The 72,089-nt window shown below is 44.2% G+C and overlaps 1 protein-coding gene across 6 annotated transcripts; it reads right to left on the bottom strand.

Annotated features, from left to right (window-relative positions):
* Positions 1 to 9,569: 9,569 nt before the first annotated feature.
* On the bottom strand, positions 9,570 to 60,250 carry Sec16b (SEC16 homolog B, endoplasmic reticulum export factor). Of its 6 annotated transcripts, none has more exons than XM_013521012.1 (28): positions 59,667 to 60,250; positions 45,903 to 45,974; positions 45,364 to 45,443; positions 42,499 to 42,847; positions 41,076 to 41,188; positions 40,179 to 40,299; positions 39,184 to 39,292; positions 37,795 to 37,936; positions 36,950 to 37,101; positions 36,524 to 36,585; positions 34,980 to 35,115; positions 34,282 to 34,512; positions 31,449 to 31,546; positions 29,594 to 29,675; positions 25,708 to 25,825; positions 24,354 to 24,465; positions 22,744 to 22,849; positions 20,635 to 20,775; positions 19,367 to 19,480; positions 18,490 to 18,562; positions 16,425 to 16,718; positions 15,554 to 15,621; positions 13,300 to 13,452; positions 13,021 to 13,110; positions 12,518 to 12,620; positions 12,304 to 12,383; positions 11,287 to 11,385; positions 9,570 to 10,675 (listed from the first exon to the last, which is right to left on the bottom strand). In XM_013521012.1, exons 4-28 carry the CDS (start codon positions 42,789 to 42,791, stop codon positions 10,604 to 10,606), a joined length of 3,162 nt encoding a protein of 1,053 aa, XP_013376466.1. In that variant the 5' UTR covers positions 42,792 to 42,847; positions 45,364 to 45,443; positions 45,903 to 45,974; positions 59,667 to 60,250; the 3' UTR covers positions 9,570 to 10,603. The 6 variants fall into 6 exon arrangements, with proteins under 6 accessions (XP_013376466.1, XP_013376451.1, XP_013376468.1 ...); XM_013520997.1 differs by having other exon boundaries at positions 37,795 to 37,939; XM_013521014.1 differs by having other exon boundaries at positions 12,539 to 12,620; positions 37,795 to 37,939; positions 59,667 to 60,248.
* Between the last annotated feature and the right edge of the window lie 11,839 nt (positions 60,251 to 72,089).

The following is a 72,089-nucleotide window of genomic DNA, read 5'->3' on the forward strand; positions in this document are numbered from 1 at the left end:
CTCATAGTTCACAGGAGACTTTGCAATACACAGAGCACGGGTGTGTTGTACATACAAATAAAACAGCAAGTACATGCCTAGCAGAGGAGAATACGTTAGACATTGACAAATCCTGGATTTCTGTTATTCTGACTGACCTGGGCTTAAAAATTCTCCTGTACCTTAGTTAAGGTGTTACTACAAGCCTAGGATTCAGCCCAGATCCCTGCTCTGAAGAGATCACACAAAAAAGGGACTTGTAAGCCAAGCATGGAAGTGCATGCCTCTAAACCCAGGACTCAGAAGGCTGAGGCAGGGGGACCACTATGAGTTCAAGGTCAGCCTTGGGCTACAGAGTGAATTCAAAACCAACCTGGACTATGTAGTAAGGCCCTGTCTCTAAGCTATAAGGGGGAGGGTGGCACTTGTAAGACTTGAAGTATCTTATTTTTGCTGAAATGAGCTGACTTTTTAGGCAGCCCGGTCTCACATAAGGCCCACGGGTGATTTGAGTCAATTTTTTGCAGAAGAGACATAAGTTCAGTCAGTGGTTCCAAACTTTGGAATTTTGCAGACTAATAAAATATCCTGTCTTCCTCATCCTTCCAAAAAATGTGAAAGATTCAGGGATTTTAGGAATTCAGTGTTTTGTCAAGTAAGGTATTTGAGGGGGTATAAAAGAATCTGCCATCTACTATCACCATCATTTTATTAAAGAAATGAAATTCTAATATCTAATAAAGTAGGAGTGAATCCCAAAATTCAAACAGAGAATACATTTAGCTCTACAAAAACTCAAAACCTTCTCCTTGCTTTTCTCACCCCATCGTAGACTGATGGAAACTTGGCAATGTTGTGGCACCGCTGCAGACCTACAGTGGGAAACCATCGGCTTGTACGCTGTACGTGTCTGTGCATATGCTCATTAGTGGCTTAGTGTCCAGGGTCCCATCTACCCTTTTACCTTTGCCTACAAGGACAAAGAAATCCATGCCACAGACATACAAGCCTGGAAGCCACAGAGACACATGAGACTGTGCTTGTTGAGGGCGATCTCAGAGGGAACGCTTGCCTCCACCTGCCTGTCTACTCTTTCATTCATTCAATCATTCATCCGATATTTAAGAAGTACCTAAAGAAGACCAGGAACTATATTAGAAAACAGTGGAGCCAAAAGGAATTTCCAAACCCTAGTGACACACAAATTACGAAATAAGGAGACCAAGTTTCATTAAGATCTGCGAGCAGCAACATCAGGTCCAGGGATGATGGCCCCATGGGGCGCTGTGGGGTGTGAGAAAGATGCGGTAGTACCTGCTGCATCCACCGAAATATTCGTCTTTCATTGTACGTCCCCTGGTAATCATGCTGACAGCAGGCACATCTTCAGATAAGGCAGACAATGATACATTCCTGTTCTAATTCTGGAACTGCTATGCCACCTCATTAATATGGGAAAATGTGTTAAAAAGCTGCTGATAAACAGCTGCACAGAGGCAGAAATAGTGACTCCTATCACATTTGCAAGCTTTATTGGCTCTCCACTGTGGACAAGAAGCGAAGCTTAGCCCGCATATATAAGCTGGGTGATTTGCCGTAATGCTCTACTTTATTGGTAGACATTTTGCCATATCATGTCCCCCTAACCACAGCTTAAGGACACTTCTGATATACACAGCTCTGTGACAGCCTCTTTCTTAGAAAAAACTGTCATGTCACCTCATAGAGTTGTTTTAATATTCCAATTTATCAAAAAAAAGTAGAAGCTTGACCAGCTTCCGTGGTCTGCACAATTTCTAATAACTGAACTTCTACTCACTCAAAGAGCATTTGATTAAGAAAATAGGTACCAGTTACACACAAATCAGCACAAGTCCATCGAGGCAACAGAAAGTACCTTTCTTAAATGGGAGAGTAAAGTTTTATCCTAATCTAAGGCCACACCTAGAGTTAGAGAAGAGGTTTGTCTGAAATGCTGCAACCAGAGCACATTTTCCAGCCTCACAGGTCATACTCTTCAACGCCAGAAAAAAGTCCCAACTCACCTTACCTCGGGGAGGCTCAGCTTCGTGTTTCTCCAGCTACACTACTGGCTAGAGGAAAAGTCTCACCGAAGCTCAATTCCAATTACCTCCTCCCTTCCCCGCCCCTGCCTCCCCACTTGCCGGTGATAGATTGATGGCCTCCTCGGGTGCCTCCTGAGTGCACCCTGTGACCAGGGACAACAGCGCTGAGCTCGCCCAATTGATTTCCACCAGGTCTCTATTCCGACTGGGCCTGTGGCATTGATTTTCATCACTGACCTCCCTTTGACCCTTCCCCCAACAGAGGAATTACAGCCTGTTGGGGGACCCTTCTGTGCTAGACAAATACTCCGCTGTTTTCTGTGTGCTACCAGGTGGCAGCCGCTCCCTTCCTTCTGGATTGAGGATTATGTATTTGTGTGCTTTTTATATTAGACTTGATTTCTTGGCAGCCTGCTTACTTCTCATTGTTGGGGTGGCATGGCAGAGAGAGGAAGGCTGTAACGCTAGGGGCATGTTCTTCTTGATAAAAGGCAGATAATAAAAAGGTGGGGGGTTGACACACCGAGAACAAAACTATATAATTTAACTAAATGTGAAGAACCTTGGATCCTGCAATTATCCAAGCAATGCTTACAACATGGTAACTTAGAGACAGAATTTTCCTTCTGGGAGCATTTAGAGGATTCTCCGGACATACACATCACCTTTGGCCTACTTCCTCTGGACTCTGTCCCTTCTCCCACCCCACAGGAGTGCCTAAACGAGCTCAGCGTCTGTGTGCCCCCTCTAGAAAACGTGAATGCTTCCTGGCAGCATTGAAGGTAGGGGTGGGGGGGGTTAGAATTGCAAATATAGCATTAAGTTAAAGCCCTTGGTATAAAATTTGACCTAATTAAGACACTACAGGGCAAAGCATTCCAATAGCAATTACACAGGTTGTAAAGGGGTGAAGTACCTTTTAAAACCAAGAAACACTCCTGCCAGAAATAAGCGCCCTGGAGGGTCAAATGAGGAGTTGTAAATTCAGGCCGTCACTCGCCTTGACCTTAAATAGGGCACTTGCATCACCATCCATGAAGGCTGCCAGCCTGGAGGCCTCTGCAGCCAGCACTGGGCTCCCTCTTCTCCAGACCGATCTCATCTCTCTCGGGACAATTTCTCAGCTGTGACACTTGCCTCATTTGTAGTCCTGGTCTCCCTCACTTGATCATTCATTCATTCCCAGATTCTGTTTGAGCACTCACTATACTCCAAGACTTATGTCAGCTTCCAATTGTAACAACAGGGTGTGGGCTTTGGGGTGGCTTTGCTGTTTTTCTTGTTCGCCAAGAAAAGAAGTTGAAAAATGACACAGAGTGATCACGACTATAAGGCTCTGATTTGTTCTCAATCCCTGAGTATTTATCCAAATGCCAAAGAAGTAGAAATAAAATCTTGAGCTCCCCAACTCAAATTCCAGGACAATGAAGTTTCTTTGTGATCCCAAACCATGCTTGTAGAACACAAAAACAATTAAAAAGTCAATGACTGTGTCCAGCCCAGCTATAATTTGTGGATATTTTCCTGCAAACAGTTCTAAGGCTCTGATTTGGGGAAATTATTCATTGATGTCTCTTTTGAATACCGAGCTCTTATGAGACACAGGCACTGTGTGAGGTGTTAGAAATACAGAGATCAATAAGTCACATCTTTCCTATCCCTGGGAAATCACAAGTCTATCAGAAAAAGTAAACTCTCTCGTAAACACTTGAAGTAATAAGCAGTATCCCTCAGGAACAAAACCGAAAGCGAGGCACAAAGAGTAAGGCCAGCCGAGACACTATAAGACTAAGGATGAAATTCACCGGTCCTGCTCGGGTTCTCAGAACAGGTGCAGCTGCTTTAATGTGAAGGAATAAGACATGAAGGTGCAGACTCCGAGACCAGACTGCAGAGGCCAGACCCCAGGTCCTGACGGAGAGCGCTCAAACCCTTTGTGCCTCTATTTCCTCACCTGTCAAGTGAGGCTACAACTTTTCAAGTTGTTTTACAGATGAAGGGAGACAAATCTGTAAAGCACAGGCATGATGTATTCCTGGCTCCTTGTCAACATGAGCATGTTATTTAAACTGGGTGCCTTAACTAAGGACACGTAAACTTTCACAACAACGTCCTGGTACAAAAATCTTAGCTATTATTAACGATTATTTTGTTGCCACAAATATACCCTCTATGTTATAATTTTAAAAGCTTCACTTTTTAAGTTATGTTCCTGTATTCAAAGGAAAAGACCATCACTCTGGAAATCAGAACTTTAATTAAGCCCCTTTAAAACAATTGATTATCCTCCCCAGACCATGGCTTTTCCACTGGTAAATTTACCTTGTCCAGAACCTTCCAGATAACCTCCCTTCCTGACGAACAGCGTTAGGGCCATCATGACCCACCAAAGCACCGGAAGCAAGAATAACCTTGGTTTACATTTGGTAGTTCATTAGCCTTCCAATTTGTCTGTGAGGTCTGTGAGAGTTAGGACTTTGTTCTCACTTATATGTCCCATGGGACACACTAAATAAATGTTTGTTGAATGAACAGATCCCAAGCATTTAGCTGAGAAGTTTAAAGGCACTGAGAGATTAAATTAACTTACAGTGACAATTTTAGCTATTAGGAGACATGAGTCTGGAACTAAAAGTCTTCTCATCCTTACTACATGCTTCCCATGACTACAAGTCAGCTTTTACAAAGTGATAAATTGGGAGTGATTATTTTCTGTGCAAATAATTCTTTATTTTGGGGATTTGACATCAATTACTTTTAAATTGCAAGCTATCCTAGTGCATTCAAAAATTAATTTGATTTAGCAAAATCCAAAGGTGGATTTCAGAGTATCCACAATTTGTCAGTAATGTATCTGTTGCACACAGCAAATGTGGCTAGATTCTGACTCTAGGTTTTCGCTGATGTGCATTCTGAGGATGACTCACTCCATCTGTGGACTTTGGGTGGGTTTGTTTTTCTTGTTTTCAAAGAAAAGAAGTTGAAAAATGACACAAAGGGGTCATGACTGATTTATTCTCAAATTTGTTCTCAAATCTGATTTGTTCTCAATTCGTGAGTGTTTATCCAAATAGCAAAGAAGTACAACTAAAGTCTGGAGCTCTCAAACTCAAATTATTTTCATTCCAGGACAATGACATTTCATCGTGATCCCAAACCATGCTTATAATACACACACAAAAACATTTAAAAGTCAGTGATTGTCTCTTACCTTCCAAAATCACTCTTAAAACTCAAAGTCAAGGCATTTGATTTCCAAGGACCCAGTCGTAGGAAACATAAAAATTGTCTAAAATTTTCTGGCCAAAAGTTTGTATTTATTGACACAAGATCTGTCACATCCAAGTCTGGTAAGTAAGGCTTTGTGGATGTTGTTCTAGTCTGGTGCATACGGCTCTGTGGTTGTTGTTATAGTTTGGATATGGTTCAAGTGGGTCCCCACCCAGGGATTTATGTGTTGGAAATTTGGTCCCCAATGTGGTGAGAGGTGCTGGGAACCTTAACAGTTGGCACCTAGTGAGAAGCAGTTAGGTCCTGGGTGGTGCTGTCCTGGGAAGAGATTAAAGAGGTCCTCATGGGACCCCGTGAGTTGTTATAAAAGAGCAAGACTGCTCTCCCTCCCTGGCTTCCTGTTTTACCATGTGAGCTCTCCCTGTTACACATACTACAGTGTGACACCATCTGCCATCTGGTGACCCAGCCAAGGGGACCCTCAGCAGAACCCAAATGGAGCCACCCAATCTTAGACTTTCAGTCTCTAAACCTGTGAACTAAATAAACATTATTCTATACCACCTAGATTTAATATTTTGTTATAGCAATGGGGGAACAAACTAATATAGAAGCATTGCTCATGAGATGGCACTGTGTGTGCACAAACCCCAAATCACGCCCTACCTTGACCCCTTCCCTTCAGAGGCGCTCCACTGACTGCAACATTCAGTCTTTTCCTTCCTCCACATCCTATACAGCACGGGGGAAGCAAGAAAGAATTTTGTTATGGCTGTTTGGCAAATCAAAATCTGATCTTTGTCGAGAAAAAGTGTAATGCCTGACACACCATCCTATTAATATTCGTAAATGAGCCAATGCACACAGTCCAGAGACGATGTGGCCAGATTCTGAGGTCCAACTACCTGGATTCTAATTCCAGCTCCATCCTTCCCAGCTATGTAAACTTGGGCAAGATACTTAACTTCTCTTTTCAGTTTTTATTTAATTCATATGTTATATGTTGGAATAACAATACTATATCCTTCATAAAATACATACAATGGTCCTCACACAAAGTCCTCAAAACTGTTATTACTATCATTGTTATTGAAATTCAGAATATTTGACCACTCTAGCTACCCAGAGATTCCAAGAATATATCTTATTTAGTCTCAGCCTCTCATGAGGAAAACTTCATTTTGTAAGACTTCACTTCTTTAGCTGGGGCCTAAGACAGTGGCCTTCTATAATAGGACAGAGCTTCAAGCACAAATGGAGGTGGGCAGCCATTTTACATCTCCACTGGGGACCAGGAGAAAGGCTTAGAGAACCACCCGGGCAGTTGGGTATAAAGTACTTAAAATCACTTCCTCATGTGGGGGGAGCGTGGGTCCCAAGGCTGAAACCTCAAGGAAAGCCATGATTCTTAAAGATTCTTAAAAAGTTGAGTAGGCTCTCCCTCAGATGAATAGGGACCAGGAAAACATCTCATGTTGAAACAACAGGGAGTTTTCACAGGTCAGTCAAGTTAAATTAAGCTGCTGTTGACCTTGCTCCAGAAATATTCTATTATCTAGGGATATAAATACACAAAAAGGATGAAAGTATGGGAAGCAGACTCCTCTACTTAGTGAGATTGTGATGGAAACATTTTAACGTGCTATTAGTCTTTGTTCAAAATAACTTTAAATCTCATTAAGAAGCCATTTCTGAAGGGCCTGAATGAGTGACAGCCTGGCCTAAGTGCTTTACGAGAGCAGGCAGGCGTTGAGGCCCCACGTAGGGGCAACCTCAGCTGAATACCTACGTCTTATAGCTGTTGCTTATAGATCATATGACTGCACTGCAATTTCCAGCCCAAGACAGAAAACCGAAGAGGGAAAAAGTCATTCTGCTATGGGGAAGTGGGGGGGGGGGGGGCGGGGTCAGAAAAGTCTTGTAAATAGAGAAGGGGATTACACACCTATTATACTTCTCAAGCAGAAGAACCGTTTGCCTGTTACCTCGGTAGATAATATCCCGATTTTAGCGTGGGAGAAGATGTAGTTTCTTTCTCTTCCTCTTGGATGCTCAGAGGAAGAAACCAAAATGAAAGCAGCTTTCTAGTGGGGAGTCGGGGAGAATCTGAAAGCTTTGATGTTGGGCGACCTGAAGCCTGAGTCAGGGCTGGAAAGGGAGTACATCTAGGTGACTGAGGAATCCAGGCCCATTCACAGTTTTATAGCCATGTAAGAGGATTAGAGGGCTGGGATGGGGAAATGTGATAAAGACACTTAAATGGAATTTAATGGTTTATTCTCCTTCAAATTACCGAACATTAAGTTTAAATGTTTTCATATAAATATTAAATTATATGTATATAGCAGAATCGCAATTTTGCATACTACCACTCAGTTTTGCAAGGGAAATGTAGCTTCTTTATTCCCCAGCACCGATCTATTTTTCCTTCAAGTTTGTACTCTACTGAGGAGCAGGAGAAAAAAACAAACTTAACAATAATGTTTCAGGCACTTCCCGTGTAAGGAGCATCCTTGGGTCATTCCTTTATTTATTTGTTTTGTTTTGTTTTGGTATCAGGAATCCAATTCACGACCTCAGGCTTGCCAAGCAGGTGCTGTGCCTCTGAGCTATATCCCCAGCCCCCATTCCTTTATTTAAAGAGAATCCTGTTTACTCTCTCCTCACAGATGGCTGGTGGACATAGGGCCTCTGAGCCACACAGTGTGCCCTATTCTTGCTCAGGTTGGTCAGGCCTGCATTTGACCTGTTGTTCTGAGGCCCCACTGGCCCCACCTGACCTCTAGGAAAGAGCACAATTATTGCTTTTTGGAGTCCACATGACACATGGCTCCAGGGAGCCAATGGCTCTGCCTCAAATCACAGACCTGATTATCCCCAAGACACACTGGACAAGTTGCCATGTCAAAGCCAGCTTCCTCCCAAGTCTGGAAGCTTCTCCCAGTACATGGACTACTAACTCCAGTACTTTCCCATCCTGCTTAATCCCCCAAGCCTCCACCTGTACTCAGTTTTTTTTTTTACTACAACTGGTTTTAGTCAGCTGAACTGTAGAATGAGGGTCACCTTTAGCAACACAGCTGATAACTAAAAACTTTGAGAGACCCCACTTCATTAGGCCCCTACTGGACCAACTTTCCTGACCAATGGGCAATGGGATTGGTTTTAGCCAAGCATATACAGATGAATGGGCATATTCTGACTTTGCCAGAATGAAAACTTTCAATTATGAATTAGCATGAATAGTACGAACCTCCTCCCTCTCTAGTACATAAAATAACCGCCCTTTTCCTCCTCACAAAATGTGCTCACTGCTGTGTATTGCTTTGCCTGGGAAGTAAATCAGCTGAGTGCTTCCCAAAAGTAAGCCTCACAGGAGGAGGATATGTGAGCTCAATGTCTGGGGTCTGTGTCTCCCTCTTTGGCCTTCGTGCTCCTCCTCTGCAGCGTCCCTTTTAAAAGCACAGCCCTTGCCCTGTGTCGTTGTTCCCAGGGACACTGCACCTCATGACTCAGCATTGCTGCCAGATGGGATGTAGGAGGAGAAGCAAGAAGGCCATATCTTAGAAGGACCTTTAAATTATTATTCCCACTATAAACTTAGATCAAAAATGAAAAATCCATGCTTAAATTCGGCAGGCATAAGGCGAAAGGTTTTACTTATTAGATTACACGCTAATAATTTAAAACATTTATAAAGTTGTTAGCATGCACCAGTCAATTTTCTAAGACCTTGATCATTCAATTCTTTCAATGTCCCTCTAAGATAGGTATTGTTGTTTTTATTTTTATCCTTCTGAGGTAACCTTGCCCAAGGTTACAAAGTTAGGCTGTGCAGGAGTGAGATCTAGGCCTAGACAGTCTGGCTCTTGTAAGACTCATCTCCTACTATCATAGTACTGCCACTGGGTGTCAGTACTAAAACCAAGAAAGAAAAGGCAACTGCATTTACTGAGGACCTGCTAGGTGCAAAACACTTATGCAAGCATTTTCTAATTTAAACTAAGAGGTGAAAAAACTTTTCAGGGAACAGAATATGCAGCATTTAGTTAGTGGAATGACAAGTTTGTGTCAGAGGAGCTTTTGTCTATGTTTTTTTTTTAACTGCAAAAAATGGTAGCACTAGAATAGACTTGGGAGTTAAGAGAACAGTCCCCAGGTTCCTCATTAACAAAGGGCTTTTTCCAGCTATTCACACCTGCTCACACAATAAAACCATTATTAGAATGACTTCAGGGAAGAGACCATCAATGTGTTTTTCTCCCTGTGCAAAAAATCAGCCAGAGACATGCATTTGCTATAAAATTATCCGGGTTTAATCGCTATCAACATCAGAACCATAGTACATTAAAGTACAAAACCTGTATGTACAATTACACATACAAAAAGTGTTCTTTGTGAGGAGCAATTTTCAGCAAATCTGACAAACAGCAAGAATCATTCCTATTTTTGGTTCGCAAGGAGAAATGGAAATTTCCAAGATATCCCCCTCCTCCCTCTGGCTCCTGTGACCCTCCAAACATCAATTTGCAAAGGCCTGAGGTAGAAAGGGAGGTATTAACAATACCAGGCACTCATTCCTCCCTCTTTACGGAAAGGGTGAATTTTTAGGAAATGTTTTCCACCATTTATTACACTGATGTTCCATCCATCTGCATCATTAGGTTCAGTAGTTACCATGACAATATGATGCCTACAGCAATCTAACTTGATAGCCAGATGCCATGATGTGAAAAAATAGGACCAGCTAAGAAAGTGAGAGAAATATAATTAATCTGAACCACATAGAAAATGTGCACAAACCGGGACCAGGAGAAAAATTGCTGAAATGTCATTGAAGAGGGAATCATAGAAGGGCAGCAATAAACGAGTTTCGGTATAAAAACTTTGCTAACCAGAGTCGTGTATTCGGTGATAAGCAAGACTGAAAAAGAAGTCAGAGTTGGTCTGGAATACTGCTCTGAGACCCTGTTACAGGCCTGGTGGCACCATCACTGACCCCAGCTGTAGGAATCTTAGGGCCCTAACTTTCTTGAGGCTCTCACGCCACCATCGTAAGTGCTGTTGTCATGACACTCTGCTCACTTCCAGGCTGCTACTGTTTCCCAAATTTTCCATCTAATGTAATAAATTCCATCATTCTGAAGTTAAGCTTCAGCCATGTCATGAGAGGTCCTATCCCTTGCCTTCCAGGTGTCAGTGGAGGCTGCAGACCTGTACAACCCTCTTTAGGGTCTGAATATGACAGAGCGGATGGGAGGTTGAGAAAAGGGGAACAATACAGAAACGCTGCTTCCAGGAGACAAGTCTGGGACAGGGGGTTGTTCTCAGCACGGCTGGGTTGGATAGCGGCGCTGAGCCAGGCGGTTTGGTGGATTCAGGCTGGTGGCCGTGGAGAGCTGGAAAAGAAGAGCAACTGCTGCACTAGAGAACAGCCCCCCGCATGACTCTGCCCCACAGTGACTAGTTGGCTTAAGCGAGGGCAAACCGAGCACCTCTAACGTGCTCCAGCTGCAGATGGCTTCCCAAGGTTGAGTTCTAAACATCAGCCTTCACCTCTTGACTATGCTGAAAAGAAATCTGACTTTCTATAGAAGGGAGGCCAAGTGAACTATCAGGAGGGCTAAGCCTGCCCCAAGTCACTGAGGAGCAGGGAGCCGGGCTTCTCTCCCAGTTTACAGTGAGCCCCAGGCCCCAGGACAGAGGAACTCTGCACTCCCACCATGGATACCACACCAGCTACATCTCTGGTATCTCAAGGCCTTTGAAAGGTCAAGACATATATTTATATCAGGCTCATTTACTGAGCGTGTTCTAGGTGCAAAGCACTGCACATACATATCTGTGAGGTAGCTATTAATAACCCACTTTACAAATGCAGAAACTGAGACTTACAGAGGTTAAGTTTTTGCCTAGGCACTCACATGCAGCAAGTGACAAACTGCAGTTATAAATCCAGCCTCCTCAGTAAAGCTCTGTGCTCCTGCCCCGGCCTGGAGTGCATCCTTACCTTAGGAACCTGAGATGGGTTGTAGAGAGGCACTGCCCCTCTCAAGGGGGGAGAGGGAGGCAGGACACCAGGGTTGGAGTAGACCTCAGAAGAAACACCCTGTGATGGAAATATAGAAAATCCAATCCATGCCTATTTCCTAGAATGTCCAGGTCTTCCCTAGGCATCAACTTTGGCCAAGAGAAGTACATGGGAAAGGTTTCTTATAAAACTCTGGAAATCTCCAGCAAACAGACGGCTCGAGTGGGCACAGTGAATACCCGGGCCTGGGGTGGCAAAGCAGAGGCTCAGCGCTGCCACACCTGAAGCAAGTGAGAAGGAAAAGCTGTAACACACCAGGTTGATACCATCATAAAAGGCAATACCAGACACTTTAGACACCCTAAAATATGACAAGAGCATTCAAACCAGGCTTCAAGAAGCGAAAATGCTTTCCTAGCAATAGGCATGAAACCCCTAGCTATGAGGGCAACTCGTGAAGAATTTATCCCAGCCCCAGTCAAGGGCACTAGTGAACTCCAGTCCCTCTGAGACAGGGGAAGAGGTGATCCTAAGGAAGCTATATGGGCCGAGCTGTGTGCCTCCAGAACTTCATCTGGTGAAGACCTGGCCTCCAGTATATTGGAATGTGATTGTATTTGAAGTCAGTATCATTAAACAGGTCATGTGGATGCCTAATCAGACATGGAGGGTGAACACAGACACACAGAGGAGACACGGTGTGAAGACACAGGGAGAAGATAGGTAAGCACAAGCCATTGGGAGAGGCCTCACAGGAAACTTTGATTTTACACTTCTAGTCCCTGGAACTGTGAGAAAATAAATTTCTATTGTTTAAGTCTACCAGTCTGTGGTACTTTGTCATAGCAGCCTGAGGAACTAATACTATAAACTAATATGGAAGCTTTATCCATATTCCCCATGAGGCAGCCGCATCTCCAGGCCCCACATTGACAACTCAGTCTTCACACACAAGCACCTGTGGGAGTCCCAGGCCCCAGTCCATAGGCTGCTCACCTCAAGCCCTGAGAACCCTCCAATCCCAGTGCTCTCAGCTGGGCCTCCACTGGGCAGAGATTCTGGGAGCTCATCACTACCTACAAGGCAATGAGTTAGAACAGCTTCCTCTGCTCAGCACTGAGCAGTATCCACACCGACAAGGTACCACCCAGCCCCAGGAGCACCAGGAGGACCACAGTTGACTGACCAAAGGACATGAGCTTATAGGTACCTGTGCCCCTGGAGAAAGTACCTGGAAGAGACAGGGACTCAAGAGGTAATGCTGGTGAGACGCTCTGGTTAGTCTGGAGGGGAGAAGATGCTACGGGCGACTTCTGCTTTGTAGAGGGGGAAAAAAAGGCAACATTAGGGACATTGGCAGTTACCAACTTCATGCCAACCTCTGGGTATTCCTACACCCATAATGCTGGTCCCCACCCACAACTGCCCCTGGGGTTCTCGCCCCAAAACACCATTTTCCTCCTGCCATTCCTCTGGTCAGTAATCCAAATTAGCTCTGTTCCTAGCCCTCTGCAGTTTAAATTTTTCATCCTAATTTTTAAGACCTTCATAATCTGCCCTCACACACAGAACAGATTTATTTCTCACAATCTCCCAACACAAAGCCTCTGTTTCATCCAGACTGGGGCAGAGCCTGGCACTACACTACACGGTGCTCAGGAAATTTCCTCACAAAGCTCCCGGGAAGGTGCTAGGCCCCGCCCACAGCGTTACCTGCGAGTCGCTGCAGTCTGATGAGGCTTCTTCAGACGGGCTACTGGACGGCTTCGACCTAAACCAGCTGAACCAACCAAATCCTGAGCTCTGAAGAGAAAGGGAAATTTGTTAGGCCTGTAGGTTTGTTTCTCCCCACTGAACATGAGATTAGCCTCTCCCAGTATGGGAGCAGGAAAACGGAGAGAGGAGGACACGACCCAAGTAGAGACTCCCAGTTCTGCTCCACCGCTTAGGGAAGGGATGGGAGGAAGGGGAAGAAAAGAACAAGGCCTCCACCTTTGTGTTGTCTTTCACATCTCCTGACTTTTCACTCTGTGCAGCATTTGAGGAGGGTTTTTTATCTACTTCGTCAGAGGACGCCTCCTCATCCTCCTGGACTGAGACGCTGGAATTTTCAGAGAAACTTCGTGCTCTGGGAGCCAGTGGCACCTGGAATTTTGAAGAGAACTAACATTCATGTAGCGCTTGACAGGTTACAAAGCACGTTCCTTCCACCTGACCACTCAGCAAAGCTGGGGGTACCCTTAGGGGATTATATCTTACTGAGGGGAAAGTAAGGCTTGGCCATAAAAAACCGACAGAGCCAGTCCCAAACGCAGACTTCAAGTTATCCCTAACCTTAGGAAGTTGCGTGTGCTATGCTTTCTCTCTGGAAACCATTTCCAGAACTATTCCAAGGCCTGGAGCCCAGGCATGTAACCTCTTGCTGGGGATGAAGAGGGCCTGGAAGAACCACCCAACACCACCCCCACCGAGAAAAAAACAGAATGCAGCAACCAGGGAAACTAGCTCATCTTAGAACTTACTTCCTGACAGACTCACTCAAGAGCAAGTGTGAACAGTGCCCTCCCCAGAGGACAGCAGAAAATGCCCACACCTCTCATATTAATTTTCCTTTACCATGGTACAATATGATTGCATAAAGCTTACTGCTACAGCCACTTTGAGGTGTGCGACTCGGTGGTGCTATGTATACTCAAAATATTGTACCGCCACCAGCACCTTCTACCTGCAGCACTTTTTCATCATCCCCAACAGAAGCTCTGTACTCCTCAAATATGAATGCCCCACTTCCCCTGCCCCTGCCCCTGGTCACAGCCATTCTGTTCTACTTCCTGGGCTTTCCAGTTTACCTCATCTCAGCATCTCGCACAAGTAGAATTGCTTAACATGTTGTCATTTTGTGTTACATTTACATTTTACACTCTCCATAAAGTATAATTGGCACAAATGCTGGCAAAAATACAGAAAAAGCTTTATTATTTTAATCTAATGAGCATGGCGATTATAAAATGCCAGGCACTGATCTAAGTATTTTCATATAGTGATGCCTTTTTAATCTCTACAAAAGATCTCTGAGACAGGTGTCATTATTATCATCTCATGTGACATACAGGACAGCCAAGCACAGAAATGTTAAAGCAACCTGTCTAAGGCCATACTGCTGGTGAGTGTTACTCAGTGAAAAAGTAAGCACATGAAAATATTAGTGTGTCCTCACCCACCTTACTCATTAGATCTGGCACTATGAGACTTCTGGCTCTCCCCTGAGGTCAAAATGATCATTAACAAATGTTTTGAATCAATTCAGAACATAGAGGTAGTGTGACAGTACAGCTTAAGAGCCTCACGAAGAGGCCTGCCAGAACTGCTTCAGAAAGTGACAAGAATGATGGGATAAGTAGTGTTCAAAGAGGAGGATTCCGAGGAGGACCGATGACAATATGTCTTTTACTGTAAAATATTTTTTTTATTTAAACATTCACCATATGTTTTGATCACACCATATGTATACATGGAAAGAACCAAAATATTTGGCTGTGGGACAATGAAGTTTGGTTCTTTTTAGGATACTTTATTTTTACATTTTTTATAACAATCATGTACTACCTTTTCCCGTAGAACAAGCAAAACAGTAAATCATAAAAGTTTTTAAAGACCTGAAGCTCCATCATTACTTGAAAAAGCTACATGATATAATTCCTCTAACCAGGCAAAGCCAAAGAACATCTTAAGTTTAGGATCAAAGCGGCCCATTTCTGAGGGAAGAGCTGCATTCCGTCAACAGCTAGGTGGAATGATGAATTCAACACGCGCACCTCCAACACCTCACAGCCTAACTGAGAGGAAAAGACAAGCAGCCCCTGCTGCAGCCGTATGAATCTTTCTTTGACATAAACCAAGACAAGATTAAAATAGGTAAACATCAAGAGTATTCTACAACCAGGCAGGGTGTGGGAACATTTGGTGCAACAGAAGGGGCTGCAGAGGGACAGAGGTCCGTGGAGCCAAAACTAAACCAGCTTTGTGCCTGCCTCCTTCCAAGGTCAGAGGCAGGCAGGACTGAGCATAAGAAGAGCACAGTCCCTTTCCCAACGCCCAGCATTTGGTGTGGAAAGAAGCAAGAAGACACAAAGCCCAGCGAGGAAGGGAGAGGAGCTTGCATGTGGCTAAGAAACCAGGGGCGGTTGGAAAACAGCCGAAGCACCTCAGAGTGGGCAGCAGCATCTTTTACGCCTCGTCCTCTCACCTGAAGTGTGGGAACGACACTCTGACCATCATAATGCTGGGAGGTTTCTTGAGACACTGTGTTCTCTCCTAAGGCACCAAACAGAAATAAAAACAGTAAACCTGGAAGTGTGTTTTCCCCGCCATCCAGAGGAAGGTTACTGGGGGCACAGTGGCGTTCCTAGCAAATCAGCAAAGCAGCAGGAGCTCAGAGCCCACGTCCCCCAGGGGGTCACAGTAAATGACTGCCTGGCTCCTTCCACTCCAGCCACCCTGGGACATGTTGCTCAACCTAAGTCTATGTCCCAAACATCAAGGTCACTCCTTAGGAATCTGGGGATTCAGAGCAACATGGATCTAGATCACGGGGATCCTCCACCTTCCCTTCCAGCTCGCCAAGGACCTCATCTTCGAAGGCCTAAGAGCTACTCCTCCTGCATGTTCCCACACTGCTCCCTCACATTCACCCTGGGCCGTCTAAGGTCTGATGGCCTGGAAGAAACGTGGGAACAGGACAGCAACATGATCCCTGCCACAGTTCCTGACTATAAACTCTTGGGTGCAAGACTGTTTCAGAAGGAAGATCAGGCCTGTGCCACAGTGCATATGAGACACGGGTCACATTTTCTTCATGTCTCTACCCTGTGGTTTGTCCCCTAGACACCGTGCAAGCCAAGGAGGGGGACGCGGTGGCCCCGTTTGCCCTACTTTTTAGGGTGCTGGCAAAGAACCAGTGCAGAGGCTGCCAAGGAGGAGGACCTCAGTGAAGAGCGGACCCTCCTCCATGTCTTTCCCCACCTCGGCCCTGCTGCCTACCCTGGGCAGGGCATCTCCCCACCTCCTCCTCTGTGCCAGGGTTCACTGCCAGGGCACCAGCCCACTGGCAGTCTTACCAGAGGCGGGGTGCATCTGCGGTGTCTCCTCCCAGGCCTTTCCTCCAGGAGCCCCCATCACTGCCGCACTGCCACCACCATCGTCACAAGCCCATGGAGGGTGGGTCTCAGGAACCGAGGAAAGAGGTGCTGGCGCCCCGGTGTGCCCTGTACCTCCTTCCACTGGGTAGGGGTCTGTAAGGGGAAGGGGCTGCTGTGGGCCAGGCTGGGTTGGGCCTATCTGCTCAGGAGTTAGCCTCAGGATTGAATGGGACCCCACAGCCTGACGTTCTGAAAGATCCTGGTAGAAAGAGTCTGAGGACAAAGGACAAAGAGGAAGAAATGAGTGCTGGGGATATAGCTCAGTGGCGTAAGCGCCTACCTGGCAAGCACGAGGTTGTGAGTTTGATTCCTGGTACCACAAAAAAAAAAAAAAGAGGAAGAAGTGAGACCTGAAACGTAGCATTTGGGGACTAATGGCCCCCAAAACATTCCTGCTCTTGTCCACTGCGAAAGCAGTCACGGGATCTGGCTGGCTGGCTGATGTGGCTCTCATTAACATAATGACAAGCAGAGATCAATTCCCAGTACCAGAGAGAGAGCAACAGAGAGAGACAGCTCAACAGAGACAGAGAGACAGAGAGAGACAGAAACAGAAAGAGATGGAGACAGAATGACAGAGACAGAGAAAGACAGAGAGAGATAGGGACAGAGAGAGGAGAAGGAGAAGAGGGAGGAGGAGGGAGGGAGGGGAGGGAGGACTGCAGGACCATAACCCCTCTCACCACGGTTTGCAGAAGTATTTCCCTCACTTCTTGTATGATCTCTGAGCCACTTAGCCTGAGAGTTCAGAAGGTAAAAATTACCATCCCATCTCCCATCTAACTCTCCACTTTTTAATGTTGGGGCAAGCGCTTCCTCCCTTAAGAAGTTCTTTATGGAGTTGAATATTTGAGACATAGAAAGCTTTCAGTTTGAAAAACAGAAATGTAGGCTTTTTGCAAATGGGAATAGGAACAAGAAAAGGAGCCGGGGAGGGGAGGGAAGGCGGGTGGAGGGAAGGGGACCGAAAGAACGAAGCTGTGCATGGACAGGCACCAACTCCCCACAGTGAATGTAACCACTGTGTGTTACAAACATGTACTAATAAAAAACAAAATTTTTAAAACCCAAATCAGACCTTAGAAATGATGGCTTTGCTTTTAAAGAGACAGAGCACATTTTCATCAGAAGGGACCTTGCTGCTAAGATAAAGCAAGTTGTGGATGGATGTGGGAAAGGATTGGCCCAAGGTCCCACCTGCTCCATGGAGCAGCAGCAGACAGGGCCATCCAGAGATCCCTCCGGCTCTCCTCACACAGCAGCACCACAGGCCCTGCTGCAGGACTGCAAGGCTAGGAACCCAAACCAAAGCCCTCCCTCGGTTCCCTTCCCCTTGCTCATCCCTGGAGGAAGTGCAGGAGGCTGGGGAATGGCCTGCGGGGAAGAGATGAGAGCCCTTGCCAAACTCCATCGTGGAATAACTTGGGGACAGAAGGCCTGCCCACCGGCCACCCACAGGCATCCTGGGGAAGGAGTAGGGATGCTGTGAAAACACACTGAAACATATTTCCGTCATAGTCATATGGCAAGTATCACTCGAAACTTCACAGCTTCCCGCGACTCCAACACTAACATACTATGTATGTAATCTGCGATTTCTGGCCTCAAGAAATTTATCCAGCTGGGAGCAAGGTACTAACAAGATGAATTAGTTAGCTAACAATGCAGTGCAACCTGTAAAACATTCAGGTGTTTAAAACCTGGACTGTGAGGCAGACTGTCAAAGCGGGGGATTCTGGAGCCTGGCAGGAGCTGTGGGGAGGAGGTTGCTGGACCAATGGATCAGTTGTACAAGGACAAAAGGCACCTGGAAAGGGAAGGGTGGGTGTTCCCTAAATTAGTTTACCTCCTTTAGTTCAATCATTTGGGTTTTTTTGGCGGGGGGGCTGTACCAGGAATCGAACTCACGACCTCACGCTTACCTGACAGGCGCTGTGCCACTGAGCTAGCTCAGTTTTGAGTGTCAGTTCATCATTTTGCATACCTGTTCTTCCTTTGGCTCCTGAAATATCTGAGTGAGCAGAACAAGGATCCCTGATGTCTTCCATTACCTTTTGCTATTCAAAATAAAGTAAAATCCTTTGAAGCAGCACAGAGAAAAACAAGGACTGGGAATGGGGTAGTTGAAGGATTACATCAACAAGAACCTTCCAGAGGAAGTGACAAGGTAAGGGAACCTCGGCCGACTGCTCCCAACCGGGGTCGCACACAAGGGTCCCACGTTCCCAGGTCTGCTGTGAACAGGTAGACAACCACAGCGCCATTCATCGTCCCCAGAGCAAGGGGCAAATGGCAAGGACTAAACTGGCCTCAGAGTCTGCAGCAGAGAGAGGAAGAAAAGGCCAGGTGTGCTCTTAAAACCCTACTTCATCCTTTCTTCAGAGTGGAAGAAAGGAGATGGGGGAGGCCCTGCCCCAATTACTGTTCTGATTATGGCCAGCAGCTTTTGCAGTTGTCAGAACCAAAAAGAAAAGCCCGGAAGTCTTTTAAGCAATTGCCCCACATTACATGAAAGTGACACAGCTCCACTGTGATCCATTGTCCCTCACAGAGACAGGGAACTTTGATGGTCAGAAAGCGCATTCTCTGGGATTTCAGGGAAGGGTGACAAGAATGCTTAGAACGAACGACCCTCCCCTCCCTGCCAGGTCACATGCAAACAGGAAAGGGGTTGCACAGTGGAGAGAGGGGGCAGAGGGAAGCTCAGAGTCCCGCCCATCCCAGACACAGCCTGTGTGTCAGGGGTGACCGGAGATCTCACAGTGACGTGAGCGGCCTGGACTTGCTATGCCTATTTTATGTCTAGGGCAGTGAGGGAGACACAGGCCCCGCCCACTCACCCCCAGCTCTGCCCCACTCACCTCAAGCTCCTGCTGCAGCCTCCGCAGTTGTGCTAGCCAATCTGGCTCCAGGTCCCTGTCCCCACGGCGCCTTTCTAAAACCAGCGGGTCTGACAGCTTCAGTTTCTCTGCGAGCTGGGCCGGGTTCCCAGACAAGTCAGGAACACAAAGTAAGAGGGGCAAGAAGAGAGAGAGTAACCCCGAGACGGGGAAGGAAGTGGGGAAGGGGAGATACAGGGGGGAAAACGAGGAAGATTAAATTATAAAAGTCATCAAGAAACAGCAAATTCAGCAGCCAGCCTCCCAAAATTGCTAGATAAATAAACAATTAACTCATTTTGGTGTTAAATGCTAAACAAAACACAGAAGAAGTGGTGTCTAGGCTTCCTTCCCTTTACAAAGTCCTCTCCCTAATAAGGCTTCTCAAATTTTGGCCTACCTAGGAATCACCCAGGACCTTATTCAGAATGCTAATTCTCATTCCACTGGTGTGGGTAGGTCCTGAAATCTGCATTTCTAACAAGTTCCCAGGTAAGACTGATGCTACTTTGTATTCTGATCTGGATTTGATCTTTACTCCAGTATTGTATCCCAAAACCTTCTAGACCCTTCACCCTGGGGCTCTGAGCTCCTTAGAACCATCACCATATTGCAGGAAATTTCAGAGTATGAGGGCTCAGCACCACCAATTTTATTGGTTGCAGAACTCAACACGAGGGCCCCATCTAAAGCAAAACAAAAATTTAAGGGTAGGCTGCCTTCCGACTCTCTAGCTAATGGATTTTTCTTCAATTAATTGGAACAACTATTTGCCTGATTGCTGTTTCTTCCCCAGGAACTAAGGGATGATATGTTTTTTGTTTTCTTTTTTAAATGTATCCCACATGTGATAAAATATTCCATGCATTTAAAAGCATTTTAATAAGGATCATTTCCTATTTTAATCACTAAAATATGTTTTCTAAGCCTGGCTTTTGTAATTAGAACAGCTCACCATAGCACACGGTTTTACTGTACCAGAAAAGCAGATGCAAGAATGAATTTCCCCGAGTAGCACATGCCGGGCTTCCAGTCCCTCCTCCCCACCACCCCCACCCAGCACATCAGGCTTGTGCGCAGGTTGGGCTTCTGCTTATCACATCCGGGCACGCGTACGTGGTCAAAGACAGCCGTGGGCACGTTTTTCAGCGTGCTCAAAGAAGATGAAATGTGGAGTCTCAGCTGTTCTACCACAGCTTTCTCTGAGCACTGAAGATAAAACACCTGCAAAGAACCTTTGAGACGCTCACCTTGATGAGCTCCACTAATAGCACAGGGTGACTGCTCTGTCCCTGGCTCAGGACAGCTGCACCAATGGCCTCGCAGTAATGCAAGGCCTGGGATGCCAGGCCATAATCTGCCAAACGGGAAGCATAAAGGAGCTTATACACCTGTGAAGAAGAACAGGCCCAGTGACAAGTCCACCCAACCAGGGATAAAAACAGAGAGAAGGAACGTAGATAAAACCTCTTGGAAATCAGCTGACTACCAGCTTCTGCTAACTCCGACTTCCAAATATCAAGGGCCCTGTGCCATTTGGGATATTTGCTCTATGCATAGTACAACTCCAGATCCAGCCTGCAGCTTCTGCCTTACAGAGAAAAAAGCAGGGGTGGCTCACATCGGCTTACTGTGCCCTCCCAGGCCCTGGTCCCCACAGAAAGGCACTGGAGAGCCTCTTACCAGCAGCCCCCATCCCCAGAGAGACCGGTGTATGTGGAGCACAGAACCAGGGCACACATGAAAAAGCAAAAAGAGGCCTGGTACAAGGGGCTTTCGGCCCAGTGGTGAAGGTAGACAAATGCAGGAAACAAGTAAGCATGCGTGGAAGCAGGGCGGACACGGTGAGGTCAGCACGAGGGCTGGGACGCCAGACAGACCCAATCGAATCCAAGCGCCACGCAAACTGTGGCCCACTGGGTACCTCCCTCCCCTCTCTGCGCCTCAGTTTCCTCACTGCAGCCTGGGAACGATAACACCACCTCCCCAGTGGGTGTTGGAAGATTAAATAAGATCATCCACATAAAGCACCTAGAACAAACGTTATGCAGAAGCGAGCGGATAGTGCGCAACCCCTTGAGCCTGTCTCCTCTTTTATAAAGGGGCGTGCGGTGGGTAATCGTGCCTGCTCCACAGAATTAAAACTAATGCACAAGAACTATGGTGCACAATCCCGGCATGGAGAGCACAGTCAATAAAACTGGCTAATGTCTTTACTACCGGCCCACAGCAAGGTGAAGGTAAGAGAGAGGTGGGTGATTAGAGCAGAGAAAGGAGAGGAAAGTGTCTGCAGAGCGGCCACAAGGGGGCGCTAACTTGCTGGACGGATGGGTCTTTGGCAAAACATAAGGATGATGGCAGATAGGTCATCTCTTCACAACACAGTACTTCGTCTCCGAGGTTGTCTCTGTGTGTGTGTGTTGTAGGTTTGTGTGTTGTTAGTATTGCTCTGTGCACTCTCACTACTGCACACTAAAGGAAATACAAAGCACCACCTGGGAAGGCCTCAGCCTTCAGAAGACAATTTCTGCCCAGGTCAGGCTCCTACACACAATGAGGGAAGAAAACGCAGGGCCAAGTGGGTTAAATGTCAGAGCGGGCTTTGGAGCCGGCCCTGTGGCAATGATCTCCCCACTATATGCCGGGCACTGTCCCAGTGTGTGACGGAAATGAACTAGGTTGACCTCGTGCCAGTTTCATTGCACAGCCAGCCCCCCAAACTCCACCTCAGAGTGAGACCACCGGGCCGCCAGGCCAGGCCCGCCAGCAGGAGCAGATAGAAGAGGCTTCACGGTGCTGGGTCTCGGCCCACATGGGAGACGGGATAGGAGGATGACGACAGGTCAGCATCCGTCATCGGGAATTTAAGGTGACAGCAGCGCGCTAAGCAGAGACGTTGAGAAGAGAGGACAGACCTGCAGCTTGGATGCTATTTACAAAGTGAACCCTGAGAGGCAAGAAAAGAAGTTGAAGGCCAAGGACAGCAAGGAGGAGGTGGGGGCCCCCCAGCCCCAGGCAGGGCGGCTGTGAGAGGGCGGCAGGGACTGGTGCTGCTGGCAAGAAGCGTGAGGGGACTGAGGATGGAGGACCCAGGACTGCAAGCGATCTGCACATGGCAGGAACGAGGCAGGAGCCTCCAGCACAGAGGCCTCTGCAAGACTTTGCTTTCGTATTGTGAAATACAGACCTTTAGGGGACATAAAAAGAAATCCTAAACCTTCCCGCTCTCACACTAATGAGGAAAAATGCAGCAGATGACTTAGCCCCAGGTACTACGTGCCAAAAAGCAAAGCTGAAAACCAGGCTGCGCACAGCCGGCTGACACGGCTCAGCAGAGAGCCATGCCTGGGCTCTGTTACCTGGAAAGAAGGAATGAAAGATTTGGGGCGGCCCAGCATCTGGCAGTACTCGAAGATTTCCGTCCTCTGGAGAGCCTCAGTGGTTGCGAATTTCAAGAACTCTTGACTGCAACAAGGAATAAGAACACAGAGATTAGGGTGGGGTGGGATGGGTCCTAGGGGTGGGCAGGTGCCACGGGCTCCGTCTCGGGCTGGTCCTGGCGGCTCCGAGACAGGAAAGCGACTCCAGCCCCAGCATGGGCGTGGGGCCTCTTCTCCCTCCACCACCTTGAGCCTGGGTTAGGAGCAACACAGAGCTCTGCACCGGGCCTGGGAGGTAGAGACACAGGGAGGGGACCTCCGGTCACCTTGCCAGAGGGTGGAACCCCAGGATCTCCCCTCAAGCACACTGACAGTTGGCCTTTGAGCCCTAAAGCCCGGTGTGTTGCAAGAACTCCAGGCCAGCCCAAGCATGCTAGCACAGAAGAGTGGCCATGTGGCCCTTCTGGGTCACGGAGGAGAAAAGGCCAGACGGAAAACAGAGGGAGAGCTGCGCAGAAAACAAGCGGCAGTACTTGGGTTAGGTGTTCAGTCAGCCAGCGAAGAAGCAGGCTGGGTGAATGTGATCCAAGGGCCTCCAGAGTCCCACAGGACCTTGCCAAGGTGTCCAAAGTCACAGTCACTAGAGTATTCCTGGGAGACAGGACATGACCTCCAGCAATTTCCTCATGTGTCACGAACATACGAGGGGAAACGTATTGTCCCTAACACTCTTGTCCACTTGGCCCAGATGGGCCTGGCCGATATGCTAACTGCACACACACCCCGACTGCTGCAGAGAACAGGCGAGGGGATGGGGGGGGCGCAGCAGTGGTCGGCAGCCGGGGCCACAGTGACAAACAGGCACACAGGCTGCGCTACCTCAGCCGAGCCTCTCAGCCTCTATGCTCTGGGACCCCTCCTCCCTAAGTGAGGGTTGGAAATATACCTTCTTCGTTGAGGGAATCATGCAAGCAAGTGGCCAGTGCCATATAAGACCTGTAACCTGTAACTGTTAATGGGAAGGGGATAGAGAGATCCAGAACAGAGAGGACCCGTGAGGGAGCTGTTTATCTGCTCCTCCATTCTCTATTCCTGCTCCAAGCGCTTAGGTGGTTCTCACGGGCGAAAAGCCTGATGTCATGACCAGCAGGGAGTAAGTGACCACAGAGGCTCTGAGGATCCTATACACAGTCGCTGCAGGGGGACTAAATGTAAACTCCTTCCACTCTCCACTTTGCCCAGGCGGGCTCCCAAAACAGGCCCTGGGCTGCCTAATCGAACTGGAACCTCCACGCACAAAAATTTTTTTTTGGAGATGTCTGGTTGTGGAGCCAGGCTGCCACCCCGTGGCCAGAAGGGAACACTACAATCCAAAGGTACCAGCTGGCAACTTCCTGGAGCAGGACGTGAGCCTGAGGCCTCCTGCCCTTATCATTTTGCCCACAGCAGCCCAGGAAAATAATCTGAAGGGAACCTGCAGTAGCTGAAATCTACAGAAAATGAAAAAATCTCTCCATGAATGCAGCAAGGGCTAAAAGAATTCCATGGGAAACACCCTTGCCATTTCCTCCCCGCAGAAGGTCACGTACCTGTGGCTACTGCCCAACAAGACCAGAAGGTCTGTCTTCACAGTGTAGTGGCCGAAGGGCACACGAGCCATGAGATAGCAGAAGTGGGCTGCCTCCACATACCCCTTCGCAGCTGCGGGAAGAGCAGAACAAGACCCAGTCATGGAGCCCACCCATGGCGTCCCACTGCCTACGTGCAACAGAGAGAGATGAAAGAGTGGATGTAGGGGTGAGAGGGGAGAAGCCTTGTGAGGCTAAATCAATGAACTTCTCAGGTCATGAGTCACAGATCCCCCAGCCCAGACCCCTCCCCTACCAGCAAGCTTGACCTCAGATATTGCATTTCATTTCTCTCCAAGCAGAATAAGGCACTATTTCACATTCCCCCTGACGGATTTTTCATTAGGCATTTTCTAAACATTTCAGTCTTTCCTCGGGATGAGAATGGACTAGAGATGCCCACAGCTGAGCACAGACACGGGCTGCTGAGAGTAGCAATTCCCGAACTAGGCTTCTGGAGGCACAATCGCAGCTCCTGCTAACATCAAGTAATACAGGGCTTTCCCAGCCCTCATAAAAATCACCTTAATTACCAAATTGTTCTCCGTTTTCAAGTGTTCTCCTGTACATTTTTATTGCCTCAAAATTAATTCAAGTAGGTAAAATACCTAGCACAGTGCCTGGCACCCAAGCAGGGCCCAAAAAAACATTGGTCCCCTTTGGTCGAGAGTGCTGAGCGAGCTGCTATCCCCCGGCACAACCTTACACACAGCTGTCCCAAGTTTCACAGAGCCCCGTTTCTCAAAGGTCCACAAGGAACACCGAGATTCCTAGATCTTCTTCCCCTTGACCAAGCTTGGGATGCACTGATCTTCTGTCCCTTGACCAAGCCTGAGATGCACTGATCTGGAACACTCAGTAGCCCCTAAATGCTTGTAAGGCTGCACTCACAGAGAGGATAGAAGTAGACTACAGAATTACTAGGGTAGTTCAGGCAAAAATGGAATCTCCTGGCTGACTGGGCCAGGTCCCTGAAGCATTAACGGCCACAGGAGGTGAGGTGTCCCCTGCGTTAATGCCATGTAAAGAGAGTATCACCCAGGGGTAGAACATCAGCTGCTAGGAGGTGGCTCTGTAGCACAGAACACCGTCTCGGGTGCGGCCTGCACGGCTTGCAGTGGGAACTCTAAGAGACAACACAAGCAGCGCACTCCTTCCCCTGGAATTTCTTATATCAAAACATGGAGGGTCCTGGTCCTGGAAAGGCCTGAGCATAGACTCCGGCCCTGCCCAGACTCTGAAAATCTAAGGACAGGTGTGTAAAGCTGGCCGGGAGATGCCCTAGAGAAGGGGGGCAGTGACAGTGCAGGCTTACCCAGCGTGTCCCCCATGGTGACCACTGCACGCTGGTGCAGCTCCGGGTCCCCAGACTGATTTGACAGAATCACGGCCAAGTGGGGCCTCCAGTCTCCCCACTGCTTGTCCCCACAGCACTGGAAAATAGCAGGAAAATCACAGAGACTCACAGAATCATTCAGTACCTGCCCAAAATGTAGGTAAAAAAGGCTGCTCTCTATTTTTGTGGTTTGGAGGAGTTTGGGAAATCCCCGTTATACTGCCTGCAATGCTGCATTTACTGATTTAGAGTTCTCTTTAAAAAGAAAAACTAGAAGGGTAAAAAGGCAGACAGATACCTACAGATATGTACATACATACGTATATACATAAGGAAGCTGGAGATAACTAATTTTCAAATTTCTTCCCAGTGCCTCCACCCCAAAGAGCTAGAGCCAGCACCCCGCAAAATAACACTCGGATATTTCAGTGGGAGAAGGAAGATCAAACGTCCTTATCTCACAAACAGAGGAGACAGTTTCAGCTCATCACAGAAGTCAGGATAACACCGGGCTGCTTAATCTCTTGCCAGATGTCTCCTGCTTTGTGGTCTTACAAAGTCCTTTTACATAAATCCTGTTACTTAACCTTCATAACAATCCTATGAAGTCTTAATTCTTATTACTCCTTAGGAAGCAGAAAACAGACCCTAAAGACCCAGCCAGGCAGCAGAGCCCACCAGGGGGCAGCAGAGAGTCAGTACAGAGAGAAATGAGAAGAAGCCCGTATAAAGGGTACTTCCCTGTGGGTTTGATGGAAGGCAGTACCTCCCCTAAGAGGAGAATTTCAAGGAGGACACTGTCTCTTGGAAAAACAACCTCATGTCATAGAAACAACCCAGGGTCTGGATTTGACTGGAGTCATGCCTCATACTAGCTGTGTGACCTTGAACACGGTTTCTGAACCTTTGTTTCCTCATCTTTAAAATGAAGATCATAATTTCTACGTAACAGGATTGCTACTGATAGTAAAATAAGATAGTGTGTAAAGCACATAGCATAGTGCTTCACACTTGGTTTGTCCTTTATAGAGAGGTACACACAAACACACACCCAGAGGACTATAAGCTTAGCAGAGGAAAAAAGTAATTTGCAAGCCTGTCTAACTGTAATTTGTCACATAGACGGGTAGAACAGGAGGTTGACCTTAACAGCTAACATCTGGAGGTCAAAACTATTCACAATTATTTAGTGTTTGTAAATATCTCAATGAATAAAGATGCTTTTGCCAACCTCATGTTCTATTTAATCCTTGTTTAATTCGGAAAATGCATTATAAACGGAGAAGAAGAAAGAGGCTCAAGAACAAGAAGAGTCACAACAGTCATGGCAGTTCTCATTAGCTCCATGGCTTAGACCATGAACTGTACCCTGTGCTAAGCCCTTCTCCCGCCAGCAATCACGCCTACTAGGTTCTACCCTTGCCCTCATTTTAACACATAAGCCAAGCCTCTCTGCTGGATCCAAAGGAACCAGCAGAAAAAATCCTTTTTTTAAGAAAAAAAAAAAAAAGAACACATATGTCTCTCTAGTTCTGTCCTACTCTAGGTGATTTGGGGGAAAAAATCAGTATATAATGATCTATGAGTAAAGAGAAAAAGCAAGGAAACATTTATGCACTAACATAAGTGGACCAAGCATGGTGATTGGTAGGTCTATATATTCTCTCTTTAATTTTCACAATAACTCTCTTGGTCATGTACCAAAATCTCCACAAATTTGAAAAATGGAGGCTTTGTGAGATTAAGTAACAGAACCAAGTGTGCACACTGATCAGGAGCAGAGTCTAGGTTAAATCTGTGATGAAACCCACATCCGTGTGTCCAGTTGCCACATCTGTGTGTCCAGTTGGAAAAACAACCTGATGTCATAGAAACAATATAGGGTCTGGATTTGACTTGAGTCATGCCTCATACTAGCTGTGTGACCTTGAACACACCACTTTTTTCACCACACCACTCGTCATATGGAACTAAGTCCAGCCTTTTATTAGATGTTAGCATACTAGACATTCTCGTACCCTAAGATCAAACACTGCATTGGTGCATCACTTCTGGCTCCTTGGTTTGCTCACCTAAAAGTACGGGAAGTTGGCTAACTCTACTCAGTGCAGTGACTCAGTGGACCATAAGCTGATTATATCACTTTATATATTTCCCACTTCATAACATGAAACCATTTCACTGCAGAGCACAGACATTTCAGCTGAACTGTGAGGCACACTCTATGTTTTAAAAATAGCCCATTGGCCGGGTATGTTGGTACATGGGTATAATCCCAGCACTTGAGGGGGTGAGACAGGAGGATTATTGTGAGTTTAAGGCCAGCCTAAACTACATAGTGAGACCCTGTCTCAACCCACTCCCCCAAAAATAAAATAGCCCATTGGTTTAATGATGAAGGCTGAAAAATAATAATTTCTCTTTTCTTGGAGTTATCTATAAGCAATATGAAGAAAAAAAAACACAAGTGTTAAGTCCATCTTCATTAAAACTAGTTATCAGAAAAAATCCAACTACAGTTCAAGAAAAAGGCTGCCAGAAGCAATGGAGATTGAATGAAGGTACATCCAAGAGGAAAGAGGGAGATAATGAAACAACTGCTTCTGTGAAGCCAGAGCACAAAGCTGAGTTTTAAAAACCTCAAGAAACATGATGGACAACAACAGGAGATAAATGTGCCCTGCACAGTTCAGGAAAGAAGTAGGACAAAAATCAAAGAAAAAAAGGCAAAAATGGGGGGGCTGGGGATTTAGCTCAGCGGCAAAGCGCCTGCCTGGCAAGCGCAAGGTCGTGAGTTTGGTTCCCAGTGCCAGAAAAAAAAACAAAAAAAAAAAAAAACAAAAACAAAAAGGCAAAAATGGAAAGGACACAAAAGGAAGAAACACTAGGGAAAATGAGGGTAACAGAAAATAGAAATAGGAAGGAAGGAAGGAAGGAAGGAAAGAAGGAAGGAAGGAAAGAAGAAAGGAAGGAAGGAAGAAGGAAGGAAGGAAAGGAAGAAAGAAGAAAGGAAAGAAGGAAAGAAGGAAGGAAGGAAAGAAGGAAGGAAGGAAGGAAGGAAGGAAGGAAGGAAGGAAGGAAGGAAGGAAGGAAGGAAGGAAATTCACATGTGTATGTATAGTTATATGAATTCCTAAAAAACAAAACTAAAATAATGGAATGAGACAAATATTCAAGAAAATTTCCCTGAACTCTGAGAGATGCATGCACATATTTAAAAGTCATGCTATATCCCGAGGAAAAACTGACCCAGTTAGCACCATGCTATATCCTAGTAAAGTTATTGGACTTCAAATATAGAGAAGGAATACTTCAGAGCAAAAAGATCACGTCTTCTATAATGGGAAAATCCTCAAGCTGGCCTCAGCCTTCTCCTCAACCACGTTCAACTCCAGAAGATATAAAGTCTGACTTGTCTGGCTCTGAAGGACAGACACACACCAGAGAAGTTCTTCCCCCAGGGAAAACGGGGTCAGCCCAGCTGTGAGAAGCCTGGAGATCAGCAACACTTCTTCAGAGAAGAGCAGACTCCCGTAGTACTGTGCAAGCCAAGGTCTTTAGAGTCAGACAAACCTGGGCCAGTTATGACCTGACTCCTTCCTAACTCCATGATCTTGAGCTGTTTTGTACCTTTCCATCTCAGTTTCCACATCTGAGGGGAAAATAGGGATAATAACTCCTACCTCCATGTATTAACAGAAATAATATGCATCAGAGCACTCAGCACATGGTAGGTAATTAAGAAACTGTTGTTACTCGTGTTTCACCTTGAAAGCCATCCTTGCATGCCTGAGAAGTCCCCACCCCACCCCCAACCCTTCCTGCAGATGATGGTGTGTGGAAGGAATCCTGCCCTAGAGGGTACCGTGGCTGCTTGTGGAATTCTCCCCGACATGAGCTGGAAGAGGGTCTGCAGGGGGTCGTTGAGAGCCAGGGTGCTGGTGAAGCTGCAGAGAGAAAGAACAGTCAGTGGGGATGAAGCCAGAGGTCTCAGCCCACTGCCAACACATAGGCCTTGCCTATTTCCACTTTATGTCAGTGGCTTCTTTTGGAATGTGATCATCTCTTTGCCCTCTGTTGTCCCTTTACATCCTCCTTTTGGGGAAAGCAGCAGCACCTTCGTTCCATCACAAGCACATTGTTTGGGGATATTTTCTGCAGTTCGGCCCTGGTGCCTTAATTCTGAAGTAACCACTTCTACAGGCCTGCCTCTGTCAACAAAATAACGCACGCACATCTCGAGCTCACGTGGAGCTCTTCTCCGGGGCCCTTCCTCCCCTGCAGCCCTCCTGCACACCACGCCCAAAGCTGTCGCTGTCATCTTCCTGGCTCATCACAAGCCCCGGTCTGCAGAGCTTTCACTGACAAGCACTAAGTGGCCATTTTCAATAACCAAAAAGGCGTAGAACAGGGACCATTAATGATCTTGCTGATGACAAACCATGGGATATGCTTAACAAGGATATAATAAGCTCTACAGCTGATTTGAGATTTAAGCAAACTCGGTAAGAGATATTTTTCACAATTCACTGGGCCCCATCAAAACTCAATGGCCCAAGGCAAAACTCTGTAGCAGAGATGTAAGCTACATGCTGGGGTCGTGGGATGTTCATTTTCAAAACCCAAGGGAAAATCGCCCCTCAGAACACCAGTTCTGAGTTAATAGCACCCTTGCCACAGGAGCTCAGAACACTCATCGTAATAGCACTCCTCAATTCCAGTCTCCGAGCATAATGAAGTGCTCAGCAGGCTTGCTCATCCCCCAGAACAGTGAAGGTGACAGTAATAAAGAGACAGCTGAGGCCATCCTGAAATATGGCCTCCCAGGCAGGGTGACGGCCACAAAGAGCACAGACTGAACTTGCAGTGGAGGGGTCCCTCTTCTCATCCAGCTCTCTGCCTCATGGGACTTAAGGCCAATTCAAACCTGAGTCAGGAGGGTAACCTCTGAGCCTGATCACACTCTAGAAGATAAATGTGTAGAGGTAGCATCCTTCTCGCAGTCCGACCCCAGCCTGCTCCTTACGGGAGAGACCCCATTCACCTCTGCCATTCAAAGTGCTCGTTGGAGCCTAAAGCTTATTCAGAAACCCTTCTTCAACACCCCCTGCCCACCACCGCCTCTCAACACTGATTCTTTTTCTCTGTGTGAGCCTTATCTGGTTCTGGGTTGGTTGCTCCTCTGAGTCCACTCTGGCACCTCTTCTACAGCCTCAATTGGCCCCCACCAAGACATTGACTTCTGATTTCCAGTCCTGTGAACATCTTTTGCTACCACAGCTCATGGTCCTGCTACCTGTATCTCCACCCACCTAAGCTAAGGTGAGGCACCACAGCAACGCTGAGTATCAGGCATTTACTTACTCCTAAAGCTCTATCAGTTGAACTTAAATACCCACCTATTCCTTCACTAATGGAACTATCTAGAAGGGCCCCTCCAAAGATTACTAAAATGCAGGACTTTGTTTTCAGAAATTCTGATTCTGGAGACTATGACTAAAATGTTTCATTCCACTTAGCAAACAGAAAGAATGCCTTTGACACTAGGCTGTAAGAATCTGCAGAAGAGAAATTCTGTCTGGCTCAGAAAAGAGAAATCGGAAACTGTTCGGAGTGTGGGCTTCTTTGTACAAGGTGCATTTTCCCCAGGCTGACTACTGCCCCAGCTTTGGAGGGGAGGCGTTTCTGCTCCCTTAGGCTCCTTTGCAAGTTGGACTCACCCACTCATGACCCAGTTGTAGGTCCTCGGGTCCATCTTGCTGGATAGGAACAAAGCATGACCCCACAAGTGGTTCTTCATCGCCCACTCCAAGGCCTCCTGGAAACCAGAACATCACATCCATTAATGCCTTGCCCAGCTTCCTCCAAAAAGCCAACAAATTCCCCAATGTAGGCGTCCCTGCACCCTCAGCAGTAGAGCCTCAGCTGCCAGGGAGACTTGGAGTCTCCTGTGTGCGTAGGAGGAAGGATGCTCAGAGAGGCAGATTCTCATCAGCATGGTACCTTCCTGCAGGTGGTCCACATCTGCAGCCATCCATTATGCTATTCCATTCCCTTCCCTCCAGGCATGGGTGTCGGACAGCCTTAACTGTCTAGCAGAAGTTACAAAATAATTACAGGAACCTATGTACCAAAAATGAGAAAAACTCTCATCCCACGGAATGAGGCTCAAGTAGGAGTAGTGAAAGAATCTTCACGAGAGGCTATTGAGGTAGAGTGCATTTTTTTTTTCACAACTGTGGCAGAGACTGACGGTTCCTTCCAAAATCCATGTTCTCCTTCCTGAACAAAGAGCTGCACCACATTTTCCCTTCTGCCTGGCAGCTGGATATGGCAGAGTCTAGGCCATGGAATGGAAACGGAAGTGCCAGATGCCACTTCCAGGTCTGGCCCATAAAACCACCCACACCAAGTCCTCCATGTGCTCTACCCATCTGGCTGCTGGAAGGGAGAGGACTCCCGGGAAAGCTCAGAAACTCTAAAAGGGTGGTGCTTCCAATACGCCTGAGTCTCACTGTATCATGGAGGGACTCATATTCTTACATAAATGGCATCCTATGTAAGCCAGTGTACACAGGAGTTGGCCTGCCTACCTAGTGCCAAAGCTAATTGCTGTTAACTATCAAATGCCTCTATAGGTCAAATTAGTAACACTATTAATTGAGTAAGATGAGCTAGAGCTACAAAATTTAAAACACACACACATTCACCTTTTAGTTCAATTTTCAGAATTATTTAGGAAGGACCAATTTATATGTAAAATTTTGAACTGGTGTTAATAAATTTCTTGGTGTCTGCACCCAAAAATGTGATTTATGGGTGGCAAGTCACTGGGGTAATTCCACCTCCAAGTTCTTTGATTACCCCAACATCTTCCATTGTAATCTTATTGGAGAGAGAAAGGGAAAGAAAGACAAAGAACAAATTTTTAAAGCAACAGTTGAAGAATTCAGCCTTACAGCCAAAGCAAGTAAAATATGACATTAAAGATTACTTTTTAAATATATTTTAACAATTTCATGGGTTTTTTATTTGAAAAGGGGGAAAGGGAGTTATTAATGCTTAGCTGGGCATCACCAGTTTATTCAAACATCTGCCCCTCCAAAAATGTTATTTAAAAATAAGTAAAGAAATTGAGAACTTACATTGAAGTGGTCAGTCTTGCACAATTCCAAAAATACTACCCTAGTCAAATGCGAATAGAGATTTTAAAGCTGTTTGTTATCCGGCTCCTCATGACTCACTCTGAACCCCCACAGTGCTCCTTGTACCCCTCACTCACTCACCTTTGGTGCAAGTGTGAAAGGAGATGAGGTAGGTGGTAGAAGCTCAGGTTCACAGTCAGGCTGCCTAGACCTCAGGCTCGGCCCTGTCACTTACTAACTTTCCTAATCTGTAAACACATGCAACAAGCATAGAACCTAACTTACAGAGGTTCTATGGAGATAAGATAATGCATGTGAGATGTAAAGCAAGTATCTGCCACATAGAAAACCTTTTTTAAATCTCTGCCTTTATTATTTCTGGAATGGTCATTGCTCACCTGTCTTAAAGGTAGACTTCATAATTGATTTATCTCTGTATGTCCCACTGAGTTCAGTGTCTGAGAAGTAGTAGCTTCTAATAAATGTTTATTGGATAAAGGAATCACAGGTAAAACTGTAATATATATATTGATTTGAAATGATTTTAATCATATATTAAATATTTTAAACTACAGTACTTTATTACTTTTCCAAAGCATCAGCATAACTTTAAAATTAAACTAGATTTTGTCTGTTAAATTCAGGCAGTCAATAATGCTAAGCACACCTGAGGTACAGTGACAGGAATATTACTTGTAAACAACATTTCTGAAAACTAATTTAGTGTACATATCAGGAAACATTTAAAATTGCATAGTCCATATTCCTTGCTCCATACTCAATAAATTCTACTTCTAGGAATCTATCCTTTAAAAAAATAATGAACATATCAGCCAGTGAGGTACATAATAAAATGTTCACATGCAATAATTTGTAATGGATAGCAGAATTGTAAGAAGCTTATATTTTCAACTATAGTGGATGGACTAATATATTTTTTCCTACTGGCACTACTTGTCAGAGATAAAGGGTTTGTGCGGCAGGCACAAGGCCCTGAGTTCAATCTCGAATGAAACGAAATGGTGCCATTAGAGCACATTTAAAGCCTTAGAGGTACTTCTCCACATAAATCTTAAATCCAAAAAGAGCAATAAACAATTGTACTTATAATTTCATTTTGATTTTTAATATACACATGAGTAGATGTACCAAAATATTAAGGTCTTATCCTTTACTAGTAGGACTGTACTAACTCTATATATAGGTGTAAATGGTAAAAACACCTACAACGGTGTTTTTATTTCCTTCCCCAAACCTTTGTGAATTTCCTTGATGCTCTAAAATGTACTAAAAAATAAATAAATAAAGTACAATGAGTATGTACCGTCCGTATAACTGGAAGAGGGATGAGTGGTGGGTAGGACGTGGTACCTTTTCTGAAACAAGCCTGGGAGAGGGGGATACTCGCCTTCTTTCTCCCATAGTAGAGCAGCTTAGTGAACTTCTCCAAGATCTGCTCGGGTGTGTCCACAGTGGGGGGGATCTCCCCAGTGAGCAGGTTGCGGGTCCCAGTATTCATCACAGGCCAGTGCTCATCGGTCAGGTGGATGAGGTTGGCCACAGGAGGCTGTCGCTTGTATTTCTCCAGTTTTTTGCAGTCTTGCATCAGCAGCTCAGCTATGTCAGACCCCACCATGGACTGCAAGGCAAAAGGAGTCATCCTGGGGGCCAGTCTCTTTCGCGCTCATGTTGCCAACCCAAGTTACAGAAGAAGGGTGCCAGGCATCTCCCTTCTTCCTAAGGAGGACAATCATGCAAACACAAGGCAGTCCTTTCTTGGATTGCTGTATTTCAAACGTCAGCTTTACTGTGATGGTGATTTTCTGCCTGTCAGGACCGATGGAGCTTAGTGGAACCATTCACAGCTTCCCGGTGGTATTATCTGACTAGTACAATAACCCAGGACCTGTACACTAATCCCCAGCCAGGGGAACTGTTCAGCTTAGCAAACTGGTGTTGACATTTGAGCAGTGTTCTCCCTAAGGACAATGTGTTGCTCTTTAACATTGCTTTGCACATCATACCACAACTAAATCTTATCTATCCCATGAGTACTTCAATTCCAGTCCAGCCAACACCTGTCCTCCCACCAAAGCAGGAGCTTACCCCATTCTGGCGACAAAGAAGAACTAGTAGTTGCCAAAGTAGAGCTGAGTCCCTGCTCCCTGGTGTCCCAGATTTGTGGCTCTGAGCTGCTTTCTGCTGGCAAAATGTCATAATATCCACCTTGTGTACATCTTGCCTGTGAAGAGATTTCAGGAAGCAGAGTGAGCAGACAGACACGTTCCCTGTTCAGGACCCAGGTCCCCTACAGTGTGTAGGTGCTGGCGGGGCTAAAGTTGAGAATACAGCCTAACAACCCAGGGCTGGATGGCACACCTCTACCCACAGGATGGTTATTCTCCTTTGAACAGGAAGGGACATCAGAAATTCTCTTAGACCCCCCCCCTCCATTTTACAGCTGACGAAACTGAGGACCAGACACTGGAAGTGACCACACAGAATATCAGGTAAAACTTTGGAATCTGATGACCCTGGGCCCAAATCTGGTCTGCCACTTTTCAGTTTAGACAAGTTTCTTACCTTCTCTGGTCCTCAGCTCTTTCTCCTCCTTAAATTAGGGATAATAAAAGAACCTACCTTTGTACAGAAAAAAATAAGCAAATAGCACAAGTGCAATAGCATAAGAGCAAAAATAAGCAAATGATACACATCAAGTGCTTCATAAATAGATATAATTACTTGCTCAATGTCATTCAATAAGTCAAGTCCAAGTTAGGGCCAAGTGCTTAGTACCCAAGGTAGTTCTGCACCCGCACCCATATACCTGCGTAGAAGACATAGAGACAGCACTCATTTTTACCTAAAGAAGCTTTCACATGCAATACAGGGATTTTCTTGGAAGGGAATCCTCAGGATAAGGATATATTTATATAGTAATGATGATATTTGAAGGGTTTCCACCTGCACAATTTCCCTTGACTCTCACTGCCATGGTGCGGAATGGGTTTTCTCAGGGGGAAAACTAATGTGCAGAGAGGACGAATGGACGTGCCCACCGTGGTAGCACAAGTTAGTAGGATGCCTGAACCCAGAAGCCAGGTCCTCTGACACTCAGCCAAGACTCAGGACAACAAAGGAACACTGATTTTTTGGTTGTTTTTTTAATCAGAAACAGAACTGGACATTTAAAAGCTGTTCCACTTTGGTCCTGCAGAGGGCAGACCTACACACTGTCCAGTAACTGGAAATGATAGTTATATCTCAAAAAAAAGGCACCGCTGCAAGAATGGTTTCATGTTGAGATCCACTCGCCAATGATTTCCAAGGCTATCCTCCACTTTTCCACTAGTATCTATGAAGTGCGTGAAACACTAAAACTTCCTACCATGTAACCTCTACAAAATGGAATCAATTTTTAGATTTCCAAATTAAGCTTATTTTTATTTCTGGTCTTCAAGTATCAAATAGTTTCTCAAAATAGCTCAGGCCACCTCGAGTTCTATTCAGCAGCACAGAGAACTCTGTTGCAACTGGGACAGACATTGTCTTCCAAGGAAACCTAGAACAAAGTCCCAGAGTACTGATGTGGGCAGGATGATTTTCCAGGTTTTAAGAGCCCTTACTAAGCAGCTCTTACAATAATTCACCTGATCAGGGGTCCTGAGAAACTTCTCATTTCCTCTTGGGCCTCAGAGTCATTAAGAATAACCTGAAACAGAAAATCAAATTGATCTTGAAGACTGTTCTACCCAGTGCCCCTGTATCAGATCTCAGGGCTGTGGCCCAAAGGAGTGGGTCTGCGTCTTGTGAGACAGCAGAATAACCAAAGGGAGTATCCCGTTGGAGATGAGCCACTAGCATCTCAGAGGAAACACAGCTCCAGCATCACTTCTTTCAGGAAAGAGCTCACCATTCCTGCATCCTTGGATCCAGGGGCCACATGGCCAATTCCTCACAAGAGTATCCCCTCTTGGAGATGCGCAGGCTCAGGCAAAGGGGAGAATGGAAGTATGTCAGGAGTAATTGGGTAATCAGTGTGCCAGCACTGCCGGTACAGAGCCTTGTTTACCTACCTCCATGCTATGCAGTTCAACAAGGGGCACCTGCCCATCCGTGGGAGAGCTGGGACACACACACACCAGCTGACCTCCTGGTCCAAAACTCACAGACACATGAGGGACGTAGAACTTCATGGGCGTCTTGGGACCGACTGCCGAGACAGCCCCTGACCAGTGGACATTGTTCACATTACTCACGCTGTTTTTCTTTAGTTTGGAAACATGCCACAGACATGTTTCTGTCCAAATTTCCCCTGGGGCCCAGATAAGACTCTAGGTGGGCTACATAATTAGAAGAAACCCATGATCCATGATCTGCTTTGATTTAAACCTCTGAGAATATGTCAGAATATAAAGCAAGGATTTGATAATTTGATCCAAATAATAATGCACCCAGCCTGGATTCTTATTAATAATAAGAAACCAAGAAGTCTCTGGCTGTTGTGACTTCTACGCCCATAGCAATCTCCTACAACAGACAAAGCACTTCTGCTTTGTGCCCTGCTGTTGCCTTTCCCGATTCTCTCTGGTTTTCACAGTCTCTGCCTGTTGCTAAAAGCATCCCTGAATGCCTCCTGGCCCAGCCTGAGAACCAGCTATGGTGCAACCTCCTTTACAAGAGAAAAAGTGGGAAGTGTTCACTTCTGAGAAGCAGCTATGGTGCAATCTTCTTTCTCTTTTACAAGACCAAAAGTGGGAAATAAAGCCAAAGTTGGCTTCTCTGCCAAGAAGACCTGCGTAAGAAAATGGGGCAATCATTCACTGCCACAAACACAAGGTAGAGATGACTCCCAAGGGGCTTGCCATCCAGCTTTTCCTCATTAGTTTCAACCAAAGACAGCGATCACTTTAGTACTCACCAGCCTGGACTGGACTCCAAGCTGCTGAAGCCACAGGATCATACTGCTCAGAGGCGTCTGGCATGTACTGACTGAGCTCATAGCTGCTGGAGCTGAGACCAGACTCACACTGCTGGAGAAGGTTGGATCTGCTGGTCAGTGACTGCTGAAAGTTAAAAAGCAATGAAAACGTATGGGAAGGAGTTTCAGGGAGCTGGTCCACTCAAGTGATTCTTCAGAGAAACAAGAAGCAAAGTCTGAAGGGCTGGGGATGTAGCTCAGTGGCACAGTGCCTGCCTGGTAAGCGCAAGGTCCTGGGTTTGATTCCCAGTACTAAAAAAAAAAAAAGAGGCTGAAGCTCCTGCCTACCATAAAAATGCAAAGTCCCCATTAAATACAGTGAATGTGGTTATGTTCAGTTGGCAGGGTTTTTGTTGAAGGATACATTACGGCCCAGTGCAGGCCCTGGACCTTAAATTCAGATCTCAACTTTGAATCCAACAACCTCCTCCTGTGACTTTGAACAAGTGACTTAAGTTACCCAAGCTCAATACCTTCATTTTAGATAAACACATTTGTCCTGTTGCTTAATCATGTGTTCATTTACCAGCTACATTATGAGCTGCACTATGCTCCTGGTACAGTGCTTCCCCTGGGGATATGGATATATAAGAAATTCATGGAACTTACATTCTGAAAAGATATAAGAAAAATAATGGATTCAAAACTCTTTGTACACTGAAAAATGCTATACACACATGCATGACTGCTGATACTGGCTTGTTGATATTCCTCACAGTAATAGATGCCCTACCCTGGTAAGTGCTACGTATACAGAGAAACTCACCAAACATCATACATAGATAATCAGGGAGAGAATATTAACACAAGACTATCAGACATTAAGAGCTCCTCTCCATAGTACCTTTGCAACTTTTCCGTAAAACTAAACCTTCTCCAAAATTAAAAATTTATTTAAAAAATTAAGAGCTCCATTTTGTGGCGCAGCTGGTACACCCATTATGATTTTAGAGGAAAGAGATGAAAGAGTCAGGAAGGATTTCAAGCCGTGCTTTTCAAACCTGAATTAAATGATTCTAGCAACTTTCCATTTCCTGGTTAAACCAAATTGCTAATGCCCTGGGGTCCCTAAACCCTAACACTTAGTGGCAGCCTCTTCTCAAGGTCAATTTGACAAAAATGCAAAAGGGGCAAGATCAGCACCTCAGACCCATAAGACTGAAGCAGGAAAGCAGGGAAGTGGGGGAGGTGCTGAGAGTGGAGGAGTAGAGTCCTGCAGACAGCTGGCCTCTGGAGACCCCCATCCCTAAGGGTCCTGCCTGCCACTGCTGACAGGGTCAGTTGTGACGCATAGCTAAGGGCCTCCAGCCCCATGTCACTTCAGGTTACCTTATTCTTTGGGGCTCCAGCTGGCAGATTCTCTGGAAGGAGTTCCCCGGGCTGTTCCTGTCCCAAGCTGGAAGCAGGGTTGTCTTTGTAAGTATTCCAGCTGGTAGAGCTGCAGAAAATGACAGCAGAGGTTAGACAGGTGCTGAGCCAGCCAGCAAAGCTGAGTGCTTGCCCTTAGAAGCTGCCCTGATTCTAAGGTCAGCACAGATGCCACAGGGAGAAGCACTTCTCTCCCATTCCCTACCCAATGTATTGATCCCAGAGAAACAGGCACCCCTGGGTTCTAAGGACAATTACTAGAAAAGTGGCCTCAAATCCACAGACAAGAGTTGGTCCCCGCAGTCTGCCAAATGCTTAACATGTTCATGATGGGGCCATAATTCTGATGTTTCACAGCCAGCTGGCTCTGAACCCACTGGTGTACCTGCATGACTGTCCCATCAGGCAGCTTGTACCACCAGGACTGTGCCACGCAGTCTGATGCATGTACCACCAGTGGTTCAAGTTGATGGAAACATGTTAAATGAGAACACTTGGGTTGGTGAATTCTGGGCTAAAGAACCACGTGTGCTTGGACAAAAATCTCTTCCTTGCTCTGCCTTATGCCAGGGTCGTGTTCCATCTAGGGGTCCACAAGTGGGCAGAGGAGAAGCACTCCAGTCCCAGAGGAGAAGCACTCCACCCCAGTCATAAGGACTTTGGCAAGACTACATCCATTCTGAGGCTCACATAGGATTAAGAGCTCCAGTAGCCTCACAGGACACTACCCAGCCCTGGTTGAAGAGCAAGAAGCTCCTCAGAGATAAGAATCTGTCCTCCCAGGGAGAGATATACAGCAGACCTGGGCCATCCTGGGCTACTCCCATGTCTTGTGGCTATAACAAAAGCAGATGGGTTAGTAGAGGTGAGGGATCACCGCCAGGTACCTTAAGATTGGCCTAAAGGAGTCAGAGTTGAATGAATTTTGTCAAACTGGCCTCTCCTTTCACACTTACTGGAACTGGGTCTCATGATTTGCTCCAGATGGACTATTCCAGTTTTCATGATTATATTCACTGAGGTATTTTTGATCTCCATGATCTTCATGCCAGACATAAGGACTCCCCTGCCTTGGTACTGCACCCTCAGAGAAAACAAAACAAAGCCAGGTCACTTGTTGTTTCTGAAGTTCTTTCAGAAAGACACTAGTGAGCTGTGAAGCAGTTATTGGAACACAGTAAGTACGAAAATGTATTTGCTCTGGAAGCTGGAATAAGCTCAGTGGCAGGGTGCTTTCCTAGCTTGTGTTACATACTAGTTTGATTCCTAGCACTGGATAAAAATGCCAAATCAATGAGTCAGAGCTGACAGCACCTCTCTGAGCCAATTAGCATGGCTCTATCCATGTGCTCAATATTGGGGATCAGGGTACATGTGGGTGTGGGTGAGTGGGTGTGTATTCAACACTGAAACAGATTTTCCTTTGTTAGCTGGTCAGAAATTGCCATTAGCCCACACCTGTACCTGTCAGTACAGGGTATCAAACTCCTGTTGGTGGTACATGACTGCCACTGGAGGGTGAAATGATAGATGCATATCACAGCCCAGCACACATCAGATGCCCTTAAAAACTGACTTCACTGTTACTTCATCAGTAACTATAACCACAGCTACGAGGAAGAGGCAGAGGAAAACATGTAGTGCAAGCCATGCACACTACGGTAACACCACCGTAAGTTTCTGTACCGTCATCACATGCGAAGGGAGGCCCTTTCCTCTCTTCTCAAGACATTAAGGAGCAGGCTCTCTGCTGGTGTCTCACCTGCCCAAAGGGACCAGTGGCCTCTGCCCTGTCTGTCAGGCCAGCTGCCCCCCACCCAATCCCGAAAGGCTTCTTGGAGATAATTCCACACCTCTTTCCTCCTGCCGCCGTTTCAGGTATCCACGGTAGTAATAATTTCCATAAACGTATTCATCCCTCAGTGCTGGAGAGTAGTATCTCTGATAGGGATCCTCGTAGCCCGCCCTACAATATTACAAAAAAGTTCAGCCATCTGAGGATGAGTACAGAAGCGAAAGAAAGCAAGGAGCACTGGACAAACTCAACAACCTCAGGGGCCACCCAGTCCAGAATCTGCCTGAACACCACAGTTCATTCTGAGCCCTAGAAACAGAAAATCCAGGATCAGAACAAGAGGAAGAAAGACCCTTGTTAGTTACATAAAAAGGCTGTGATTTTTATTGTAAAACAGTAAAACTCTTTTTTATTTAAAACTCTTTTTTTAAAAAAAAATCTATGTTTTAATTTAGAGCTCTTTTTTTAGTAAAACTCTTACTTCTCAAATATACACATCCACCAATACTCTGCCCAGATATTATCTGAGAAAGCCCTTCCAGAGAAGATTGTAAGAGCCCAATATGTTATTAAAACTTCCATCCACATTATGTATAGCAATGAGATGGAAAAGGTCAAGTTAGACTTTCTTATATCTGATTATTTTTATTGCCTCTGTCCTTTATATGCCTTCCTTTGAAAATTCAGCAACCCAAAAAGAACAAGGAAATAAACATCATGTTGTTAGTATTAATAATACTTTACCAGTTCAGAGGCAAAATTCTGTATGGTAATTATCAAAATTTCAATGCTAAATCTGTAAGTGCATAAATGTCATCCTAACTGGAAAAGCTAGAGTAGAACATAAATGGCTTCCAACATTCCGTGAGATATTTAGTCCAGAACTATTGATTAGAATTCTGCAGGGTCAGAGAGGAATTCCTACTTCTCCAACCTAGAATTATAACGCTGTGGCCTCTTCTTTCTGAACATAAAACCTGTAGATCTATATCTACCTTTGTGAGGCAGATTTTCCTTAAAGTTCTCATTCATTTAATACATTTATAGTGTATGGCCTACCACACTCCAAGAACTATTCTGGGCACTAGGACACTTTCTGGTGGTGACAGTGTTATGCCAACACCAGAGCAGTGTGGCCCAGAGACAATAAGCAACTTATTATAGGGTCCTAAAAAATAAGAAAATCTTTTCCTTAGTCTACATACATGGCCTCTTGCAACCTCAAAGCAAGAAGTTCCCATTTGTGGTCTTGAATTTCTACCCTCTACTCCTCCCCTTGTCCCCAGTACCAGCTGCTTTAAGAAGCTCCTGGATAAAGAGGAGGAAAATTCTATCTTTGGTCTCCCGGGAGAAGACAGGCAATATAGTAGAGTGGAGAAAGAAAAAGAAGTGAAATTAAAAAAAACAAGAAAGAAGGAAAACAATGATCTGTTGATAAGCATCTAGGAGAGCGGGGTCCGTTCCAAGCCCTAAATCCATACCTGGAGTATACGTGAGTGGGATAACCCCCTTCATAGTAGTCAACTCCAGACGCAGGATGAGGCCATTGCCCAGGCCTGGATGCATAGTGGGGCTGCTGGTGGTCTGCCCTGGGGTCCTGCTGTGGCTGTGGACTCCCACGGACATCTTGCCATTGATAGAACCTTTCTCCATTGTGTCGAAGGTGAGGAATGGGCCGATGATGTCCGCCTCGAAGCCCTTGGTCTGAGTCCTTTGATGGTGCTGTGGGTTTCCCCTGTGGCTGAGACGGCCGCTGGGGAACCCAAGGTTCCATCCCGAACCTCTGAATTTCTCTTGTGTTTTGAGCAGTTATGTAGTTATTTTATTTTCCTGCACACACACAAAAAAGGACAGAAATCATCATTTTAAGCTTATATCCAAACATGATGGTTGATTAGGTTTTGTGGTCCTCAAAACCCTGTGTACAGCAAACCTTATGGGCACAAATATAGAAAAAACTGAAAAAAAAAAAAAAAAAAAAAAAAAAAACTTGAGCAGATATATAAAATAAATAACAGGCTCAGCAATTATATCGATGTTGCTTAAGAGATTAAAAGTACATATGGAACAACAGATGTGGGCGGCATGGGAGACAGATAACATTAATAGATGCAGCTACAAAGTGCTATCAAGGAATCCTAATTAATGTTTCTTGATTTATCCCACCAGCAAATATTTATATAACACTTACTATGGGTGTGCTGAAGTATCATAGAAATAGAGTTGGCCTTGGAGAGAGCTAGAGCAGAGTTCAAGTCCTGACTGTGCCACTTACTAGCTGGCTAATTTTTTTAAGCCTCAATTTCCATACCCATAAAATGGAAATCGTAATCACTACTTTGTAGAGTTACTGTCAGCATTAGAGAGAGATATGGAAAGTGCTCCCAAACATTGCCTGGTATAAAGAAATTATTCAATGAATACTAATAGTTTTATCAGAGATAAAGTTTAAGGTGCTCTGAGTAGCTGGAAGATATTTCCTAAACAGACAAAAGCTTCCATTTGCCTCTCAAAAGACACATTTTTTTGAACCCTTACATTAACCTTCTTGAAGAATGAGACCCTATAGTATAAGCATTCCTCTTCTGGACAGCCAGTAGATGTGAGCCTGGGATTGTGGGTGTGAGAAAATAAAGACCTAGGTCTGAAGAGTTCTTCCTAGCTGGAGATTTTCAAAGCTAAAAATCTTCCTTGCATTAAGGAAGAATAAGGAAAATTAAACAATTTTCCCCATTTAGTCCTCAAAATGGGAAGTAGCTGCAGGGACTGATGACCTTCCAAGCCCCTGTGTCCATCTCATCAAAGAGCCGCTGCAGAGGAAAGCAGGCTCAGACCTTTCTCCTGTTCAGGGAGCCGCTAGGGCATTAGCTCACACAGACTAGGCCAGCCCCGGCTTTCTTCTTCCTTGGGAACTACCTTACGTTGCAAGATTCTGATCAAATCTATCAACTTGTTCCCATTCCTGAAGCTCCCAGCATCATCTAAAATAGATCAATCAGAACAAAAGGTCAAAAGGGTATGTACCCAAACCAAAACATTGCTGTGCTTAGACACACAGAGCCAGGGTCTGGCGCTATGAGCCAAGAGCTATGAGGCAGCAGAATGCACAAGAAGAGCAGGGAGCAGCTACCTTCCACCTTCACATCAGCCGCAACCCAGGAGGCCCAGGGAAAGTCAGGTCACTTTCTCAGAAAAAGCCAGATGCGATGAGAGCCTCTGTCAAGCAAATTCCAAGAAAGACCCAGAGCCCCAGATTGCAGGGCAAGGGAACGTGGGCTTTCCTAAAGACTAATGCCCTAGCGGCTCCCTGAACAGTTTCCCCGGGAAACTCGGCTCCATTGGGACACAGGTAAGCAGAACCAGAAGAGAGCTGCTTTCCCTTTGTCTCGCAATTTTCACCAGCCAGCTCATCCCTGACCACAACAGCACAATGCCCCATCTCTTCACTGGAATCACATCATTTTGTTGCCAAGACTCACCAACTCCAGTAGGTTAGACCTCAGGCAGTAATATATCAAATTGAAAACACCTAAGATTCTCCGAATGAAGGAACTCTATCTATAACGACAGAGCAAGCACACTCCAGCATTCACACAGGTGATCTTCCCTGGCCCCAGCAAAGCCGATGGTGCCTTTTCTAATCTGCCAACCCAGCAAGCACAGCTCAAGGAAGAGAAAGAAGCAGCTAGCTTCCCCACACACCTGCTGCGGTGGCTTCCCACCGTCCTTCACGCCACTCCAGGGACGTGCCCAAGAGTGCCTCCTCTCCTCCAGAAGATTGTCAAAGTCCAGGTGCCACATCTACCAAGACTCACCTGGCCCTCAAATCCATAGCCAGTTAATTACCTTTGCAACTGCCAGGCCTCCATGGAGCTGATTCATGAGGGCAAAGTTCAGCCCTGCCACCTCCAGCTGGGACAGTTTTGATTTGACGTATTTGCTCAGCACCTTGTGAGAGGCTGGTGCCTCTGTTTGCCTGGCTGTGGGCTGAGCCAGTCACTCACAGGGGAACGCATCCAAATCCCCACAGCAAACAAGGAAGAGAGACACCAGAGAGAGGAAACCCAGGAAGCCCTGAAGGCAGCCTGGTCTAGTGAGAAAAGCTCGACTTTGGGATGTGAACCTGAGGCTCCACCCCAGACTGCTCCTATGATGCAATTTCTCTGAGTCTCAGTTTCTTCTTCTTTAAAATGGGAATAATAATAACACTTAACTTATGACAATCACCATGTGGATTAAATGTTAGTGAAGCAGCACATGATATGTAAAAGTATGATCTTTTCCTTTCAAAAGAGCTATTTCCACTAATCCCGTTAGTGCGGTACTCACGGGTGAAGAGTAAATACCTTGATTGCCTGGTATGAGTTTTTCTCTCTCATGTTTCTCTCCAGCGGATTCTGATTGTACAATCAATTCTGTTATCAAGCTGGAAGGAAGATTTAAAGACTCAATATTGAACTAGTGGTATTGAAAATTTTTCTGTTATAGCACGAAAGTAATTTTTCACATTTGAAAAATACATTTCTTCAGCATTAAGATAAACAGGGAGAAGCGTATGCCCACATGCATGCATATTTTAAAAGGCTGTCTGCTCTTTTATAAGCCCAATAGTCTATTTTTTCTTTCAACAAACTCTTTACTGACTTCCTGTTATGTGTGAGGATCTGACACACATAATATGACTGACACCATTCTTGCCTTCAAAAAATTTAGAGCAAATTAGCCTATATGTAATGGCCACTCCAGGTAAAGCCACCACTGTTGGGTCTCATGGTGAAATAAGTAATATAGCTGAGCCTTAAGATTTTCTCTCAGTCCCTCGTCTGACTCCTTCTGCCTAGCAACCAACTGTAGAATTCTCAGACTCCAGGTAATGGGTTCTTACCTCACTGCTAGGACATGAAGTTTGGCTCATGAATGGCTGCCCTGCTGTTTTTAATCCTTCTGGGAAAAGACCCTGAAAAAGGACACAAACAATGACAGTAGGAATCAAAACATAGTTGATGATAATACATAATATGATTATGACCTGAAATCAAATTATGTGTTCTGAAATATCACAATGTCAGTCATAAAAGTCTGATCTAATTCTTTTGGCTTATAACATGACATTAGACTTAAATATCACCTGCATTGTTAGAAAGCTAACTTTGGAAAGAAGCTGAGAGGCTATTTTAGCCACTCCACTTTTTTGATGATAAAACTAAAATCCACAGAATTGAAGTAATTTACCCAAGATCACAAAGCTAAGCAGAAACCCAGTGAGAATTACACTGGTGTGCTCCAGCTGCCTTCCACAGGGTTTGAAAAAGCTGATCATTAAATATTCAGGAATTGTATGAGCCAGTTAGTAAACCACAGGTAATCTGGAACCTGCCATGGTGGAAATAAATATTCACACCACAGAAACGGAAAGAAAAATACTACAAAGCAAGCTTGTTGTTGTTTGTTTGCTTTTCAGAAAGCCAGTTTACCAGCATAACCCTTTCATTCCTAAATTGATGCTCCTTCAGTTACAGAATTGTCATTCTGTTACTAGCCTTCAGTGCACATTTCTAGTTTAAATATCTGCCCTGGCTATCCCAAATGTTCCTTTTGTGACATCCCAAAGCATCTCTAATTATCTCAAGAGTTATTATAAAACTCTTCAAACACTCACCAACCAAAATTAATTTTAATTAGTTTTAATTATTTTAGGTAGATATATGGCACACAACAGTTATATAGGTCACAGAATGAAATAGATTGTGGTGAGATTTCACCACTCCAAAGCATTTGGGATTTAGCAATCCCTCCCTTCCTCAACTGCTTGCATCTACAGCTGCTAAATCTTTCAGCCTGGTAGTTCAATTCTTCCTGCGTTCTACACCAAATCTTCTCATCTAAACAAAACATTAGAAGTTCAGTCCCACCGGAAGACAGGCTAGAATCAGTCTTGCCACCCTAATCTCTCTTTGCAGTGCTCTTGCATGATCTCATGAGCTCCTCCAGCCCAAACAGCTATATTCCTCCCACTATCCTGAGATAGTGTCCTACCATCATGTCTGAGTCCTGCTCTGCATCTTAACTATTGATCAAATGAACCAAACCACTCTATCTAGGCTCCTACTTCAAATAGGACTAACTGCCCGCCACAGGGTGAATGTCTGCCCTTCACCTCAAATTCATAAATTGAAATTCTAACTCCAAATGTGATAGTATTATGATATAAGAGTTTCAGCAAGTAATCAGATCGTGAGAGTGGCACCCTTGTGAATGAGATTAGTGCCCTTATAACTCCTATAGACATTACGCAGGACAGCTTCTTCCTGTCTTTCTGCTTTCTGTCATATAAAGATACAACAGAATACAGCGATTTGCAAACCAAGAAGCAGGTCCTCATCCTACAATGGGTCTGCCAGCACCTGATCTTACACTTACAGCTCCCAAAACTATGAGAAATAAATTTTGGTTGTTTAAGCTACTGAATCTATCGTATTCTGTCATAGCCACCTGAACTAAGATATTATCCCAGTCTGACATCTTTCTAACAATAATATCACTGCTGATGATGTGATTAGTCTGTAGCCAGCAGACTAGTGCTGATGAGTGTGACTATCCACCTAAATCCAGGGCAGATTTACCAGGAATCCTTGAGCACCATAGACAAACACTAAGAGAAACAGTATTTTTAATGGAATAGGGTCACATGAATTGATACTCTGTTGACTATAGAAGGTGAGGCAAAAGGAAAAGTCAAGGATAATCCCAAGTTTTGGGGCTGTGAAGATGAAAACACGGGGTCTGTTTTGGATGGTAATCTTGGGAGAAGAGCCAATATGGAGTGGGGAGAAATAATGTAGTCAGTTTGGGTCATGCCAAGTGTGAGGGTCCTGTGGGACACAGAGGCAAGTGTGCTCAGTATGTAGTTGACTATAATGGTCTAGAGACCAAGAGAAAGGTCTAAGAAGAGAAGTGATGATGGATAATACTGCCAAGAAAATCTTAGAATTAGAAGACAAATCCAGGAAGGAATCCTGGAGAGCACCAACATGTAAAAGCTGGACATAGCAAGAGGAGCCTGTGAAAGGTACTGAGAAAAGTCAGACAGATAGGCAGAGAACCTAGAGAACAGTATCCCAGAGACCAGAGGAAATAATGGCTTCAAAGATAGGAGTGTAGTCAACAATGCCCAAATTAGGAGCAATGCTGAGAAAGGCAACAAATAAAAGCGACTATACTCTAGATCCAGTGGGATTTGACAAGCAGAAGGCTTGGTGAACTATTTCAGTAGAGCCAAGGTCAAGGGAGTGAAGGACTAGACTTAGAATTAATAGAAGCAAATGTTAAGTAAGGAAAGGAGGCAATAACTACAAATTACTCTTTCTACAAGTCTAGATATGAAGAAAAGGGCTAAGGCTCCTGTGAGGCACTCAGGTTTGAAAAGCTGGTGTAGGGTAGACAAGAGAAAAGAGTTCTGTACTGATTGATGTGGACGGATTAGAGATACAGAAAAGAAACATAGTTCTTGAAGGGACAAATCTCAGAGAGACTGGTCCTGTGGAATCTAGCGTATGGGGAAAAAAAATCAAATCTCACTAAGAGGAGGAGTCACTATTCCTCTGAGAAAGGGATAAAGAAGGTGAATGCAAGGTTAGATGGAGGCAAATTTGCAAATGAAGGAAGCAGAAACAATTCTCTGCAGAGTAGAATTTCAAGTTTCACTGGATATCTTGGGCATTTGGTGAAGAACTTGAGAGACATCGTGTAAGTGTAGAACGGTCAATGTGGAAACTATGAATCAGCCTCAGTTAAGAACATGGCCTCAAATAACAAGTGGACTAGAATGTGTCCATTATTAGATAGGTAGGCTGACTTTAACTTTAACCTCCACAGAGATATCAACCTTTTGTGCTTGGTTCCATGCTATATCCGCAGTGCCTAACACAATGCCTGGCGCATGGCAACAGCTCAATTTATAAACACCTGGAATGGATAGCAGCAACAGCTTGCACTATATGACTGTATCCTATTGTTTTCAGGGTGTGAATATGGAATTAAACTGTGAAAAGGAGTTTCCAGAGAGAGCAAAAGAGAATATTGAGGCACTGAGCTGAGGGGCTGGCCACAGAGGGGATAAAAGGATCTCAAATGGGACACAAATGAGACAGAAACAGACGCAAATTATCTACATACCTTGTTAAGTCAAATTCCCTATCTAAAATTAAGAAACACACTCCAGCAGTACAATGAAATAAAAACATTACTCCATAATAGTAATTTTTAAAACTCTCAGCCAAAGTGGGAGCGACTGGGTAATCTCCACACCTGCATTTTCAGCCCTATCTGATGCATTATGACTCTTTTCAACCCTCACGCATCTCATTGTCTGACTCCAAGAAGGTGTCGAGGGGGGAAGGCTCACTGGGGAGCAGCCTCCTGACTCCCAGCAAAGCCATGCCCCGGAGCCCATCTTGGAGACATGCATCTTGTGGCCTCAACCAGTAATTGGCCACCAAAACTCTCACCCTTCCCTCAGGTGAGCCGTGTGGCAGCCAAGATTCAAAGCAGCATGTGCAATCAGCAGTTCCAATTATCAGGACAGGGAGTGCCAGAAAAAACAGTGCCAAAAACAGTTAGCCTGGCACAAGTACTATAAGCCTCCAGTGCCAGTCCTAGGACTGTTATTCTTATGGCAGTCGTAGGAGTAAGGGTTTGGGCACGATGCAGGATTCCTACATGACCAAGGAACTCTGTGGATAAGCCTTAACAAATGACTGCTTTAAGAGCTCCCTACCTGGATGCCTGTATTCACCTCTGCTGCCAAGAACTACAGAAGAGCTTTATCATTCAAGAAGAATGACCCCAGGCTTCCTTCTCAGCCCTGGGTGGCAAAGAGAGCCTGACTTCTCCTTTCTTCATTCCTCCCATTTTATTGGTTTCCCCTGAACCAGGATGAGCAGGGTAGCAGATGAATGCTACTGTGACTTGTGACCCCACATCAAGCTCCAAGTTGCAGAGGTGACTCACACACACACACCTGCTAAATGAAATAAAGGACCTTTGGAGTGTTCTGCCAGTTGCACGTGAGGATGTACATTTCCTGGAGGAGAGGTACAACTTGGTGATCCTGGAATAAGGCTGCCTGGATAAGAATTCCAGCCTCCCTATCTGGTGGCTATGTGAACTTGCATAAATTGTCTGTGTGTCCTTTTCCTCATCTGTAAAACTGGGATAATAATAGGGCCTCCTACGTCACAGAGTTATTATAAAACAAAAATTATGTTAAAAACATATAGAAACTTGCCATGTGATTAATGCTCAATAAATGCTAATAGTTACTAGTACAAGGAGTACAGTGGGGGCTGGGAGACTACTCAGTTGAGTCCGGACAGCACACCAGCGCCACTCCTCATTCCATTGTTCCAAGACAGGCAAAAAATAACAAAGACCCAGGAAATACTTGAAGCTCTAGGTCAGAGCACGCAAGAGCCCAAGCTCCTTAGATCTCCTGGCCTCACCTTTATTCACCTTTTTCCTCACTTGAACTTCATTAAAGGTTCATAAATATGGACTGCATATCATGTTTATAATTAAACGATAGTGAATTCTGGGAATGTCCTATACAATAGAAGCCCCTGAAGATGACTCAGCACCCTGTCAATCATTCCTGTCACTCTTACCCCAAAGGCCAAATGACAGGCACAGGGATAGGTTGTACATTTTTTAAACTGTGGCAGCCTGATTTATCTGTGTGCTGTGTACTTTTTACTTTCCTGTCATCCTGATACCATTTTTCTGTTCATTGCTTGTTTTTTCTGGCATGGTCTTTCCCTGATCATGTCTTCAATAAATGTAGCTGCTTCTCCTTTACCATTTGATGTGCACTTGCAGTTCTTTGTTGTACACGAGAGCCTGGAATTTATCTGTCAGATCCACCACATGATAACAGTTATCATTTCCATGGGTAGTGCCTACAAAGTCACTAGTACGGTATTAATTGACCATCTATTATACTTGTGAAATCTATACCTCTCTATTGATATTCAACAAAGTATCCCCTTGAGCCATGAGAGCAAGGAAAATAGAGAACTGCCACATGATTACATAGAACAAAAAGAATGAGTGAAGGTGAGAACATTAGAATGAGCAACTTTAATAAGATGTAATCTGCTGCCTTTCATGCAGGAGCACTTGTAGCCCCAGGGATAGTGCATGATGCCACAGGGTAGACATCCATTTCTTTTTATAAATAATTTAAAATAGAATCTTAATGTACAGTAAATACATATATTTTAATCTATTTGCATTAATTTTTAATTCTTTTTAATTAATTTTTAATTTTTAAGATGCAACATCAAAGAAATTTCATTCATACACACATACCCTGCACTCCCAGAAGTCATTCCATCCCATTTGGTGGCAAAGTTTTGTAAGGACAGGAGTCTGTAGATGAGAAAGTAAAATAGGGGCCTCTTTAGGTCTTCTAGCTAATCTTGGCGAGGAGTTAAAAAACAAACTGAGATTCCCCTGGAAGCAAGTTAAAGATGGGGGAGGGGGGGTTAATATATATATATATCAGATATTTAAAGGCGCCAAACAGCCTTAAGACTTGCACCAAGGGACCAGAAAAGGAGTTGACAGGCAGGACACAGAGAGACAGCCAGGTACACCAATGATAAGTTGCCCCCACCTCCAATAAAATATACAAAAAGCAAGGGGAGCCAACTAACTTTAAGGCAGTGTGTATTCACACCTATGCACTGACTACACACTTATATACACGTGCATTCACTCTAGAGTCACTATATTATTCACTCTAGGTCATTACAGAATACAATAGATATCCACACACAGCCTTACCAACTCTAAGCTAGCCATAAATAAGATACTTCCTTGCCAACTAGTGGCCCAACTCAAAGATAAGGCCTTAAAATGTACAGCAACAACAAACAAACAAGGGGCTGGGGATTTAGCTCAGTGGCACAGCGCCTGCCTGGCAAGCGCAAGGTCATGAGTTCAATTCCCAGTACCGGAAAACAAAACAAAAAAGACAAACAAACAAAGCTACACATAGACCACCAGAAAAAATGATGTGAGGCAGAGGTGCCCAAAAGCCAACCCAGCTATGGCAAGTTCCAGGTAGAAGAGAGTCACCCACACCCCATATAAAAACAGCTAAAATCAAAGAGCCCACGGGTCCTCCATCTTTCCAGAGCGTCCTACCCTGCTTCTTTCTTATCAGGGTAGCTCTCTATCTTCTCCTCTTTACAAATAAAGCGGCTTCCTTTCCTTAAACTCTGTCCCTCTAATCTATTATCAGGGCTGAGTTAGGAGCCTGGTAGGCTGCTCGAACAGCAGAGCAGCGGTGCTTGCCCTCCAGGTGCAGTTTGAGAGACACATTCTGAACGAGGGCAGACGTGGAGACACACAGAGCCAATGAGCTGGAAGGACCCTCTGGAAAGAGTTCACCCCCCGCAGGTGAGGCGGTGTCTAAGCCAGCAAGGCCCGAGCCAAGACTGGCTTGCACGTTTATTTACAGATCCTCAGCACAGCGAGCTCTCCAGAGCTGGATAAAAACTATAAACAACACTCTGCAGGGGCTCCAGGAATCCCATAGTCTCTCCGTTTAACTGGGACAGGTGGCATTTTTGTTTATGTTTATGCTTGTATTTCCTTATAAAACTATCTGGATCATTTTGAAGAGTAGCACCACTCCAGAGGAAAGGAAACAGAAATGATGAATTTTGATTTAGTTCTTACTGTGCTGTTTCCCAGCTGTGTGCCTTTGGACAAATCCACGCTCTCTATGAACCTCAGATTCTTCACCTTTAAAATGAAATCTCAAAAGCCCTTCAAAGGGCTGCGATGTGGATGAAATGAAATGATGAATGGAAAAAAAATCACACAAGGAAGGGCCTATTAAATCCAGGAGAGGGTTTTCAATGAGTCTTTGACTTTTTCTTCCAGGTTCTTTACATTGTTAAAAATGTGACAAGCTAAACTGTACACAAAGCCAATGAGTATGGTACAGCATTGTGGTTAAGAGCACAAGATTTATAGTCAGAACCTCTACTGACTGGCTGTGACACTTTAAGCAAATTACTTATCTTCTCAGGCTTTATTAAATGAGTATAAAATTGTAGATATCTTCGTAAGGTTGTCATAGAATAAATGAGATAATGTACCATTCCTGGAATATAGTAGATGTTCAATTAAAATGTGATGCATACATGAATGACCTTGGGAAAGAACTGAGCAAAGTACCTGCACGTAGGAAGTATTCAACAAAAAATTGTTATCAATGCTGTTGTTTAAAAGAGCATAGAAAAAGTTATTTTCTAGGTTGTCCAGGGTACATATTCTTTTTCTTTTCTTTTCTTTTCTTTCTTTTGTGACACTAATGGGGATTGAACCCAGGGCCTTCCCACTAGGCCACATTCCTAGTCCATTTCATTTTTTATTCTGAGATAGAGTCTCACTAAATTGTCCAGGTCTCAAACATTCCCTACTTCAGCCTCCTAGAGTGCAGGATATGTATTCTTATTTAACTTTTCTCCTAGCAATTCATATTGAACAGTTACCTCACCTATATTTTATTACTGACTTATAATCTAATCTGAGGTTATTGGTTTTAATATTTATTCTGCTTTCTCTCTCATCATAATAATTCACTATAATCATAGTTTTTCCCCAGAGATGCTTGGCCTTGGCTTGTTATTTTCATTACCTGCAGCAGCAGTAGAGCTTGTCCATCTTAAGAGCAATAAAAGTAAGACCAGAAAGGGTAATATATTTCACCAAACTCACACAGTGCATCAGCATTAGTCATCAAGTGGAGGAAAGTCAATCACAGGACTTTTAGTCCAAGGTTTTTGTTCAAAAAAGCATCCTGCTTACTTATAGCCGTGTAATCTATTTAACATAAAAATACAGCTATTTAAAAATAAGTTCCACGTGAATTCAAAGATTACAACCTTCAAACTTATCAGCCTATATAAATAGACTCATTCAACCTGGTGATAGATAGGTAGGTATATTTAGTTATAAAAATAAGAAGGCAAAGAGTTCTGCATTTCCTCCCCATCTCATTTTGTCAGCCAACAAAGTTTTATACCACTTCATGGTGTTCTGCTCCTCTGCCCACTGTTCTGTGTACAGAAATAGCCCGTGTGTGTGCAGCGTGAGGCATACACGTGTTTCGGTGGCGCTCACAATCCCCTGTTCTCTCCGTCTGGGATAAGTGCCTGCAGATGGAGCGGCGCTCCCCAGGAGAGCTGCTCTAATGCTGAATTTAGCACATTGGGCAATTTCCATAGGAGCCATTTAAGATGCCAGCACCAAGTTCAAACTCCAGCTTCTGAAGGACATCAGAGGGCACAGGATGATGGAGAAGTTTCTTTTTAAAGCACTCAAATCTGCAGTCACTGGAAAGGAGATTGCCAAAGTTTACCGTTTTCTGGGAGCCTCTCATAAAGGTTCTCTCATGCTGAATAATTACTTCTTGCCCTCCCTGACTTTGCCTCTGTGATGCAGTTTCTGTACAGGCCTACTGCAAATATTTCCTTTCTACTGAGGATATACTTCACATGTCCTATGACACTGACAACGCTGTGACATCATGCCCTAGTGCTGGTCCCATGTCAATCACTGAACAGAAGAGATCACTGACTGAATCCAACCGGGATATAGCCTCACCCCTTGGACAATAGAAAAGTATTTCTTTCATTCAATAAATAATATTTCAAACACATATTAATCCATTTATTCACTGCAATAAAATTATTTTTCTCCCATATAAGCAGATTCTCCATAGCTCCTATAAAGAAGATGCTAAACCCCAAACTACAGGAAAGGCACCCAAAAGGGTTTATGCTATTTAATGACCAAGAAACAGGTGGGGAAAATGAGTGTTTTAATCACTGTTTATTTATTAAGTACCGGCCATGTGCTAAGCATCATTTTAAGTGTGAAGTTTAGGCCACGCAAAATGAACAAAATGAATTTATTCCTTATCTTCTAGGAGTTTTACTGCCTAATGGAACACAGACAAGGTAACAGGTAATTCCAACAGGATGTACCCATCGAGGATGACCATAAGAAGCAGATGAAATGCATCTCGCAGATGTCAATCCTGAGCAGAGAAGGTTTCGCAGCACAAAGGATAGAGGATAGAGTCTCAAAGGATAGAGTGCACTGTTCTGGCAGAGGGGAGGGAGAGCGGAGAGAATGTGCCCTAGGACAGAATAATGGGTACAACGACAGATCAAAAGCGAGGGAAAGGGCCGGAGATTTAGCTCAGTGGTGCAGCACTTTCCTGGCAAGTGCGAGGTCCTGAGTTTAAGTCTTGGAACCAAAATAAAAAGTGAGGGAAGGCCTGCTGCATTCACAGCCTCATCCATGGATTAAAGTTCAGTGGTTTGAGCCTAGAACACAAGGAGGAGAGCTGAGAACCGAAGTTGAGGTTGAGGAGACCATCGTGGCAGCCTTGCCTGGCCCCAGAGAGAGGTGTGTACACACCAGCTCTCCCCAGTACCTGGGCTGTTTATACACACATGTGGTGAGTATCTGCAATTTCTGCCTGTCCAGTATCCAACCTCTAGCTTTGGGCAATAAATCACCCATTTTCCTTTGGTGAACTTTCCTGCCCCCTCCACATCCTGTGAGGGACCCACCTATCCCTTGCTCTAAGGATAGTGTCTTCGTTACCTTTCTCTCGTTGCTGAGATAAAATACCAGACACCCAAAATTAAGGAAGGAAAGGTTTATCTAGCTCACAGTTTGTAGAGGTTTCAGTCCACAATCAGCTGGCTCCAAAGCACATGGCCCAGGGTAACAGTTCATGGCAGCAGAAGACAGCAAAAGCAGCAAGAGCATAAGAGAGGAGCAGCAACAAACAACCTCTTTCCCTCCCTTACGCTGTATGCAAGTTACCCGCCCCAGGGCAATTGTGACACTCACAACCATAATACCAGCATTGGATCATGGATCAATCATAAACTCTAGAAGCCTGCCTCACGACTGCATGAGGCTTTGGGGAGACATCTAGACAGAAACCATAACAAATAGGTATAAAATTCAGACCTGTTTAGTAATTCTTGCATCCCCCTGACCATGGTGATTAATTCAGCAATCCAGAGACATGTCTAAGAAGCATGTGCCTGCAACTTACACTTGAATTACAGAGGGAAAAGAATGCTTCCCATGGGGATGAACGAGAAAACAGAATGTCACCCTGGAGCTGCAGGTGGCTATCTGTCCCCCATTTATTCACTCAATAAAAGTTGATTAATTAGCCATTATATGCCTGCTGTAAGCACTAAGAACACAGAAATAAAAATATCATTATATTTCATATGTTTTCACCATCAACTAAAGAGGAAAATAAAGTAAGCTAATGTCTTTAATTAAGGGTGGTGAGTGTCAGGGTGGAGGTTACATAGAATAGTATGTATGCCAGGCAGGGTAGCCAGCTTGGCTTCCTGGGGAAGAAAGCACTCCTTGAGCCCTGTTGGATAATTATAATTGAATTGGGCGATTTGGGAGGGGGGGAAGGGGAGCTCCATAAGAGGGACCTGTAAGACCCAAGTATGGAGGAGAGGGTCAGCTGGCTGGGTTCTGGTGACCCACCATGCTCAGGCAGGCTGGAGAGTAGTGCCCATTCAGGGATGTGGGAAAAGCCAGAGAGCCAAGCTGGGCCTGCAATATGGAGGCTTTGGATGCTTAAAGACCAGGAGAGATTGAAAGGAGGTAAATAACATCATCCAGTGGCATTCTAGGAAATCACCCAAGTCACAGTACAGAGAAGGCTTTAGGAGTGCCAGGGTGGAGGCAGGGTGAGCCTTAGGAGCCAGATGCCATTGTGCACCTTAAGTCAATGCAGGCCAAACTAAAGCACCGGAAGGATGAGCAGGCTGTGGGTATCTGATTCAAAAGATGGCAAAGAGACAAAATAAATAGGATGTACAGTTTATTTGGATTTACACAGTCAGGTTGGTGACTACAGAGGGTGATGGCTCTGATCAAGACTGGAATTCATTTCACCGGGAGAAGCAGATTTTATGAAGAAAGATCAGTTCATGGGGCTGTGGTGATTGAGATTCCTGCAGGACAATGTACTGCAGATGCCTGAGGCAGTGACTATGAGTGAGGATCCCCAGGATAAGTTTGAGATAACACTCATTCACAGTGGGCAGTGCTCATCTGTTTATCCACTGCTTCTTTCCCGAAGATTTGCATGTGCCTTGATTGAGCATTATCGGCATACACTTTATCATTAAAATTATGGCTATGAGTGAGATTTTCAGGGATGAGCACAGGATTCAAAACAAGAAAGCAACAGTTTAAAGCAAAAGGGGAGAAAGAGAAGTCAGTGAAGACAGAAGGCAGAGCCAGAATAGCACCAAGACCACCAGGCAGGAGGGAGTGTCAAGAAAAAGAGGCAAGGAGAGATACAATAAGAGATGAAATCTATCAGAATTGAAGTGACCACGAATTCCATAGGGTTTGAGGAAAGGTGGGGGAAAGAAGAGGACAGTGAGGTGGAATTGTGTTTATTCATTGGCTGGACTGCTGGTCGGTATAAAATGGGAAAAAAGTTGAACATATTTTTACTTAAGATGGAAAAAACAATATAAAGAAGAAGCTGAAGATTCAGGAGGAATAAGAGAACTGAGTGATGAGTGTGGTGCTCTCTGAGGTGGCTGATAGCGATGGATGATCTAAGAGACCCGAATCAGGTGGGATGGTGGCACATGCCTGTAATCCCAGCACTTCAGGAGGCTGAGGCAGAGGAATTTCCAGTTTGAACCCTGCTCAAGCCACAGAGCAACCTAGTAAGATCCTGTCTCACAATTTTACAAAAATGAAAAGGGCATGCAATGTAGCTCAGCGGAACAACCCTCAGTACCAGAAGAGAGAGAGAGGATCTGTCCCAGGTCAGGAGGAACACTTCTGCCTTTGGGAAAGAAGGAAGTAGCAAATGATATATGAATGCCCATATAGTTAATTTGGAAAGTGAGACAAGGTTGATGGGAGAAAAGTACTCATGATTATTATGTTAAATCTACTGTATCTATTTTCCCATTAAAACATGCTATGAGACACAATTTCCAAAGTCAAAAATGACTGAGTAATGGTGATGGGTCCCAGGAAGTTAAGGTGCACACACAGTCACTAAGGGTGGGTATCCTCTATTCTATTTGAAACCACAACCTGCCTTATTTTTTGATTCAGATTTCTTTTGAACTTAAGCCTGTTGGTCACCCTTATTTTAAACAACTTCATTTTCCTTAGTATCCAGTTTTTGTGTCTTTAACTTTCAAAGATCAGCAGCAGTGAAGATACCTGTTCTGACCACTAACCATTTGAAAAACAGAAGCCCAAATGTTTAAGATGCATGGATATGGAATCACTATCTTTAAGACATCTTTCTTGGAAGCAACCTTTCCTCCTAAAAAAATCATATTACAGGGGGCCCACCTAGAGGGATTTCTTCTAATTTCAGAATATCACAGTCTGATGGGTCCTCTTTGGTGACAGGTGAGACCCATTGCATAAGGAGAGAGCCCATCCCCAAAACAGATGTGAAGAAAATCCAGTGCCCATTAGGGAAGCTGTAGAGCAAGAGGAAAGCTCACATGAGGTGAGGAATCAATTACTGAAGATCTTATCCATCCCAATGTGCTCATTTTATAGCACATAAGCTGAAGCTCAGAGTGCCATATGGTTCATTGGGATCAGCGCCAGAATCCAAATCCAGGTCTCCAGTCTCTCAGCCTCGTGTTCATCCCTCCTCTCATAACATCTGTTTTTCCTGCTGTGTGGCAAACTCCACAGGGCCATCAGCATCTTCCATCTTGCTCATCTAGGTATCCCCAGCACGGAGGTGGTGATCAAAAATATCTGCTGGTCAATAATTTAACTGCACTGAGGATAGATCACTAGTGGTTACTTGTAAGGTTTCGTGCAGACCTGAACATCACAGTAGAGAATCTCAATGAAAGAAAAATCATTACCAACCCATAAACACACAGTTTATGAACTCTGAAAATACCAGGAACTCTGGACATGACTTCCCAAGTGGAAGCCTTTGGGAACAGCAGTCATAGAGCCACCTCTTGCTAAAAGGAGCTGTGCCAGGGTTTTATTTCTCATCTAGCTGGCAAAGCACCACACCCCTCGTCATCTATAGAGCTTGAGAACAGAAGTTTTCACATTGCCTCTAAGTCAGCTTTAACCAGCTTGAATCCTCCTTAAACTATTTACCAGGCTCTCTCTTCCAAACACTGTAATTGCTAAGCATCCTTTCATCTTACCATAATCAAACCTGCCTAAATTTTTGTGTCAGTAGAAATCACATGCACGTTAGCCATGCATTCCAGCACACAGGGGATAGCCCCTGCCAGGATATGCAGGCACTCTGCAGAGCTAGGATTTGAAAGCTACATTAGCCAGAGTTGAATTTAGTTTTATTTTGAACAAGACCTTGTAAGTTCTTCATTTTCCTGAAACTATGTGCTGGCTTAATGCCTTTCTCCTCTGGTTAAGACCACATGCTTCTCAAATGAATCGGCTAGAAAGGTCTCTAGTGGGAATTTATTCTCTCTTAGCATTCTTGAGTTTGGAGCTGCTTTGGATTAATTGGTTAATGGTGAAAATAAGTACTTACATCTTTTGCCCCTAAATCAGGAGTTGCTGTTGCTGCTTCTGCTACATCCCACCAAGGCAGCCTGCTGTTACTCACAGCTGGCAGACACTGTAAACTGTGATGCCACGTCAGCCACACAGAACCTGTCCGTTTCAGTAACAGTTTCCTGACGGAATGATTTAGTGTGTAGCTCCAAAGGCTGGAAACATGATCTGACTGCCATATTGAGAAGGTCTACTTAAAAGAGGACACTACTTGCAATTACAAAAAGAAGCCACACATACCCCTTTTTTAATAATTGAAAATTCCAAGGAGAACACAAATATATTATATTGACTTACTAAAAAATGATGATAGTAAATTAGTAGCTGAGAAAACAGTATCAGGATCAGAAATTAAAAACATATAACTTAGGGACTCAGCATTATGGATGTTAGTTCACTAAAAATTTTTGAGCTTAGGATGTCAAAAACTGAAAAAAGTTTTGTTCATGAATAGAGAAGTAGTTGAATATATTATGGGATATGTATGTTGTGAAACATTGGGCTAATAACAAATAATAAACTAGAGTTATATCTTGATGTAGAAAATTTTCTAGCTCATATTATTGGATAAAAAACATATTAGCCCATATGCCATAATATATGTACATAATTATATGTAAAAATTATACATAAGCATGGATGTATTTATATAGATGAAAGTAGATAAAAGATACATACCTGGCAGTTAATAATACTTTCTTTTTAAAAGAGACAGTGTTAAAGGAAGTACTGGTAAATGTAGAAGTAACTTTTTTAAAAGGCTTTTTTATTGCGTCCTATTCCTATAAAATTGTCACTTCATGAGTGGTGTGTATGCGTAAAGAGAAATATATATATAAGTACACAGAAATGTTAATTTGCTATTTTAAAATTAGAGGGATTACAGATGCCTTTTATTTTACTCTCTATACTTTTTAGTGTATTTCAATTTTTTAAAAGCAAACCTATTTACGTAATCAGAAGAAGCTATGAAGGTGTTTCTGTTGTGTAGAAACTACTGCAAGTGGTAACTTGCCTGAACTCTTACTTCTGATCCCTCTGCTGAATCTTAATTGGATATCGGGTTTTTCCTCTCAGTTCCAAACAAACTCAAGAATTCTGAAGATGTTCTTCTGCTTATCTGGAACAGACAAGCCATGCCAAAGAGAATGTAAAACACTCATCTAGCCCAGATCTCACACCGCCTGCCCCTCCTCCCTCAGGATTGTTGTCAGAGGTAGGTCACCTCTTCATGTCTTTTCATGACCTGTACTGAAGCCAGAGAGAGCACAGGCCCACACAGACATGCTGCCGACAGATAGCGCTCATGCTGCCACAGACAGTGCTGCCAGGGCTGCCTCAGAAATCATTTGGGAAAACGCTGATTGAGGAAAGGAAAAAAGGCTTTAGAGGGGCTGGGGATTTAGCTCAGCAGCAAAGCGCATGCCTAGCAAGCGCAAGGTCGTGAGTTCGGTTCCCGGTACCGGAGAAAAACCAAAAAAAAAAAAAAAAAAAAAACAAGGCTTTAGAATTGACTAGCCGATTTCTCTATTTAAACCACTGAGCCAGAAATTGGAAAATAAAACTCTTATTAACTAATGACCAAATAACCAATACATTTTATGTATTTAAAACACAGAAGTGGTCACTATGTACTTCCCAGCTACATTTTTTTAATTAAAATTAAGAGACGTATATGGATATATTTGCATACTAGCTTACCTTAATTGTATGAATAACAATATTTTAATTAGGATAAGTTAGAAAATTCATGATTTTAATCCACCATAAGGGCTATGTATCAAGTAGAGACATGTATGAATCGAAGTTATATATTGTACATGTGTATGTCTTAACTAGATAGAGGAAGCTCTGAATTTCAAACTTAAGTAGGGAAGAAGGCTGATTTCAATAAATTTTCTAAACTATAGAATTGTTCTAAAATATCTTTAAAAAGGAATGTACTTTTACTTTTAGCTAGAAATATAATCCAAAGTAGAGTCCTGAACTTCTTTATCCTGAAAGGATTTTGTCATTAGTCTATACAGTTTATTATAACAAAATAAACTAGCCTAGACTGGCAAAATAAGCCTAAACTGGCTGGCTTATAAACAACAGAAATTTATTTCTTACACTTCTAGAGACTAGGTAGTCCAACAGCATGGCACTAGCACATCTGGTGTGCTGTGAGGGCCACTTCCTTCATAGTTCATTGTGTTTTCACTGAACCCTCACATAGTAGAAGGGTCAAGACTGCTCCTTCCAGCCTCTTCTGTAAGGGCACTAATCTCATTCGTAAGGACTCCATCTTCACGACCTGATGATCTCCCAAAGGTCCCTATCTCCTAATATCATCACCCTGGGTGTTAGGATTTCAAAATATAAATTACAGGGATACAAATATCATACCATAGCATTGCTCTCTAATTCATTACATCATTTTATACAGAAATAATTGAAGAGTCAAAGAAGATAAATGATTGCCTAGGGCCACACAATAGAACTTGGGACTTCCAGATCTCAGAAATCCACAATATTTTGTTGTGAATAATAGCAGATCTTGCTGAATACAATTTACCATAATTAGGTAAGACACATATTCTAACAAATCTAAGTACTTCCTTAAATTTATGCAAAAAAAACAGTTAAATATGGCCTGCGTTAGCCATCTTGTCTTGCAATAGTTAAATACCCTTTATCTTGTTACTAACTACTCAACTAGATGAAATGAGGGATATAAATAGAAATTCATAACAACAGGATGTAAATAAATGCCAAATATACAATATCAGCAGTAAATGCTATGAAAGGTCAAGAGACAAATCCAAATTAATTTCAGAAAGTGGGATGAGAAGACAGATCAATGAATAAAGGAATAGTAGGGAATTTAAAAGCTGAGGTGCATGTTATCTGTGACTATTGTACATGTTCTTAGAACACTTCCACTATTCAGGTTATTGTAAACGATATTGGGCCTTAGTTTATGGGGAATTTGTGACCCTGATCCTACGACAACAATATAATTTCATTTCCACATATTTCCCTTAGTTAAAAAGAGACACATTGGGAAAATGTGCAACAAACATGCATCCATATATTTAAAAGCTTGTATTTTCTTTGATTCAGACATCTTGGGTAAATTGAGGAAGCTATTAGGGTGGTCTTCACATCCTAAACTCTTGCATAAAAGGAAATGCAATGACTGATAAGCTCCCCAGTGCCTATCTTTTGAGTCTCATAGGTATATCCTTTCAAGATCATCACTTAGAGGCATTATAGTGACCTCACTGAACCAAAACTCATTGTATAAGTACTGGCCATCAATGGAGTATGACGGTGGGAGAAGATGGGAGATGGGAGAAGGGGTTATTAACACTAAGAAGCTTAAGGATGCAAGAGGCCAAATAAATACATCATCCATACCAGTGGTCCTCAAACTTGGCCACATACTGGAATGAGCTGGGAGCTCTTAAAAAAAAAAAAAAAATATATATATATATATATATATATTCAGGGTCAATTGCTTGGGAACAGGGGGAGGTAGAGAGAAGAGATGCCCCCAGATAATTTTCTCTGAGATCAAACTCGAGATCAAGCATGCTAAGCTCTACCACTGAGCTATATCCCCAGCCTTAGTCCCAGAAAACTTAAAGTGCAACTAGGATTAGGCGAGAATTAGGGGAGTGGTGATGCAGAATGCCAGTGAGCAAGGAGAGCCCCAAGCTTCACTGAAAAGGAGGAATAACTGCAGGATATAGATGACTACAGGATGGCAGGTGTCTGGGTATTCTGATGGCCTGTGCCTCAAAGATGGGGGCTGGAGTAGGGGCAACAAGAAGCAGAGGGTTAAGGAGGAATAAACTCTAGGAGTGGCCGTGATGAGCGGAGAGGACACCTACCCCACCATCGGGCCCCGGCTCAGTTGAGAAATGTCCTCTCTATCCCCAGGAAGGACCAAGGGTTCGCTCAGAGCAAAACCTTGTGGGCCACATTTATAAAGAGGTTGAAAATACAGAGGAAGGATTTATGAGTCAGAAGAATGGGAGATGAAGTCAAATAAGGAGCTATTGGTCTAGGCGTGTAACAGTGCGGGAATTAATACTTAAGACAATCGTATGATGGGATTAGTACCAGGGCCCTTCAGGGCAAGTCAGTAATCGATTCTAACCAGAGCCTCCCTTTGTAGAGCCATATTTTACTTGATGACAAAGATTTGTTCTGCATTTACACAAACCTAGATGTTACAAGTCACTCATTCAACATGGCCTCAAAAGAGTTGGTAAACCCAAAATATGTGAGACTGTCACCAGCATAACATGGCATACCGTAGTCAACCTTTTATTATAAGAAGTATACTCCAAAATAACCATAAAACGTATAGCATGGTGCCTACATAAACCAGTAACACAATCATGCATTATTATTATCAAGCATTTACTGTACATGATTATACCTGTTATACTTTTGTACATTGGTAGTACAATAGGTTTGTTTAATCAGTGTCATCATAAACACATCAATAATGTCTGTGCTACCATGACGTTACAGTGGCTACAGAGTCCCTGGCAATAGGAACTTTTTAGCTCCACTATAATCTTATGAGATCACTGGGATATTTATGACTGAAGCATTGTTATGTAGCACACGGCTATATTTTATTTAAGCTCTTAGCCAGTACGTCAGTTTCCTGTGGCTGTCAAAACAAATTACCACAAACTTAGTGCGTTAAAACCATAAGAATTTATTCTCCCATAGTTCTTGAGGCCAGAAATCCAAATCTGGGCATCAGCAGGGCTCTGGTCCCTCTGAAGATTCTGGAGAAGAATCGTTCCTTGCCTCTTCCTAGGTTCTGGTGGCCCCCAACAATCCTTGCATCCTTTGACTTGTAGTTGCATTTCTCCAGTTGCTGTCTCTGCCTTCACCTGGTTATCTTCCCTCTGTGGGTTTTCAAATCTCTCTCTCCTTATACGACACCAGACTTTGGACTTAGAGCCCCACCCTAAGTCAGTATGAGCCAATCTTAACTTCATTACATCCGCAAAGATTCTATGCCCCAATAAGGCTATATTCATAAGTACCAAGGGCTAGGATTTTAACAAATATTCTAGCAGGCACAATTCAACCCACAATGGACAGCTCATGGAAATGATGTGCCACTGGGTCTAGTATTCTTACACAAAGAACATAGGCTGTTTGGGCCACTATGAAATCCATCAAAATCTGTCACCTCAGCCAGGATTTTCTTAATGGGTTTTCTTAATAGACCTTTAATAGACCCCTTAAATGGGCTTTCTTAATAGACCTCAGGGTCCAAGCAGAAGAAAGAGTGGTCTGACCAGGTGTACACCTGCCTGACCAGGCAGACATGTGTTTTCAAACCGGCATGAGGAAGAGAACAAAGCTGATTCAGGGAAAATCCAACCTCATAGTGTCCAAACAATACAAGCAAACTTTCTTTCCAGGGAAGGTCAGCAGTATCTTCCAACATACATATAGCACATATTTGATGAGCAGCCACAAATTGACAAGATAATGAGAGCCTAAAAGATTTCCTGCTATCTCACCATTAGCAGAGAAACTGGAGAGATAAAGACAGAGAAAGTGACCTGTGTTGTACTACAAATCCCAAATTCAGTTAAATGGATAATGCACTCCACCAATCAATTATAAAGGATTAAGTGCCTAATATTGCAACGCTGACACAAGAAAAATAAAATGCACAGCACCATCCTGCAAAACATTTATCCACCAGATGGGGATGTGAAAAAACTAGAGCCACAAAATAAAGACTAGGTATTATTAGTTATTAAGTTATATAATGTAGACAGACTCAACATAAAAATTCAAAAATGGGAGAGATTAATTACTCCAAGCTTACTCAAACTAGACTTTCTCAAGTTTGAAAAGTATTTCTTTTTGGCCCATTCTTTGGGTTCCAGTCACCAGGTTGGCTGCACCCTGATCCCTCAGCTCTCATCCTTGAGATTCCCAGCATCCCTGTCTTACCCAGGGTCACAGGTAGCTTGTAAATCAGAAACCAAACCCAACTCTTTCATCCCCAAGTCGCAGGCATTCTCTACAGCTCATGAAAGGATAAGTAAGGTTTGGGAAAGTCAGGGAAAACAAAAAAGTATCTCTTATCTGCGGGAAATAGGATTAATATTTTATTATTATATTTAGTTGGTTGGCTCCTGAGAGCCAGCCGAAGTCCCCAGATAAGAAGCTGCTGTCGTTCTCTTAAAATATCTGCTCTTAAACTATCTGGGTCAGTGAGAAGAGGATCACAAGGTCTCCTTGTGGTTATTTTTAACTTATTTTAAAAAAAGGATCTTTAAAGGAGAGGATTATAATTAAATAAATAAATCAGAAATGGTATAAGCTGAAAAGGCAGCTGTTACACAGGAAGGGCCTGGTTATCGACCCTGACATGGGAGCTGCAAGGAGGGGTCCCCACGGAGTCACAGGGGTTCCTGACTCCATTAGAACTGGGAACATGGCCTGGAATCCACGTCAGAAAGTCCACCTAAGACAGGAGCAGGGAGAGAAGTCAAGACATACACAAGCGCTGTTCCACTGGCCCACAGAAAGGTTTTGGTCTTCATGCTTTCTTCAGAGGAAGAGGAAAGGCACTCAGAAATGCTGTTCTAGCTTCTACCCCTGACTTCTATCTGTAATCTTCAGAACAAAAGCAAGGAAAGGGAATCTTTTAAGTAATCGCCCTATGTGAGCTGAAAATGGCACCAATGGGACATGCAAATGCTGTTTTTCTTGAGAAAGATATTCTGAGTGCTACTTCATGGCTTTTGAGGCAAATCAGCAAACTTCCTGCGCAGCTTTCAAAATAACACAAAGCCCCCAGGAATGAGGAAGGAATCCCAGCTCTTACAAATATGCCTCCCAGCACCTGGAAGTGAGAGCTTCCTGCAAAGCCTCGCACTAGGCTGTGTGTCAAAGGCTGCGCAGGAGAAAGGAGGTTCCCTTGGTCTGAGACCAGACAGGCACAGACCTGCCTTGGGCTCCAGGGAGGGGAAGCAGTATGGGACGCAGGCTCTGAGCCTGAGGAGCTGTCTGCCTGGCTGATTCCCTGAGATGCAGGCCTAGCTGCATCGTTCACTAAGTGCCTATTGAACATCATCGAACAGTAAGACTAATCTACACAGGGCAACAAGGCAACTATCCAAATCTATGGCTGTTTGAGGACTGGATTACTTGGTGCAGGAGTGCTGAGGAGAGCAAATCAAGGTGAGGTGTTTTCACAAAGCCATGAGGCTTCAGTGAGAGATCTGCTCCTCAGCACAATGGGTGCACCATAGGCACAGTGGTGAGGAGAGGGCATCGTGGGCCCCATCATCCCAAACCCAGTAGTCTAAAAGTCTCCCCAGTGGGTACCAGCAGGTCATGACAAAGCTGGCACTCCTTAGGGTCTACAATGTACCTGGTAGTATGCATCTAACCCTCACTGCAGCTCAGTGATGAGGGAGCAACGACGGCGCTGTTTTACAGACTGGAAGCTGACACCACTAACTGGCTGTGAAATCAAAATCCAAAGCCAGTGTTGCCTGGTTCATAAGCTGTTCTCTTTCCATCAGGCCACATGGAAAATAAGGCCTGTGTGTTGGTATGAGTTCACACTTGAAAGACAGATGGACTGGGTCATGTGCTGTGGAGGAAAAGGAGGTGTTCATTGTCAGTTCTATCTTCTTGCTGTACCAGGCCGAGGCCAGAGTGCCAAGCAATACACATGCAATTCAGAGGGCCCTTTGGGCAAGACTTGCTCTATCTCCCCCGATCTCCATCAGCTTTCCCGCCGTAGCGGACTGCAAGGGCCATCCTGAAAGGAAATTCCATGGCCATATTTTCCTCTCTTCTTAAATCCTAAATCTGTGAGAAGCCATAAGACACTAGTCTCTGTAGTTTCTTTCATTTGGCCCCAGATCTACTTTTTTTAGAGTTCCTAAGAACTATAAGAACCTCAGATTCACCTCAAAACCAGAACTCCCCAATCTTGGAAGTGGCATCTTACCACCCAAACAACCAAATACGAGGCAATGCTTGGAGAGATCTCCTTACGTGTAGTTTTCTCACCAGACCTTCCCAGAGTTGGGGAACAGTAATGAGACAAGTATACGCACCCTCCACCGCCCCAGAGCCCAGGGGCTATTCCTCGTCCTCTGTCCTCTCTTCCTTCTGAATTACCAAATACGGATCCTAGTGAGGCCAGAGCCAGGAAGGGAAGGTGAAGGTCCACCCGCCTGGAGGGCATAAAACTGGAACTGCCACAGGCAGACTTCACAAACACAACCTCTGTTATCCAGCACTGGCAGAATCACTTCATTTGTGTCTCTCAGAAGTTAGGCAGCTTTCACCTTATCACCTGTCCGCCAACCCCAGCTCCTGCCTTTTTTTTTCCAGTACTGAGGACTGAACCCAGCTTTGTTTTGTTTTGTTTTTTGTTTCATTTTGTTCCATTTTGGTTTTTTAGGCAAGCTTTTGCTAAATTACCCAGGCTGGGCCTAAGCTTGCAATCTTTCTGCCTAAGTCTCCCAGAGTGCTGCAATTACATGGCTGTGCTTCCGCATCCAGTTTTGTTTTTTAACAGATGAGTGAGTACTCTCCGCTCTCTGACCTGTCCAATCTGGAATCCTGCTTTAGATAAAAATGTTTAATGGTCGTCCCCCCACACCATTAACAGTCATCCATTATAATGGAAGCTTAAAGGTCATTCCTATGGTGTTATCGTCTAAGAGTAGAGAAATTTGACCAAATAATTCTAGTTTCATTTTATAGTCTGCTGTGAATCCTCTAACAATATAAATCTTCCTCTTGTAATATTTGATTTTGGTCACAGTAAACTCGGAAAGTAGTAAGTTCTATATGCTTACTATTCCTGTGTTTAAAAAGTGCTATTTTTACTTGGCCCTAAAAACTATTCCTTTAAAAAGATAAAGTTATCCTTAGTTCTTATTCTCTGGGATTTAATAAGTTCATTTTTATCCTATGATTTTCATTATTTTACAAATTTCAATCATTTTTCTCTTTCAGCCTGTGTCTTTCTAGAATGAAAAGCCCTAATTCTTTTATCATCCCTCACCAAAAAAAAGGCTCTCTACCTTCTTGATCAAATGAGTTGTCCTTCTCTAGACCTTGCTGGACTTTGCAGGTCTTTGAAGTACATCAGATCACCAGGCCCCCATCACTTTAAGTATTATTCTATATAAAAGAACAGGATGACTTCAACTAAATTGTAAAAATATTTGAGAGATATTTTAAAAATCAAACAATTCTATCACTCTGTGTCAGCCCAGCATATGCTGAAAGAAATATACAATTTTGCTTCAACTCTCAAATAAATTTAAACACACTAGCAGTAGGCAACCTTGTAATCTATTATGAAAATGACAATGTACAAAACACTTTTATGTCTCATCATTTCTACCAGCAAAGTAGGAAAGCATACTATTACTTTTACATTTAACATAAAAAGAAAAAGATGAGTCTAGCCCAAGATCAAAGAGCTAGAGCTAGGAATGATGGCACATGCCTGTACACCAGCACTAAGGAAGCTGAGGCAGGAAGATCACAAGTGTGAGGCCAACTTGAGCTACATAGAGAATTGAAGTCCAGCCTGGACTGTACAGTGAGACACTGTCTCAAAAAAAAAAAAAAAAAGAGCTGGAATTAAGAGTCCCAGTACCTTGTCCTGCAATGAGAGGATGGCGCCTTCACCACAGGGCGGTACAACCTTCCTTGTAACTACATGTTATTTACTTTAAATCCCAAACTATACCCTGAGCCTCCTTCGGTGGTCCACAGCACAGCCATGAAATTCTCTGTAGTTCTACTAAAAAGACACATGGTCGTGGCTGGTCTACACCTTTCGCCTGTCTCATTCTGCACTCTCCATGGCTCATCTCAGCCAAACCCAGGGTGTCACTATCACCTCCATGCACATGACTGCCAGATTTGTATTTCTAGGCCACTCCTCTCCTTGGAACACAAAATAGTTATTCGACACCTCTTAAATATCTCAGTGTGTACAAAACTTCATCTTCTGCACCAATGTACCCCTCCCTCTCCACTGCCAAAATCCAACTCTACTTTCCTCTTCCCATTTCATTTCCTTCTCCTTTCCGGCCCACTCCACACACCCAATCTAACACTGTCATTGCACTTTTATCTCCTGCACAGCTCTCCCGCCTTTACATTTCTCTCCTTCTCTGCCACGACCTTCATACTCTAAGCTACCAGGATCTCTCATTTGGACTTGAATGGACTCATTGGTCTGTTCCTTTCCTGTTCCCTCTCCACCTGCTGCTGGGGACAGTCTTCCAAAATGCCATTGTAGGGCTATCAGCCCTTTCCCTCTCACACTTAGAACACTTCAATGGCTTTCAAGATAAAGTCAAATCTCCCACAACTTCCCTACAAATCCCTGCCTAATCTGATCCCACCTTCAGCTTCACCCTGAAACACTTGCCTTAATTTCTGAGGCTTCAGGCCCACTAGCCCTTTTTAGCTTCTTTTACTCACCATGCTTTCATAGCCAGTCCTAGAACGTCCCTCTGTCTGCCCTATTTAAATTCCCAGATCCCTCCATCAGGGAGAGGTTCAAGAAGCAATCTTCAGGGGGATCCTTCTTGACCTCCCTGAATAGAGTCCCCCATTTTACCTTACTTGGTCCTATAGTTGAGCATGGTTCTGTGAACTTCATTAATGTCTATGTCCCACTAGATGTGTAGCTTTTGCTCACTGTTGTATTCTGGATGTGCATGAATAAGCCCACTAGTAAGGATGTGATTACATACAACACACGTCCCTACTCCAGGACACCAAGTGGCCAATAAGAACAATGAAAGTGCTCTATATGTACTAGTATGGATGATCTCCGTGATGCTACTGATTAAAAATAGCACATTAGGCCTGGGGAGTAGCTAGTTCAGTGGTGCTGTGCATGCTTAGCATTTGGGAGGCCGAGGTTCCATCCCTATCACTGCAATAAACCACACAAACCAAGAACAACACATACCATTTTTAAATTTATATATATATGCATATATATACACATATGTGTGTGTGTGTGTGTGTGTGTGTGTGTGTTCTGCAAGACTAACACCAAGCTGCTTCTTGCAGTTTCCTTGGAGAATGGGAATGACACAATGTAGGGGAAAACGGGATAATAACAATTTCTTCTTCTAGGTGGCTGACTTTTCAGTAACCATATAATATTATTGTAATTACGTTAACAGTGCATTTTAAAAATAATGATGCAAGTCACTAAAGCTCAGGAAACTGACTATTTTTAAATATAGTTTTAAAAAGACCTCTGATTCCTCAACAATGATAAAGTTCCAGGAAGCAGCAGGTGTCCAATTCAGACCTTCGATTTAGCAATAAGCTCTGACGATGAGGAGAACAACTAGAAATGTCAGGGTTCATTTAAGTCTTCTGCTCACTTATTTTATGAATAAAAAAGATGTTGGAAAATCACTGCTCTTCAAAGCTCTTATACAATCTTACAAGGAAAAACAAAAAAATAACAGCAAGAACTTTTCTTAGTCTATGAACACTTTTTATTAACTACCGGTGACTGTGTGAAACCCCTCTATTTCCTTTCACTTGTCCACAAAGCTTTCATTTTTACCATAGCTCAAGCAGAAAAGATAATTTTCTAAATTAGTGAGAATTACAGGGGAAAGAGCAGGGTCAACTACACTGGTCGGGTGAGGACGGGTTCATTCCATGACTGAGGACAGAAAAGCTCAGTTCGGTTGTTGAGAGAAGAGTGTGCGGGTGGAAAAGCCCACAGTTACTGAAAAAGGAGAGGCAGGTGTGTGGGTGTGATCTCTCCAGCAGGCAGCCCACAAGAAGAGCTGAGAAAAGTCTGTGACTATAGAATAAATACTGTCACTGGGAGCCGCACTGATTCTTTTTTCAGACTAATGGCTCAGATGGTAGAACCAGCAAACAATGACTAAACTATGAGTCAAATGCTTTCAAATCAAATCATTCCACTGAAACAGGAAGACAGGCAAGCAGAGAGCAGGTCATCAGGGGTTCCAACCAATACTTGTTAAAGCTGGAGAAATGCACTCTCCTTAATGATTGCCTTTTTCCATCTAAAGCATTTTGACATTAGTGAACTAGGGACATTCGATCTTCATTGCTTGTGGCACCTCTGGATCAGCTCTGCACAGTGAAGAAGGCAGCTTCTGGCTGGGCTCCCATGCTTGCCCCAATCCTCAATTGCCTCCTTCTCTCTCAGAGTTCATCCAGCAAGTCTTTGATGATGCCAAAGGGAGTCAAGTAATTTTAAAATTACAGACCCTCAAAGTTGAGTTTCTTGAGATTTTTGAAAACCAACTTTCATTTAAATATAAAAATAGCTCCTATGCAGATGAGGTGGGGCTGGGAAAAGGGAGCG

This window comes from Chinchilla lanigera, unplaced genomic scaffold (genome assembly GCF_000276665.1).
Source record: "Chinchilla lanigera isolate Chin_1 unplaced genomic scaffold, ChiLan1.0 scaffold00005, whole genome shotgun sequence".
Classification (NCBI taxonomy): Eukaryota; Metazoa; Chordata; class Mammalia; order Rodentia; family Chinchillidae; genus Chinchilla; species Chinchilla lanigera.

Bases quoted from the DNA above. Each gene is read 5' to 3' on its own strand.
- Sec16b (XM_013520997.1), bottom strand. From the start codon at position 42,791: ATGGAACCTTGGGTTCCCCAGCGGCCGTCTCAGCCACAGGGGAAACCC. The intron at 18,563-19,366 runs GTGAGTGGGGCA...TATTTTGAATAG, and splicing joins GGCTGCAGCAGGAGCTTGAG to CAAAAGGTAATGGAAGACAT. The intron at 13,453-15,553 runs GTGAGAGGACGA...TCAAAATTCCAG, and splicing joins GTGTCGTTCCCACACTTCAG to GTGCCACTGGCTCCCAGAGC.